Below are 72089 nucleotides of genomic sequence, written 5' to 3'. Positions count from 1 at the left end.
CTAGATTTCCGGAGGCCATTCCATGAGAAATATTACAGCTAAGAGGGTTGTAGAGAAGTTTACCAATTTTTTTTTACCAGATATGGACTATCAAAAGAAATCCAATCATATCAGGGATCCAATTTTATGTCGAAGTCATTCAAAGAAATTATGAATACTTTATGAATAAAGAAATTTATCTCAAAGGTGTATCATCCAGAATCACAAGGAGCGTTAGAAAGGTGGCGCAAAACTCTAAATACCATGTTGAGGGTCTACAGTCTGGATTATCCAGAGGGTTGGGATATAGGAATTCCATGGGCGGGATTCACCGAGCCTCGGGTCCGATGCCATCCCGTGATTCTCTGCGGACCGGAGAATTGCCGCCAGTCGCACGCAGTCAACGTGGCGCCAGTCGGGGGCCATTGAAAGAGGACGGCCAAGCTTGCGATTGGGGGCCATCGATCGGCGGACGCACACGATCTGGGGCCGACTTCCTGTGTGGGTCCGCCATGTCTGAGGCCAGAGGTGCGGGGCCCCATATCAGCAGCCAGAGCTGCGTGGACTACTCCAGGACCCTGCAAGCCCCCTTCAAAATGGAGAATCATTCTGGACTTTCTCCAGGAAAGTTCAGAGTGATTCTTGCCCGCTTTCTCACTGGTATGGGGACGTAGCTTAATTTTCAGAGAATTCCGCCACATTTGTATTATTCGCAATTAGGGAAGCACTTAATGAATCAACTAAGTTCAGAATGTTCAAATTGATTTTTGGACATAAGGTAAGAGGACCACTTAAGTTGACCAAAGACAAATTGGTGAGTCAGAATTCGGCGACTATGTGTCAAACTTTGGGAGAGATTAACTAGGGCTGGTGAGTTGGCTAGAACACATTTAAAATAGTCACAGTATGTGATGAAAAAGAGACATATAAGAATTCAAATAGTTGTAGTTTTGTTAGTGGGAGAAAGTATTAGTATTGTTACCTATGGTGGTTGAACCATTAAAAGTAAGATCTAATGGGCCTTATCAAATTTAAAAGAAACTGAGTGAAGTGAATTATTTGATAAGAATGTTGGATAGAAGGAGTGAGATAGAAGTGTGTCACGTTAATATGCTCAAAAGGTATTTTAATAGAGAAGGAAGGAGGAAGGAGATGTTGGCCTTTGTTAATAAGGTAGAAGAGATAAATTCAGATGATCTGAATTTGACACTCCTCAAATTAGATAGGACAATGAGGAAGTGATAAGAAATTGGGATAAGTTACTGAGTTAGCTTCTGGAGGAAAATCAAAGTGACCGAAAAGAGTTTTTACAGTCACACAGAGCTGTATGTATGAATAAATTGGGAAACACCAAAGTAACTATGCATGATGTAAATGCTACTCCAATTTAGCAACATCCATACAGGCTCAATGCACTAAAATTAGAACAGGTACAAAAGGAGACGAAAAGCATGTTTAAGAATTATATCATCGAAGTGAGTTGCAGCAATTGAAGCTCACCTATTGTGATGGTACCAAAACTGGATGGAATACAATGATTTTGTGTGGACTACAGAAAAGTCAACGCTGTTACGAAGTCAGATTCGTATCTTTTCCTTGTTTGGAAGAGTGTTGAAAAAGTGAGTCAAGCAAATTTTATTCCCAAACTTGACTTACTGGGAAGTATCTTTATCAGACAGAGCAATAAAAGTTTAGGCTTTTATGAAGTGAAATGGTCTGTGTCAGTTATGGGGTTATGGGGTTATATATTTCGTCGGCAGGATTCTCCGTTTTGCCGGCAGCGCACACATGCCCACGGATTTTCCGGCAGCGTGGGGGAGCCCAAAATGTGAAACCCCATTGGTTGGCTTCTGGGACGGAGGATCCTGCTGCCGATAGGGGCATGCCACACCAGAAAATGGGTGTGGCAGGGCGGAGAATCCCGGCAATGCTGTTTGGAATGAAGAATTCACCAGCAACATTCTGGTAACATACAAGAGTAACCAACAAGGTCATTTCTAGATTAAACAACTGTGCTATGCACAATGACGATTTGGGATGTTCAGTAAAATGTGGAATGGGCATTTGGAGCATTTAAAGGAATTATTTGACCCACCATACAATGCTGGATTGGTAGTAACCTTGGCTAAAAGTGAATTTGCAAAAGCTGTTGTCATATTCTTAGGCCATATAATTGGCCATGGTCAGATGGCACCATGGAATGTGAAAACAAAAGCTATTGGGAAGCTTCCAATGCCATTAACGAGGAGAGAATTTCTGAGATTTCTGGGCATGAGTGATTTCTATCGGAAATTCATGCCAAATTTTAACAGAGTGACTTCTCAACTGATTGAACTTATGACAAAGCAAAGAAAATTTCAGTGGCCGTCAGAATGTCAGGAGGCATTCGACAATCTAAAAACTGGGTTAACCACTCATCAGCATTGGTGACACCTAATTATGCAAAGCAATTTAAGGTGGCAAATGATGAGAGGGATGTTGCCACTGTACTGTTGCAGGAAGACAACAAATGAATAGAACAGCCTTTTGGCTACTTTTCTTTGAAACTAAATATTTATCAAAATAAATATGCAATAATCGAAAATGAGACATTGAGTTTGGTATTGACGTTACAACATTTTGACATTTATGCTGCTAACAATTCATCAAAGACAATTGTGTATACAGACCATAATCCATTAAAGTTTTTGGAAAAGTATAAGAATCTGAATGCAAGACTGTTTAGAAGGAATTTATTGTTACAAAAATTTAACTTAAACATTCTACATGGAGCAGTAAGAGAAACCATGATTGCAGATGCTTTATCACACATTTGAAATGTGAGAAGACTGGAATGTTTGAAGGTGGAAAAGAAAGACTGAAATGGACCATACTCATGTTTAAGTTTGCATACTTAAATGTAATATGATATGTATCTCACAGAGTATTAGTTGTGTTTGATAATGAGAAATGTTTCATTTTTTAAGGGGAGAGTGTGATGAATGTAGGAATTTCAGGTATTTTGTATTATATGTATTTGGTGAAGTAAGGGTTAAAAGTCTGGGGGCGAGATTCTCCCAAAACGGGAGAAATCGTAAAGCTGCCGTAAAACCCGGGCGGGTTTTAAGGTAGCGCGCCCCTTTCCGACGGGGGACCGATTCTGGTCCCCGGTCGGGGCTAGCAGCCCGACGCCGTAGGCTCCGGCAAGACGGGCTTAACGAAAATCGTTAAGCCCGCTTGCCGGAGTTAGCGCCGGCTGACGCGTCATATGACGTCAGCCGCGCATGCGCAGTTTGGAAGACTCCAACCCGCGCATGCGCGGGCGACGTCATCGCGTTTTTACGCGAAACCCGCGCATGCGCGGGCCGGGTTGCCCCTCAGCCGCCCCGCGAATGGATACTGCGGGGCGGCGGAAGGACAAGTAGTGCGCGGGCATCGGGCCCGCTGCCCGCGATCGGTGCCCACCGATCGCGGGCCCATGGCACCCTTGGCACGGCCGTGGTACGGCCGTGGCAATCGGTGCCATGGTTATAAAAAGCGAGTTTGTGACGCCGTTTTTACGAACGGCAAGACCAGGTGTGTTTGCCGTTCGTAAAAACGGCGGAAAGGGCTGGGATTTCGGCCCATCTAACAGCTGAGAATTGCTGCCGGCCGTAAAAAAACGGCGGCAGCGATTCGGGTCGGGACTTCGGCGGGGGGGTGGGAGAATAGCGGGAGGGCGGCAAAAATGTCGGGAAGGCCCTCCCGCTATTCTCCCACCCGTCGTGGGGGGCGGAGAATTTCGCCCTGGGTTTTTGTGTGTGAATGTTGCAGTAGTGTATTTAAAAATCCTGATTTGCAAGAGGGCTAGAATACAAGAGTAGGGATGTACTTGTTAGGCTGTATAAGGCTCTGGTCAGAACCCACTTGGGCTATTGTAAGCAGTTTTGGGCCCCGTACCTAAGGAAGGATGTGCTGGCCTTGGAAAGGTTCCAGAGGAGTTTCACACGAATGATCCCTGGAAAGAAGGGCTTGTCATATGAGGAGCGGTTGGTCTGTACTCGTTGGAGTTTAGAAAGATGAAGGGGGACCTTATTGAAACTTACAGGATACTGAGAGGCCTGGATAGAGTGGACGTGGCAAGGAAGTTTCCACTTGTGGGAAAAACTAGAAGCAAAGGACACAATCTCAGACTGAAGGGACAATCCTTTAAAACTGTGATGAGGAGGAATTTCTTCAGCCAGAAGGTGGTGAATCTGTGGAACTCTTTGCCATTGAAGGCTGCGGAGGCCAAATCACTGAATGTCTTTAAGACAGAGATAGATAGGTTCTTGATTAATAAGGGGATCAGGGGTCAGGGGGGAGAAGACAAGAGAATGGGGATGAGAAACATAGCAGCCATCAATGAATGGTGGAGCAGACTCAATGGGCTGAATTACCTAATTCTGTTCCTCTGATTATGGTCTTATGGTCTAAGACAGCTAGGTTTTTTTGGGAACCAGAGTGTAATTAAGGCATCATGAAGGCTTGGACTAATGGATTTTTGTTTGGATTAAGAAGGTTCCCTGTGGAGTATTTGATTCGGGTCCTTTGTGTTCAGTTAGTAAGATGATGTAACTAATGGGAGGAGCTGGAGTACCTGGCATGTTCGGGGAGAAGCAGATTCTTCAGTTAGTTCCGAGAAGTCAAGCCATGAAGACAGTTTCTGAAGACTTCAGCTAGAGATCCTGCATTGTTCTGACAGGATTCAGATACACATATGTTAATATTGTGTTAGTAATCAAGTTTGTTTTTATATACCATATCCCTATTGAGTGTGAAATCACTCCCGGAGCGAAGTATCCTTTCCTCACAGTCTTACAAAATTAAAAGAAAATATTGGCATTTCTTTCAGTATCCTAGCCACTGTTGGGATCTGGTCTGGGATCTTAAAGGTGAATCACAAAGAACAACAGCAGATCATAAAACCTAAAAGTATCTGCAAGCCAAACTCATGTTTTAAACAATGCAACAACAGTTTCTAATTTGCCAGAAGGTTTAATTATGCTGGATTCAAAGCCTGTCATGAGGTTGGCTTCCCCCAATTTAATTCAGTAGACCACTGATCTGCAGGACAGTGTTCATCATCTGCTGTGAACTTCTCACAGTCTAGAACTCTTGTTGTAATTAAAACCTGATCAGCAAAACTTACTCCTTGCAAATTATTTTGTGAAATCCTCCTCAGTGACGCATACCAAGTATTGGGATTAACGATGTGAATAAACAAAGTCAAACTGGTTAATCATGATTTATATTATATTGCCTTAATGTAAATTCATTTGTTTCAACTGGTCCATAAATCTTACAATTAGGGTCTAATCAATTGTAGCAAATGAAAATGAAAACCTGATTTGATTGAAAATGCACTTGTTGTATCACAACTCAGTTTCTTGCTGTACCAAAGCGCCATAATGTGAGGAATTGTTTATCGCTGTCCCTTTGTTTTACCAGAATGGGAAAATATTTCCCCAAACCCGTACACATTTACTACATCTGAGAATCATAACTGGTGAGTGCTGGGTTTTCAGGAAGCATTGGGAAATGCAATGCGTGGTACCAGAGCGATAGAGGGGAATGTTCGTCTGCTTCTTCCATGCACTCATTTGACTGTGATATCAGTCAGACTGCTGTTGGGAAGACAGGTGGTCTCTGAGTCATGAACTGCCTTGGGGATGGCTGAGACAGGGTAGACTATTCTCACTTTACTCAATTTAATCAGCATATATTTGGTATGCAGCCAAGGTAGCTTCCTTTTCCCAATTGCGGGGGAAAGAAAATGTTAATTCAATTAATTTATCAAATAAAGATCCTGTTTAATTTTTGAAGATTTCTTTTAGTTCAGTTAAAGCATTTTTGCAGGATTTTACGCTCACAAACTACTTGCCGGCTGAACATTGAAATGCATCATTAAGAGCATGCAAAAACCTGATTTAGCCTCAGGCCTTATTTGTAAGCTGGCCCTGTGCCAGTGTAAATAAAATGATTTTTAATATTCTTCATCTTGGAAAATGTAAATATTTAAAAATGTTATTCAGTACCACAGTATTGCTTTGGATATTGAATATTCACAAAAGACAAGAAAGGGAAGATTTCCTTTATTCGCAATTTGAAATGACATTGTAAATACATTAGTGACTTACAGATAGCAAACAGAAGGAACCTTCCCCCAGGTCTTGACTGTACAGTCTATGACCGACGAACATCTGAATTAATTTTAAGTGGATGTTAATGTTTACCAAGGCAAAATAATGTGGTGTTGGGAAAAGCACCATTTTCTATTTCAGCATCAAACATTCTGAGGAGGTCATATGGCTTGAAGGTCCCTCGAATTTTCCCCAGCGAGACTCCGGCTTAACCACTGAAAAGCATCAGTTGGTTTAGCAGTGTGACATTTGGCTGACACCAGCTTCGCCTGTGCCCTCTCTAGGTCAGCACGTCCTTTTTTGTCGCAGTACCTCTAAAAGTGCAATGAATGGGCTGCTGCCTGCCCAAACTCACTAATGCAAACCCTAGGGATTGTTCTACAATAATCCCAATTAAATTAATGGAGCTAGGCCCCTTACACAGCATGAACAGGCCCCATGGGCCGAATGATCACCTCCTGTGCCAGATACATGATTCTGTCATTGGGAATTCACCACTGGAGGAGGGGTTCAAGAGGTTATATAGATATTAACATATAGAAACCTCCGGACTGACTTAACCAGGAATAACAGTAGGCTGTCACATCTTAGTAAGCATGACAACAATGACCTTCACATTGTACTGAAGTGCTCCAAGAGCATAACATTAATGTATATGCAGTACCACAGGAACCTTGACATCTGACATCACCGTCTTCACTGCAAGTGGTCCTTTGCAGCCTGACATAATTGGGCTTGACCAAAATCGTGCTATAGTATGTGTGCCTGCTGATATGTTGGGTAAGCTGGGTCTGCGAGGACTGCGTTTACTGCAGTGGTGAGAGAGACAGGCTTCCAACACTTGAAGAAATGCAACTCGATTTTATTGAACACTTAACTATAATACATGCTTTAACTGTGGGTTGACACGATGCTGACTTGACTGGAGACCTGAGGCTAACCTGACCAGACTATCTTACTACCACATGGTGATTGTTCTAGTTGCTGCTCACGAGCTCTGACTGTCTCAGAGACTGGATCCCGAGAGAGCGGGAAAACTAGTGCCCTCTGGCTTTATAGTGGTCGTGTCCTGTCTGGTGATTGGCTGCTGTGTTCTGTGTGTTCACTGGTCATCCTGTGTGTCAATCACTGGCAGTCTGCACTCCATCATATACCAGGATGTATTTATGACACCTGCTTTAGTCTTATACTTTTTACCATCCTTGTTTGCCTCCTGTCATCTAGATTGGATTGCATTTCACGACAATTAGAGGACATTTAGTAATTTAAGGGAGACATCAACTTAAAGCTGTATCTCCTGTCTAACACTTACTATGAGGACAAAAGATTGAAATACCTTGGAGGTATGGAATGGAAGGTTTTTGAAGCCTGGGAACTGGAGGACAGTAGCTAACTGTATGTTCATTGTGACATTTCAGTTTCCATCTTATTCAGATATCATGGGCATGATTTATGCACTGTGTTACACCTGGCATAGATACAGGCACGCTGGGTGAATAGTAGAAAATGCCAAAATCCAGATTCTCGCCAGGCACAAACCATTTTAAAATTCACCCAGCCCGCTCCCAACGGCGAGTTCCGGATCTCACCCAAAAATAGCGAGAAGGTCATTAAGCCTCATTTGCATTCATTTCAATCTCATTAGCGAGGGGATTGTTCAGGGGGCAGAAGAGGCCCAGGTTGGGGTCGTCCCTGAGCCGGGGGGCTGAGGGGCTGTGCGTCTGTGAGGCCTTCAAGCCAACTTTAAATATTGTGGAGACTGATAACAGGGCAACCCAGCTGTAACCTGTCTGTCATCCTAAACACATCCAGGACAGAGCTCTGCTGCAGTTTCTCGCCTGAAAGTCAATTTAAACCCCTTTGATTGTGAGCAGCCTCTAGCTTCACTATTTCAAATGAGGAATGAACATTGCTAGTTGTGATAGCACTTCACACTCCTGAACTCTAAAGTGTCTCATCGAAGGAGCAGGAGCCATTTCTGAGAATGGTTAGTGGATTGGATATCCTGCAATCTTTGATTCCTGAACAGTGTGTATGTAGTCTCAGAGCATCAGCACCAGAGAGGCAGCTGCCAACAATCAAACAATAAAGAGTAGAACTTCACTACTGAGGACTCTCTCATGGCTAAAGGGTAAGTGTCTGGATGAGCGGAGGTCAGCCGAGCACGGCCTCCCTCATGTTGCTGGCAGAGGTCTGGAGTCCAGGAGTTCCTGATCTGGCTTGGGGGGTGAGTGTGCAGAGCGAGGTTTGCCAGCACAAATGGCTCGATGGATGACACTCTGAGAGAAAGTGGGACAGTCACGGTAAGCTTGGGGAGGCCTGGGGGATTTGAGGGTCCTGGGATGGAAACCTTAACACTGTCAGCCTCTTTCCTTTTCCAATTCCTTCCAGATGCAAGTATGTTTGCTGATGTGGATCCCGCTGAGGTTGCCCTTGCTGAGCTTGTCGCAGCCGAGGCGGGCAGTCACCAAAGACAACAGCAAGGTTGGCACAGGCTGGAGGCGGCACCACATGTGCATGTAGCAGTTGCCCATTAGGCTAAAGATGGAACCAGACGGGGAGACCAGCAACATGCAATAGTGTACTGGTGCTGTTGGTCCTTCCATGAGCTGACGGACAGCATCTGCCGCAGAAGACTCCATCTCAACAGGGAGAGAGTACAGCACCTGCACCACACCCTCAGGAACATGGCACCCCATGGAGGAGGAGGATACCTGCTCCCAGTGGCCATGTAGGACACTACACAACTAGACTTCTGTGCCACTGGGTCATTCCAGATCTCCAATGGAGACCTGTGTGGCATAACGCAATCTTCAGCCCACAGGTGCATCTGGGAGAGTACGGAGGCTCTGTATGCTTGGGCACCTGACTATATCAGCTTCGACCTGACCAAGCCCATGAAGTTGCCCGGGCTGCAGGATTCACCGCCATCACCGGGATGTCCCATGTCCAGGGGACCATCGATGGCAAGCATGTGCCTCTGTAAGTACCAGAGTATCAGGGAGTGCCCTAGATTAACAGGATGGGGGTTCCACTCCCTGAATGTTTAGATTGTGTCCGACAACCTACTAAGGATCACGCACGTTTGTGCCTGCTACCCTGAGAGCGTGCATGACAGCTACAACCTGGGGAACACAGAGATCCCTGGTGTCGGGTTGCCTTGTGGGGGACAAGGGATACTCGCTAAGGTCATGGCTGATGACATTGGTGTGGAGACCTAAAACCGAAGTGGACACCCGGGATTACGAGGCCCAAGTTGCCACCCATGCTGTCATTGAGCAGTGCATCTAGCTGCTCAAAACATGGTTGCGATGCCTGGACTGCGCTGGCGGGACTCCACAGTAAATCTCCTAGAGGGTCTCCTGCTTTGTTGTGCTCTGCTGTGCCCTCCACAACCTGGCACAGTCACGGGGCAACATGATGGAGGAGGAGGGGGAGGGACATGAGGCCTCATCGGAGGAGGAAGAGGAGGAGGAGGACAAGGATGGGCTGCTGCACAAGTCTGAGGAGGAGCCAGAGGATGGAGGACAGGTGGCAGCAAGGGTCTGACATAAAAGGAAGATCAGGGAGGCCCTCGTTGTCTCCAGCTTCTCCTGAGATGAGGCAGTGTCCATCAGTTCAACACTCCCCCCACCCATCCTTATCACCCCCACCACAAACGCACTGCCCCTTCCCCGACCACCCTGTTCCCCCCTCCAAGGATATATTTAACATCACTCCAGGGTGATGGGCCTGTGTTGGCACTGTCAGGTAACCACTCACTGTGAGGAAAGCTCTGATGCTCCTCAGGATCTGATTATGCCTGACTCTCTGCTGACAGCGCGCTCACACCCATCCTCATGATGGAGTCTGCATTGGGGATTTTTGATTTTGGATCACTGTGCTGGGAATGGGGGGTGTTGGAGATTGGGGGGAACAGGGGGTAGGAGTGCGGACAGACCCACTGTGGAGACTAAAGTGATAGAGGCTTCACATGTATTAGGTGTGAAATGTTTTAATGGTGAACATATTAATATGACAGATTTTTGTTCTCCCTCACTCCAGTGCCTGCTCGGTGCTCCTCACTCTTCTTGACCTTTCATGGTCTACTACTACATCTCGGTGTGTCCCCAGGAAGCACATTAGAAATGGAGGAAGCCTTCTGCTTTTCCTGCCCTGTGGCTTTTCATGCCTTTGGTGGATGTCCTCTGGAGGGCCTGGAGCCGGAGGGCCCCGCCCAACTTACCGATGTCACAGGTATCACCGTGCCACCCTTTCCAGCCCACTGTCTTTGAGATGCGTCGGTATCAGACGGGGGGAATTCAGAAGAACTGGAGTTTCCTTGGTGGCAGGCCCCGGATTGGCCACCAGTGCATTCTCCTCCCTGAGGATGCCCATAGTGCCCTGGGGGACTCCAGGGGATGGAGGGGCAGCTGAAGCTAGCTCCAGAGGCCGCTGAGTCATCTGGCGCTGCCAGTCCTGGAGTCTCTCCATTGTCTGTACCATGGTATTGGCATTCTCAGCAACACTCCTCAGTGACTGGGAAATGCTCTGGAGTGCCTGCATCTGGGACATGTCCCTGATCAACTGGGACATGACATCGAGATCCTCAGCCATGGTCCTCACAGACTAAACCATGCCTTGGACACCACCACTCAAGGTGCGGATGTTATGTTTCGACTGTAATTGCTACCCTAGCAGTGTTGGCCTCAGTGCCACTTACTGCTGCAAGTTCTCCTGCATCTGAAGGGCCTTCTCCAATTGGCCTTGCAGTTGCTGGAATGTCTCTGACAGCCCCTTCTGAATGACAAGGCTCTGTCCTATCATCTGCATCAGCTCTGGGGGAACCTTGTCCAGATGGTTGATCTCAGGCTGGGACAGCAGGACCCTGGGATCCAGCAGACCTATGACAGCTGTCTCACTTCGATGAACCTGCCTCCACCTGATGTTCATCAGCAGCTGTGTGATGCTCACCAGATTGTGCCCCCAAAGCTTATCCATGAGGTGTGCGTCTCTGCATTGATGGAATGTGTGAGTGACAGCCGTGACACCTCAATGGTGGTCCCCTTGGAGCTCTCAGAGGATTGGCTCCCATGTAGCTTGTCATCAGCCTCCAAGACATCCCCTGTTTGGATGGCAATGTTATGCAGTTCACAACACAGCAACGCACGACCATTGGGGATGGTATAGTAATGCATCTACAGATCTCTCGAGGCATCAGAATTGCATATTTAGGAGATGATGGTCTGCTCCAAAGGGTCCGCTGGTGTGGCCCTCAGTGTACCTACACAACAAAAAGCTCATAGACAACAGCCCCGCCTTCAACGCCATCATCCGGACAAGACTAATAACCAAACTCTGTCACCTTGGACTTGGCCCCTCCCTGTGCAGCTGGATCCTTGACTTCCTCACCAACAAACCGCAATCTGTCAGGATAGGCAACAGCACCTCCTCCACAATCGCCCTCAACACCGTGGCCCTGCAAGAATGTGTGCTCAGTCCTCTACTGTACTCCCTACACACACACACACACACACACACAAGTGTGTGGCAAGATTTAACTACAATTCGAGCTATAAATTTGCGGATGATATGACTGTGGTGGGTCGTATCTCAAACAACGATGAATCAGACTACAGAAGGGAGACAGATCACTTGGTTGTATGGTATACCGCAAACAACCTCTCTCTAAATATCAGCAAGACCAAGGAACTGATCATCAACTTCAGGATGTGGAGCATGGTTGATGGATCTCTGTGTCTATTCGGAACCCTGGATATGTGTTATCCCTTCTAAGTTCACAAATAGCAGAGATTCAGGCTGTGCTTTTGGCAAAGGTTTGTTGAACTTTATTTGTCAGCTATGTCTACTGGTAAACTTTGGTTACAATACAAACTTAGGTCAGATTGATTGCCTTCAGTGAATACAGTAGTTGAGTTTTCATTCAATTTCAAATCTTTGTTATTCTTCAAATCATGATACACAGTACAAAATTACTGATTGATTTAAACAAAAGAAAGATAATGATTTAGCAAAAGCAAGCAAAGAAAATAAGTTTCAGAAAGAAGTAAATTGATTCCGGAATGGATATTTCCATCCCGACAAGTGATTTTTAAGGAGATGGTTATCTTAAAGTCTTGCCTTCTTTTCATCTCTGATTGGCTTTAACTAATTCATAATTCACTCATTTCAACCAAAGTGTCTGCCTGTCAATTTTGAGAGGGATATGTACTTAAGTATATTGGTCTGATTTTTACATACCATTGCCTGAGAAAAACATATTTTCCGCTAGGACTTATCACCATCGGCTGGTGTTACCATGGATATGGACCTGGGACCTCAGCCCAGTTCTTTATAACACAATAAAGTCTTTTAGCTATTTGACCTCGCAGTCTCTAGCAGTCTGCAAAACGTGAAAATCGAGTCTCATCTGATTAATTCCCAGCTATAGTTGCACTGAATTAATGCTTAATATGATTTTCAGTTAATTATTCTCAATGAGTTCTCAATTAAAACTTTTATCTATCTCATCTATAGCTAACTAGAAAAGCTGATTTTTATCAACGACACACACTCCCATCTACATCATTGCCTCCGAAGTTGGGATGCTTGATAGCTTTAAGTTCCTGGGCGTCACCATCACCAATGGTCTGCCCTGGTCCACTCACGTTGATGCAACAGTCAAGAAAGGCCAACAACGTCTCTACTTCCTACAGAAGCTAAAGAAATTCGGCATGTCTGCATCGACTCTCTCAAACTTACACACATGTGCCATAGAGATTATCCTATCCGGCTGGATCACAGCTTGGTATGGTAACTGCTCGGGTCAAGATCGCAAGAAACTGCAGAGTGTGGTGAACCAAACCCAACGCATTATACAAGCTTGCCACCCCCACATTGATTCTGTATACACCCCCCGCTGCCTCAGGAAGGCAGACAGCATTGCCAGAGACCCCTCCCATCAAGCCTTTACCATCTTATAGACCCTTCCATCAGGTAGAAGGTACAGAAGTCTGAAGACCCGCACATCCAGACACAGGAACAGCTTCTTCCCCACAGCTACTAGACTCCTCAACGACTCCCCCTCGGACTGATCTGATCCCTGTAAGAACACTATTCACGATGCCCTATGCTGCTCTTGCTCATGTATTTTCTTTGTTTGGCCCTTGTTCCGCACTGTAACCAGTCACTATTTGTCGATGTACTATTTGTTAATGTACTCTGTCGATTATTCTTTTTACATACAGTGTATGTACTGAGTTCATTCCCTTGGCCGCAGAGAAATACCTTTCACTGTACTTTGGTACATGTGACAATAAATCAATCGATAAATCAATGAATCAATAAATCAATCAATCAAATCAATCTATGCCTACTCTCTGCGTCAGCTTTGGGGACCCTCACATGTGTCATTAGTCATATTTTCGGTAGAAAGCCCTTATCACCTTGTAGCCATCCCTCCAAGGGACTTGGGCCAAGAAAAAGGTCTGCAACCTGTGAGTTCCTAAGGATGTATGAGTTGCAAATGCTCCTTGGGGTACCTGGCAAACACCTCGACAATTATGGTCACACACCACCTGCATATTGATCAAGTGGGAGCCCTTTCTGTTTCTGAAGGTGCATGGCTGTCCAATAGGACCCTTAGTGGCTATATGTATTCAGTCAATGGATTCCTGCCCCCTGGTAAAACCTGCAAATGCTGTAAATCCCCAGGATCTACCCATTTTATTTTGGAGATCCTGCGTGAAGGACAAGTAATTCCCAGCCCCTCAGAACATTGCACCTGTTGACAGCGTGACACAATGGTGAGCAGTAGACTGTGTTTTCCCACTGAGGTCTCCACAGGCTTCTTGAAATAAGGCTGTTGCGACGAGGTAAAGTGCCATCATCACCTTGAATGCAACGGACATCCAGTGGCCCCCAAGACAGTTGGATGAGATGTCTCCTGCTAGCATCTCACATAATGGCATTGTAGTTGTCTTTAAAAGCCTGAGTCATCTTCTGCACTGAGTCCCACTTAGTTGCAGATAGTTGAATCATTGCCTCTACACTCTTGGGGTGGCATAGATATGTCTGCGCCTCCGCTTGGGGTTTCTGCATTCCTTCTGACCCATTAGAGTTTGATTCATTGATACTGCTCTGTTCCCTTCTTGAGGAGTGACAGGGAACATTCTAAGTCTCCTTCTGTTCCCTTCTTTCCCTCACCCTGCTCCTCCTCCTGATCATTCGCTCCTCCTCACTGGAGCCCGTGTCTCTAACTGAGACAACGTTCTCCATCTCCCTCAGACACTTTTCACCCTTCACCCCTGGGTAGTGGATAGGAGAATATTCCATCAACAGAGCCTTCTTTGAGTCAGAGGAAAACCCTCCTCATGAAAATATATCCAAAAGATTCCTTTGCCCACTCAGTCAGTAGAGTTTGAACTGCAAAGCCGAGACTCTGCTCCCAGCTGCAGTTTAAAAACCTGCCCAAACTAGCTTACCCTTATAAAAGCGGATTCCACACCTGTCATAAATCTCACCCTGAAGGTGTATCATTGCCCTCTCGTCGTATTATTGCAGTGAGATAGGTAGCTAATTAGCGCAATTTCCCCCCAAATTGATATTTGACCAATACGGGCAGGTTCCCGACTTTCTGACCCACTGCCTCCTATTGTTGAAAACCTGCCCATGTGCTGACATTGGAAAGGATGCCCATCGTATCATGCCCCATAATACACGCCGCAAAGCGGGGAACATTTACCATCTCGGAATGTAACATTCAGCCTGTTGTCCCTCCTTCCCCTTTTGGAGGGCAGCATTAAAAGGTGAATCCTTGCTATCATCCTGGTAAATCCTGCACGTATTTGTCACTGTCTCTTTGCTCTTGTACACATATCTACGTGGACTTATGCATTCAGTGTTTAATGTCTAGAAATGCCTATGTCTCTCTGTTCATTCACACTCTTCAACATCTTTCTTTAAAATTGTATACTCTTGACCTTTGTTTTCTGCCCAAAACATATTCCCGACACAAAATTGCATCAAGTTTGTACTTGGTGCATTTTTTTAAAACAATAATACAGAAAAAAAATTCAAAAGACTTTGCACACTCAACTTAATTTTAACGTGATTGTGGTTAGGTTAAATAATTTCCCCCTCTTCCATGAGAAAAAAAAGTTTATATTTGCATGGTATTCCCAGGAAACCCGCTAACAGTTAAATCTCGGCAGGTGAAAGTCAGGTGTGGTGGGTCCCGGTGTTCACTTGAAGTGATATTGCAATTAATTTAATTTCTGCTGCCAATAGACCACTCATACCACACAAAGACCACATATTATAATACATTAACCTTATTAATAATTAAAATTGATTTCTAAAGAATTCCCAGATGAAAGCAGAGCATTAAATTAATTAGAATGCTTGTGATCATCTTCTAATATAAAGTTTCTCTTTGGATAGATGCACTATTACCATTTTATATCTCACCATTAAGACATCGACAAATATAGAAATCGCAATTAATAATTAAAAATACTACCAATGTAATCTTTGTTTAGTCCAAGCCTTTTAGCCAAGTAAGTTTGAAGATGTCCTATTAATTTGTTCCATTCATGTACCTGTTTTGCGTTAGTAACTTCGTTCAAAGCAACTTTTCCCATTCTCTTGATTTCACACCCCGCTTAACTCCTTTAAAGGAACCGTGCCAGCTTTGCTCAGTTATCCTCTTGATTCTCAGTTAGCAGGTAGAGATTGAAGTCCCACTAAAGTGCCTTGAGGTTGCTACTGTACACTGTAACATAGTTTTGGTTAAAGCTTAAAACTAAAACCTCATATACCTGCTTTTAAAAAAATAATCTTTATCATTGTGACAAGTAGGCTTACATTAACACTGCAATGAAGTTACTGTGAAAAACCCCTCGTCACCACACTCCGGCACCTGTACGGGTACACTGAGGGGAAATTTAGAATGTCTAAATTACCTAACAAAGACGTCTTTCGGGACTTGTGGGAGGAAACCGGAGCACCCGGAGGAAACCCACACAGACAGTGACCCAAGCCGGGAATCGAACCCGGGTCCCTGATGCTGTGAAGCAACTGTGCTAACCACTGAGCTACAATGTGGACTTAGAACCAGTTTACTATTCAAAGAAGAGCAGTGGAGGTCTCTCCGTACCGCAGACAACATTAAACACTCAACTAACATGATAATGAGTGGAAATTAATGACCTCTCTTCCCCCTTGGCGACACATTTAGAGGCCAACTGACACCCTTAAGTGGGCAGTTACTGGTGGAAGTGCAGCATTTAAATGCTTCTTTGATAACCCTCACGAGACCCTCAGGGATGGCCCTGTGGAATACGAGCTCCCCTGCTAAGGGCTGGAGGCTCATCATCTGGGCTTGTAGAAATCACCTCATAAAAGCCGGCCTTGATTGGGACCGGCATGATTGGTAATTCCGCTTGGGACCTTTGTGCTGTACTCCACATTGCGGTTTTTTTCCACGGTAACTTCATTACAGTGTTAATGTAAGTCTACTTGTGAGAATAAAGATTATTATGTTATATTATACATTTTTCTTTTGGCTTAAGATAAATTGCTGTTTGAATTCACCTTCTTGGGCCCCCTGAGCTTCAATAGCCTCCCTCCCCTTGAAGCTGGGTGACCTGGTGGTGGGGCACCCACTGACAATTTGGGCTCCTGGAGATTGGGTCGGTGGGGGAGCCATCAGTTTTGGTGGCAAACATGGACCACCTAACCCAGCCATCCTCAATAATTCTGCCCAATTGCTGCACTTCCCTCAGTAGGGTAGAAATCCAAACAAGGGCTACTGGCCAGCTAGGGACTGGCAGCAATCTATTAATTCCACAACATTGGGAGCAGTGCCTGCCTCCAGTGATATACTTGAGTTTTCACCAGGATTTATATTGTGATTCCTGGAGAAAGGGAAGTGGCAGCGGATGGGGCCATGGGGTAGAGGAAAGGACAGAGGGATTGCTTGCACAGGCATCACTGTTCCTGATATAGGGATCCTTGAGTAGGCTAGAGTGCCTGAGAGCGAGAGATTTTCCCTTGTTTGATGTGTCCCTACCTGGTCTGAGTGAATACAAGTAGTGGAAGGATGAGGCTCTTAGGTTGATAGGCAGACCACTAGCAAGCCTTTGTGGCCCAGGCTTAAATCAGGAAGTTGAAGATGGGAGGTGGGGTTCCCCATCCTGGCACCCTCCTAACTGAGCTCATCCCCCATCCCCAAATGTGAGCAGCTTCTTCCCCACAGCTATTAGACTTCTCAACATGTCTCCCTTGGACTGATCTGTTCCCTGTAAGACACTATTCACTACGCCCTATGCTGCTCTTACTCATATGTTTGCTTTGTTTAGCCCTTGTTCCGCACTGTAACCAGTTACTTATTTGTCAATGTACTTTTTTGATTAATCCTTTTGTCTACTGTGTATGTACTGTGTATGTCCCCTTGGCCGCAGAAAAGTACTTTTCACTGTACTTCGGTACATGTGACAATAAATTAATGAATCAATCAGGACTCACCTCTGGGGTGCTATTAAATTTTTCCCATTGTGTGGATAACATTGCACTTTAGAACATAGAACATAGAACATAGAACAGTACAGCACAGAACAGGCCCTTCGGCCCTCAATGTTGTGCCGAGCCATGATCACCCTACTCAAACCCACGTATCCACCCTATACCCGTAACCCAACAACCCCCCCCTTAACCTTACTTTTATTAGGACACTACGGGCAATTTAGCATGGCCAATCCACCTAACCCGCACATCTTTGGACTGTGGGAGGAAACCGGAGCACCCGGAGGAAACCCACGCACACAGGAGGAGGACGTGCAGACTCCACACAGACAGTGACCCAGCCGGGAATCGAACCTGGGACCCTGGAGCTGTGAAGCATTTATGCTAACCACCATGCTACCCTGCTGCCCCATGCTACCCTGCTGCCCCTTTATCACTTTATCACTGGGCTCAGTACACTTGACAATTAAAGTCTGAATTTAGACCAGATCATAGAGTTAGAAAATAGCTAGAGCATAGAAAGGGGCCATTTGTTCTGCCATGTGTTTGTTGGAGTAAATGTTATGCCCTCATATTGGGGATAGATGAATAATCTGATTGTTTGTGTTTCTTTTGCAGTCTCCCAAAGGCTACAACCACAATATCAAAGGGGGAAGATACACTGCACAAGATAGTCAGACTTGTTTTGATAAGAGCAAATGATACTCTAAATATATCAGCATAAAGATTCAGTCAAAGTTGTGTCTTGGATTGGTAGAATGTAGGATCATACCTTGGATCTTCTTCGTCAAGGTCAACTGTTTCCTCTTGGGAATTCAAAAGTAGTGCATTCTCGGCTACATGCATTTGTTTCTGGCCTATTGAAAGTTGCTGCAGTGAACTTGCCATGTTGGCTCTTCATATTCAAGATATAATGGTCTACCACTTCAGACATGTTGCATTTGTTTTGCAGGCATTTAACGGGTGCCAATGTTTCCAAATTGGTGGAAGGTATTGTTGTGACCTCTGTATTTGCATGTACATAAGGGGTTAATGTGTAATTAGTAGCATCACATGATCACTAGAGGGCCGGACCTACAGGAGTATAAAAAAGCTAATGGAGTTACGTATAGTTACCATAGTTAGATCTTGTTAACCTTATCACTAGTATCAAAGTTAAAGTAAAGAACTCATGCAATTATTGTTATAGTTACTCAGTAAACCTTTTGTTACTACTGGACGAGTTTGAGTCTTCTTCATCGAGGTTCAGGAGACCTCATCAGTAACCAAGGATTGAGTAGCACGTGTTGTCTACCACACAGGTAACAAAACATGGTACCAGGCATGTTGGCTTTAACAGAACTAGTTAGATTAGGTTAACAAAAAAAGAGAAGAAAATTCAGACCGGATATTCAACTGTGGAAGACATCTCAGCAGATGGATCCTCGACAACTAAACAATTCGATGGACCACGTTCAAGTATCAATGCAGCTGAAAACTGAAGGTAACTTAAGTAATAACTGGAAAATGTTCATACAAAAGTTCCAAGTACATATGGCAGCTAATAATTTAAACACCGCCTCTGAAGAAAGGAAAATAGCAATACTACTCGAAAGAGCAGGACATGAAGCTATAGAGATCTATAACTTCTTTAATTTCTTGGAAGGTAAAATTTAAAGTGATTATCGCAAAATTTGGAGAACACTGTAAAAGTCAGTCTGGTGAGAGGCTGGAAAGATTTATCTTTTGGCATAGATGCTAGAGAAACGGTGAGCCCATCACTGATTTTATTACAGACCTCCAGGTACTACAGCAAGGCTGTAATTATGCTGATTTCAGAGATGCTATGATATGGATGAATTAATTTATGGACCATCTGAAAAAATTTGAGAGAAGAACTTTCACAAAAAAAAGTATTTAACATTAGAAACCGCGATACAAAAATGCCTTGCTTATGAACAAAAACAAAATCAATACTTTGAGTCTTTACAAAGACAGAATCATTATTTAGAAAACAAATGTCGCAAATACTCACCACGAGGCAGAGGCAGAATCTCACTCGATGCAACAGCACTTTTTGATTGGCAGCCATCTTGAGTGAGAGCGTTCCGGCCAGTACACACATGCACACTACCCTAAAAGATGCAAACCGGCCAAACAATGTTTTATGCATACACAAGAAGCAGCGCATGCGCAGTTGCGAAAAGAGCGCACAATAATGGAAACTCAGATTGCGCATGCGCAATCGAGCCCCGCGCATGATGTCACGAGCAGCATGACATCAGAGGACCTGGACCACGGCCACTTAAAAAAGGAAATGCACGAAAATTTTAAAAATAAATTTAAAGCGCCAAAACCCAATTTTCTTACCTCAAAAGACAGAACAATCCCTGAATTTACACCAGCCGTTGAAAATAACTTTCACAACACCCTGGAACAAGCAGTCTGCAACACCCAAAGTGAAGAGCACAATGACAACTCCGAAACAAAAAGAGATGATTTGTCCATCGAACAATATTGCTCAGACATGGCTGAGTTATTCGGATATACTGATCACAGCATCAGCAATACAGTTGCACAGCTCGACACAACTCTACTCATGGTAGATGAATCCAATACCATGATGCCATGGCAGATTGTCGATACATTGGATGACAGCAACGTGTCAAATACCCAAGAAGAAGACGACGCCAAAGAGAGAGCACAGAACGACTCTGTTGAGAGAGCACAGATAGACTCCACAGTGCAAACACTGCACGATCCACAGAGAGAGCGATACAAGCCTCCACAGCCAGCTCATTGACAGACTCCAAAATGGAAGAAAGCAAACACTCCATAGCGAACATCATGCACAAACAAGACTATGCAGACTATGAAAATGTAACCAGCTCATTTAACCATCAAGAAGACACTGAATGTCTACCCACTGTATGTGAGAATAGTGACAATGTGATCACAATCGACATACAGGATCACAGTGAGACTGGCAGATCTCAGCTCGTCTTTACAGAAGCACTCGGCAATCAGAGGAGGGCTACTCATGAGTCCAGAGAGACCACGTCAAATGAAATCGTGAAGATTTTGACTTCAGAAGAGGAGCACCAAGAGTCGAGAGAGACCACATCAATAGAAATCTTGAAGATTTTGACTCCAGAAGAAGAGCACCAAGAGTCCAGAGAGACCACATCAATAGAAATCTTGAAGATTTTGACTCCAGAAAAGGAGCACCAAGAAACCGTTGGTGATTCAAATGAACCAGAAATAACTCCAGAAGAGGAGCACAAAGAAATCAATGATGATTCAAGTGAACCTGAAATGATTCCAAAAGAGGAGCACCAAGGATGCAAAGAAGAGGAATCAAATCCACCACATATGACTGATGTCACCAACATCAATGCAGCATCAGATCATTCTCACAATTCTCAAGAAGAAATGCTCAATGTAACAGATACCACAATGGACACTGACACCAATAACTGTGACAATGACTCAAATCATCCACACAGAACACTCATTGAGCACAACAAGAACAACAAACACTGCAAGACGCACAGCAGAAACAAGAACAACAACAGCAAAACAAAAACAGCAACAAGAATGACAACAACAAGAATGGCAACGAAAACAGCAAACACAGAAACAACAACAATGAAACAATGACCTGTACAACATGGTACAACTCTTCACATGAAGGACAATGCCACAGCAGACTGAAAAACAATGACAAGACTACAAACATGCTATGGCATGAGAAAGAATCCCACAAATTCACATCTACTCCAGAACAAGCAAGCACACCAGCTTTCAAGGCAGATGACGCACAAGATCATTACCGCAAGCACAGGAAAAAGTCCAGGTCAGACAACAAAGATGACATACAGAATCAATACTGCAAGCACAGGAAACAGTCCCAGTCAGACAACGGTGTAACACAGAATTGCTACCACAAGCATAGAAAAAAAAGAAAGTCTAAATCAGACAACAAAGTGATTTGACCATTCGAACACCTCATGATGACTTCTTGGTTACTTAAACACAGGAACATTGATGACGCTCACAAAGAAATGACGACATCAACATCACCACTTCAACAACAGAAGAAGAAAGCAACAACCGAACAAATTCATAAAGTTTGGACTCACAAATTGTTTTATTAAGATTGGACTCAGAAATATTAATTGGCTTTGTATAATCATCAATATAATCACAACTTGTATATAACATAATTTGTTTACCTGTTTCAAGCAAATGAGAAGAAAAACCTAAGAGATTAATCCTATTAACATTTGACTGATTAACTCATTGATTTTATGTAATGCAGTTGCAAACTGCATTCATTATGTTTGTTCAATTTTCTTTACCACATACAGAAAATATGTAACACAAGAAAAAAAGGGGGATGTAGTGATCTCTGTATGTGCATGTACATAAGGGGTTAATGTGTAATTAGTAGCACCACATGATCACGAGAAGGCCAGACCAATAGGGGTGTAAAAAAGCAACCACATTGTGTCTCTCTCTGTCTCTTGGGTGCACAGTGACCAGGGCGGTATCAGATCAGTTCAGATGGCTAATGCAGTTACGTATAGTTACTGTAGTTAGATCTTGTTAACCTTATCACTAGTATCAAAGTTAAAGTAAAGAACTCATGCAATTATTTTTATAGTTCCTCAATAAACCTTTTGTTACTACTGGACGAGTTTGAGTCTTCTTCATCGAGATTCAGAAGACCTCATCAGTAACCGAGGATTGAGTAGCACATGTTACCTACCACACAGGTAACAAAACAGATATGTGTACACACATTGGGGCTGTACCACGTGCCAAATTGGTATAAGCATCTAAAGAGACATCCAGAGCCCTCGCATGAAAGACCCATCATTTCCCTTTGCACATGCAAATTGTGCCTAAAATCTATATGAAGCCTATTTGTAAAATTGGGCTTCTTGCCCAGCTGCATTTAGGAAATCCACCAACAGGTCACAGTGAAGAAGGTACTGTGAGAAAAAAAGTTACCTGAATGTTGGGCCAGGAAGCGCAGGAATGCTCCTTCCAGATCCACATTCGAATGATACACCGCTGATGGTCACTGCTCAAACTATTCCTGATGGCTGCCTACCTCCAACCTTCCTCTCGGTAACAATTTGCAGTTATAAAGCACCTGCACCTTCAATACAGGTTTAGATTTAATGTAACGTGTACCGACGTACAGTGAAAGGTATTGTCTGTGTACAGTCCAGGCAGACCTTGCATGCATGAAAAAACAGAGGACATATGATAAATACACATTGCAAATACGTAGACATCGGATGAAGCATACAGAGTTTAGTGCTACACAGTAGAGAAGATGTGTGGAGAGATCAGTTCAGTCCATATGAGGCTCATTCAGAGGAGTCTTGTTATAGTGGGGAAGAAGCTGTTTTGAATCTGCTAGTACGTGTTCTCAGACTTTTGTATCTCCTGCCCAATAAAAGAGATTGGAAGAGAGAATATCCTGGGTGGGAGGGGACCCACAGAAAAACTGCCAATTTTGCTTGGTGCCCTCCTCTCTACTTATCTGATACAATGCCAAATTTTGTTTGATAGCAATTCTGTGAAGCCCCTTGGTGCATTCTACTGTTACCAACTTTTACAGGTGCACCATAGAAAGCATCCTATTTGGCTGCATCACAGCCTGGTTATGGATACTGCCTGGCCCAAGACTGGAAGAAACTTTCAAGGGTCGTGAACACTGCCCAGTCCATCACACAAACCTGCCTCCCATCCATTGACTCTGTCGACACCTCCCGCTGCCTTAGGAAAGTGAGCAGCATAATTGGCAGTTTTTCTGGAAAAAAGGAGAGAGAGGTCGAAAAGTTTAAAGGCACTGTAAATTCTATGATAAATTCTATGATCTCAGGGCCTGTAACAAGTCCTCCGAGCTAGGATTGCACTGGGAGCGAGATGCTGCATTACGCAGAGTATTGTACATATGTAAATAAATCCAGCTTCATTGACGACAGCTTTCCTCTGAGTCATTGTCACAAAGGCTTTGAAAGTGTCCTTGATGTGTTTCCTCATCCATCATGGGGCTTGCTTGCCATGTTAATGCTATAAGCAGAGTGCTTGTTTTGGCAGTCCAGTGTCGGGCATGTGGAACTGATCAAATGTGGTCAATGCTTCGATGCTGGCGATGTTGGCTTGAGCAAACATACTGACGTTGGTGCCTATCCTGCCAATGGATTTGAAGGATCTAGTGAAGGCAGTGCTGGTGGTACTTCTCCAGTGTTTTGAGGTGCCTGCTGTGCTTAGCCCAGGTGTTTGAGTTAAATAGGAGGTGAAATATCACTACTTTCTGTAGACCATGAGCATCATTCTAGATCTGAGGTCCAGGTCTTCAAACACTCTTTTCCTGAGGAAACTGAATGCTGCACTGATACACTGAAGACAGTGTTGAACTTTGTCATCACTGTCTTCCCTTGATGACAGTAGGCTCCCAAGGTATAGAAAGTGGTTCACATTGTTCAAGGCATCATAGAGGATTTAGATAACCGGGGGACAGTGCTGCGTGATGGAGGCAGGTTAGTAGAGGACCGTTGTCATATGTATGTTCAGTGTAAGGCCCATGCTCTCGTATCCCTCAGTGAAAGTGTTGACAATAGTATGAAGTTTGGCCTCTGAGTGTGTGCAGGTGCAAGTATCATCTCCATACTGTAGTTCAATGACAGAGGTTGAGACGATCTTGGATCTGTCCTGCAGATGGTGGAGGTTGAACAGATTCCTCTTTGTTCTGCAGCTCCACTACAGCAGGGAGCTTGCTGAGGGTGAGATGGGGCATTGCAGCACGGAGGATTGAGAAGGGCATCAGTGCATTGACTCAGCTTTGCTTGACCTCAGTCAGAATGTGAATTGGGTCTGTGGTGAATCCATTGGTCAGGATCACGGCTTCCATCTCACCGCAGGCAGAGGATGGGGGACAAACCTTTGGGGCAGCCGAAATGGAGGAGGACACTCCATAATCTCTCATGGTTGACAGTCTCAGAGGCCTTTGTGAGGTCAAAGAAGGCCATGTACAAGGGTAGGTGTTGCTCCCTGCATTTCTCTTGTAGTTGGTGCAGATTATGTCCATTATGCCCTTTAGTGGGCGGAATCCACATCGTGACTTTGGAAGATCTCTTCAGCCGCAGGGAGAAAGTGATTAAGAAAAATTCTTGTGGTGATCTTCCATTTGGCTGACAGCTGGGAAATTCTTTTGACATTACTGCAGTTGGACTTCTCACGTTTCTTGAAGATGGACACGATTATGTGTCTCTGACTGCTCTTGTGGGCTTGGGTTTCGAGAACACCAAAGTATATCATGGAGTTCACCTTTAATAGATTTTGGTTATGAAGAGCACAAGGGCTCACTCTACAGGTGTTATGCAACAGAGATCTTAAATATTTTTGAACAAAACAATGTTTATTCTATGAAACCAGTTAACATTTTATAAACACACAGTAAACATCTTCTCAACTACCAACAAAAAAACTTCCCCAAAGATACAGTACTCGATAGGCAACTCTTAATAACTTTCCTAACAACATCCATAAGCCAAACATCCTTTTTTCCTACAAAACAATAGGTTTGCATTCCTTCCAAAAACAGGTTTTACTGTGAAGTTATCACGTGTTTGTTAGTTAACCGTTGAAATGTGGCTGGGTCGTTTTTCATGCCAAATGGCATAACTTTGAATTGGTATATACCATCTGGAGTCACAAAAGTTGAAATCTCCTTCACCCTTTCGGATAAAGGCACCTGCCAGTAACCTTTAAGTAAATCCAGTTTGGAAATAAAAGCTGATTGTCCCACTTTCTCAATGCAATCCTCCAAACCAATCCATTGGTGGGATAGGATAAGAGTCCGTTCTTGTAACTGTATTAACCTTTCTATAGTCCACACACAATCATTGGGTACCATCCAGTTTCAGTACCATCTCTATGGGTAAGCTCGATTAGCTGCAACCCACTTCAATTCTGCCATTTTTAAGCATACTCACAATCTCTTTATTAACCTGTGCCAATTTTAAAGGGTTAAATCTATATTGATGTTGTTTAATTGGAACAGCCTTTCCCGCATCTACATCATGTATAGCCATTTTAGTACTTGAAAATGAAATGAAAATCGCTTATTGTCATGAGTAGGCTTCAATGAAGTTACTGTGAAAAGCCCCTAGTCGCCACATTCCGGTGCCTGTCCGGAGGCTGGTTCGAGAATCGAACCATACTGATGGCCTGCTTGGTTTGCTTTAAAAGCCAGCGATTTAGCCCAGTGAGCTAAACCAGCCCCTAGTTCCCAACTTATCTCCACAAACCTGCCCATGTGATTTCAATAACTCTTTCAGGTCAGTTTGTCTTTCCTCTGGAAGGTACCTCAACAATTTATCCCAATTTTTAAGAACAACCTCATTTTCCAATTTAATTAGAGGGATGTCAAATTCAAAGTCATCTGGATTTGGTTCTTCATTTTGAGTTAGAATCATTAAAACCTCCTTTTGCTCTCCTTCCCTTTCAAAGTACCTTTTGGCATATTCACATGACACACTCGGTGAGTTTTCCTTTTATCCGGCGTTCTTACCACATAATTCACCTCACTTAATTTCCTTTCAATCTGATAAGGTCCACAAAACCTTGCTTTTAAAGGTTCACCTACCACTGGTAACAATCTAAAGCTTTATCTCCACTGGCAAAATTACAAACCTTTGCTTTCTTGTCCGCTACCCGTTTCATCACATATTGTGCAACTTTCAAATGTTGTCCAGCCAATTAGCCTGCTCTATTTCCAATCATGTAAGTTCCAACTGCTCATCACCAATTTTTCCTTCATCAATTTAAGTGGTCCTCTTACTTCATGACCAAAAATTTGTTCCAAAGGACTGAATTTGGCTGACGCAATAGGTACATCCCTAATTGCAAACAGTATGAATGGAATTCCTTTATCCCAATCCTCTGGATAATCTTGACAATAAGCCTTCAACATTGTCTTTAATGTCTCATGCCACCTTTCTAACGCTCCCTGCGATTCTGGATAGTATGCATTTGATTTAAATTGTTTTATTCGTAAGTTATCCATAACTTCTTTGAATATCCTTGAGGTAAAATTTGATCCTTGATCCGATTGTATTTCTGTGGATAGTCCATATTCAGTAAAGAATTTAAGTAATTCCTCCACAATCTCTTTAGCTGTAATATTACGTAATGGAATGGCCTCTGGAAATCTGGTAAACACATCCATTATAGTCAAAAGATATTGATCCGCACTTTTTGTTTTAGGAAGCGGCCCTAAGCAATTAATTAAGACCCTTATAAAAGGTTCCTTAAATGCTGGAATAGGTATTAAGGGTGCTGGATTTATCACTGCTTGAGGTTTCCCTATCACTTGACATGTGTGACATGATCGACAAAATTGAACTACATCTTTATATAGTCCAGGCCAATAATAATGTTTTTGTATTTTACCTTGAGTTTTCCTTACCTCCCACTGTACCTCATGTGCTACTCGCAACACCTCCTTTCTGTAACCTACCAGCAATACCACTTGGTGAACTTATGCCCATCTTTCATCCACCTACGTATGTAAAGGTCTCCATTTTCTCATCAAGACATTATTTTTACGGTAATAACATTCTGGCATACACTCAGATTCCTCTTCCCTGTATGCTTTCTGAAACATCCGTTTTATTTCTATATCTTTCTATTGTAACTCCTCCAATTTTCCTGAACTAAAAATATCCACTTCATCCTCCACCTGTTCTTGTACTTTTCCAACCATCTGATCAAAAATCGTTTCTGATAATTGAACTTCAATTTTATGTTCACTCTTGGATTACTCCTCTTGTCTTAACCTGTGACTTTGCGCCTGTGTTACTACACAATCCGGAAAAATCCCAGGATATTCGTCCTTCAACACGTCAGTTGCCTGATTTTCCACTAGCTTATCAACCACAGTTGGCGTCACTCCCACATGTGATCCAGCTGTATCATTACCCAAGATAAACTGTATTCCTGGATAGTGGTAGTAGGAAAAATAGTTTCTGTATTATTCCTACTACCACTTCACCACTCTTCACTGGACTTTCCAACCTTACCGTATACAATGGAACACCACTCTTCTCACCCTGAATTCCACATATTACTATCTTTTCTGGCAATATTCCTCCCAAACGACATAACTCCTCATCTCTTACCATTAAAGATTGACTAACTCCCGTATCTCTTAAAATTGTGACTTCTTTCCTACTCCTTCTGGTACACATGAGTAAACCTTACCACACGAGTAAATTCTTTAAAGAGATCTGGCACCTTCTCATCAATCACCTCTTGATCAGGCTGTACAATCTTTTGCACCACCTTCACTTCACTTGGGCTTTCCTTCGCCACTTTAACAAACCCCACTGGCTTATCCTGTATCAGCCTTCCCAATGACTTTACATGGCCTAGTTTATTACAGTGAAAACATTTGAAACTTTTCATTTCCCTTCCACCCTCCTGGATTTATTTTTTAATCTGAGGTATACTCTCCTTATTATCTCCCACCAGATCCCCTTTACCTCTCCCACTTGAGTATTTCTCTTTTCCCCAGTTTCTATCCCTCACAGGCTGAAACTGATGTCGGAAACCAAACTTTGATTTATGAAGTAATTCATAATCATCTGCCATTTCTGCTCCTAATCTCGCAGTTTTAACCCTCTGCTCTTCCACATTAGTTCTCACTACATCAGGAATTGAATTTTTAAACTCCTCCAAAAGTATAATTTCTCTGAGAGCTTCATACGTTTGGTCTATTTCAAAGCCCTTATCCACCTATCAAAATTACTCTGTTTGATCCTTTCAAACTCCATGCATGTTTGACCAGGTTCTTTCCTTACATTTCTAAACCTTTGTCTGTTGGCTTCAGGCACTAGTTCATATGCACCTAAGGTGGATTTTTTCACCTCCTCATACATCCCACATACCTCCTCTGATAGTGATGCAAACACTTCACTGGCTCTACCTATCAACTTTGTTTGAATCAGTAGTACTCACATGTCCTGTGGCCATTTCATTTGTTTAGCTACCTTCTCAAATGAAATGAAAAAGGCTTCTACCTCCTTCTCATCAAACCTTTGCAATGCTTGGACATATTTAAATAGATCCCCACCAAGCCTGTGACGCTCTTTCTCTTTGTCCTCATCACTGTCCTCAAACTTTACGTTTCCTTTTACGTCTGCCAATGTTAACTGACTGTCATGTTTCATGGCCATTTTCTGAAATTCAAATTCTCTCTCTTTTTCCCTTTCCTTTCTATCTCTTTCTCTCTCTTTGTCTTTTTCCTCTCTATCTCTTTCTCTTTCTTTTTCTTTTTCCTTGATCTGTACCTCCCTTTCTCTTTCTTGTTGTTCTGCTAGGGCTATTCATTCTTTTTTCTTTCTTTTCTCTCCTTATCTTTTTCCCTCATTTTGTATTCAATCTGCTTTAATTCTTTTTCATGTTCAAGTTGCTTAATCTGTAACTGAATGTTTGCCACTTCTAATGACTCAGACTGTATCACAGGCAATTTTAAATACTCAGCAACTGCTGTAAGTACCTCTACTTTTCGTATGCTGTCAGGTAACGTTAACTGCAATGTTTTTGCCAAATCTAAAAGCCTTCTTTAGTCTCTGTTTGTAAGCTACTGTGTGTGACCTTCTCCACCCCCAATAACCTCCGAGCCTCTGAAAGAGCCATTGTCCACAACACACTCCCTACTTAAACTGGAATACCACACCTGAAAAGCAAACACAAATATGCTCATCCTCACTGTCTTTCAGTTAACTAAGCCAACCCAATCATGAAAGATCGACTTCTATCCCGGACGAGCCCCCAATTTATTATGGGCCAGGGTTTAGAGAACACCAAAGTGTACATTGGAGTTCACTTGACCCACAACTTTTAATAGATTTTGCTTATGAAGAGCACAAGGGCCCACTTTCCAGGTGTTATGCAACAGAGATATTATGTATTTTTAAACAAAACAATGTTTATTCTATGAAACCAGTCAACATTTTATAAAGACACAGAAAACATCTTATAAACTGCCAACAGAAATAACCCCCAAAGATATAGTACTCTATAGGTAGCCTTAATAACTTTCCTAACAACAGCCATAAGCCAAACAACCTTTTTTCCTACAAAACAATTTGTTCGTATTCCTTACAGAAACAGGTATTACTGTGAAGTTATCATGTAGCCTGGAGACATTCTTTATCATGCAGAGAGAGACCAAAATATACCTTCTTGGTTTGAATGCAGATCCTCAACTGAAAACGAAACCAAAACAAACTCAGAGCCACAAAGCATCTTCCAGCTCAAAACGAAAGTAAAAGACAGACTCACAGCCCAGTTCCACCCACATAATGATATCACTGCAGCCATTTAGTGTCAAGGTGCCCGCCTTACCTGGGGGAGGGCCAAGGAGCCAGCCTTCAATATCCCTGACCACCCAGGAGTCGACAATAGCTCGGGAGACCCCCCAGGTTCCATTCTGCCTGGTCCACGTTTATGAGGGCCAGTGCTGAATGGCTAAATCCCAGGTAAGTTCGCTGAAGTCGGTTTAAAACCAGCTTTGGTGTGTGCCATTTGGTCCTGGCCATTTTGGGCGGGATCCTGACTCCGACGCCTCGCTTGCCTTGGGTGGATCCTGTGAGGTGTGAAGGCTGTTGGGAAAGCAGTAGGAGGCCTCTCTTAGCATTCACCGGCCGTACTCTGCTCGAGCGAGAGGCCGGATCACTCCCAGAATATCTCTTAAGGAGCTCTTCAGAGTGTTCCTTCCAGTGGGTGCTGACTCCTCTCTGTTCTTAATGAGCACCTCTCTGTTCCTGACCAGCAGTGGGGTGGGGCCTTGGTTGCATGGGCCTCCAGGGGGTCTTGACAGCGCTAAAGTCAACTAACTACTGGACCTTCCGTGGTTTCTCCACCCACTAACTGTCCTTTCAGTCACACGTTTTTAGCTGGTCCTCAGCCTTCAATCATCTACAGAGCTGCTTTCTTGCTCTCTTGCTTTTCTGTTGTCCCAGCTTCAGAAAAGCCTTGTGCTTGCAGCCTATCAGTTCCTGGATTTCTTGGTTATTCTCATAAAACCAATCATGGTGTTTCGTGGTCAAGTGACCAAGTGTCTCTTCGCGGGTGCTGCTTATGGAGGCCTTGAGGACAAACAGGTGCTGTGGACTCTCTGCATCTCTAAGTCACTGAGTTGTAAAGTTGGCAGTGAGATATTGGCTGAATAGGGCTCCCTCATCAGAGTCTTTGAGTGCCTCAGCGTTGATTTTCCAGTGGCGCTATTTCTGTGGCCACCATTGCTTTGGGGTCTACATTGATGTTGATTACAGAAGAATTGAATGGTCCAGTAGTTGTCAACTCCTGTCATGGTATGGGTGATACGCTCGTCCTTGCAGTCTTCACTTGGATGATAACGTAGCTGAACAGGACCCAGTGCTTGGAGCAAAGGTGTTTCCATGAAGCCTTATACTTGTCTCTCTGATGGGGCATTTTGTCAGGAGTAGCGTTGGTGTCGGATTTCCCAACTCCTCTCTGCCGATTACACCACCCCAGAGGCCTGTGTCCTTCCAACTCTGGCATTGGAGTCACCAAGGAGGATTGTCCTTGGATTGTCGCCCTTTGGGACACGGATAAAGGATTTTTGAGGCTGGAGTAAAATTCCTGTTTGGACTCATCTGTAGTTTCCAATGTTGGGGCGTATGGGCTGTGGACTGTAGCGCACTGGTGCTGGACAAATGTGAGTCAAAGGGTCATGAAGCATTCATTAATCCGACAAGGGGAGTTTCTGAGATGGCAAACTAGTTCATTCTTAATGGTGAAGTCAATCCCATGGAGGTAAAAATATTCTGCTGATTAGCCTTTGTGGAAAAAGGGGTAACTGCCACTTTATTCTATGAGCTGGCTTCCCCTGCCCATGTGGTCTCGTTTAGGATGGTGATGTTGCAAAACCTGAGCTCCCGGTAGCAGGACACCATTCAGGACTGTTGCTGTGGGGTTGTCCCTGAGGGTCCTGATGGTTCAGGCCCAAACTTCATTTCAAGGGGTGGAAGAAGCCTGTGTGTGGGTTCTTTTATAATGGCCTTTGTACACCAGCTGCCACATGGGCTTGACAGAGCAAGGCCTTGATCCAATAGTAAGAAGGTCCAAGGTGACTGGAGACCAGGCTTCATTGTATGGGCCTAGGACATACAAGCACACAGTCCTACTGTGCTCCTTTCTCCCTGGGGTTCATAAAGTGTAGTGGAGGATTCATTAGCTCAGGAGGGTGGCATTGGCTTGTGGATCCCCACTGCTCCTCACATACTCTCACTTTGTTAATGAGCCCACTGTTCCTCTCACACTTTCTCACTGTAAATGACCCCACTGCCCCTCTTGTTTCCTGTGATGTCACCTTTTGGCTGTATCAAAGTCTCGCCTCTCTCTCCGAACAAATTAAAGTGCAAGATGTTTAGATGACTTGACATTTTGACAGCTCCACAGGTGTCATCCACTTTTTACACGCATTTATATCTGCTGTTAACAATCCCAATGGGGTAACATACCTCACCAAAAGGGTACTTGACGTCTCCCAAACATGTACCTTATTTCTCCAAAAAGGGAGCTGACCTCTCCAAAGAGCTGTGGTAGGTTCAGATAGTTTCCTCAAATGTTTTAAGCCCATGAGTTATGTTTTAGAAACCTGGGTGACCAAAATTGCTTCTGTTTGAAGACAGCTGCATTTTTGAATGTACAGCTGTCTCAGTACAGAGTGGATATGTGAAATACACCCCACCTCAGTTATCCCCTTTCACTGGCAAAAATAATAGTTCCCATGTTTGGAGGCGGGACTTCTAGACACTGTGCTCTGCCACCATTTTGGCAAAGATGCTAAGAGCGCAAGGCCCTTCTGTCTTTATAAAAATTCAGGCTGAGGTCTTGCTATTCCAGGAATCAATGTGGGTCAACAAGCACAGGGATGTTGAGTGAATGAGATTCGGTGTGAGTTCCGATAAAAGCAGCAGAGATTTGGAAAACATTGGGCGGGATTCCCGGTCCCACGCGCGCCTTTGCCGGCAGCGGGATTCTCGTCCCGCCAGCCGGTCAATGGGATTTTGCATTGTGGGAAGCCCCACTCATCGGACGCAATGGAGAATCCGGACAGCAGAGAATCCAGCCATTAAGGTTGTGTGTGGCAGAGTTTGGACCATGAATCCAAGTGTCAGTACACAGAACCTCTGGTTCTCTCCCTCTGCACCAACAGCTACGACAACTCCAAAGATCCAAAGCAGAAAATCACAGCCCAACGTGCTTTTAAAAGAATTTGGAAATGTAACATGGTTTGGATTTAGACCTGCGGCTGACATTTCTCCTGTCGATAATTTCACCGATAAAGGCTTTGTGCGTACACAACATGATATCACTTGCACAACATTTTTCGCTAAAATGATCAAACTAAAAGGAATTTGACTACCTGGGGGCTTCGGGGTGAGTTACAATCCATCTGCCAGTAAATCACTGGGAAGTGACTTCACTCTATTTTAAAGGGGACATTCCACAATTCCGTTCTGAACTTGTGCTCAAAGAGCATGGAGGTGCAGCTTGGGGGTCATCAACGGCAGCGGCGGGGGGGGGGTCGTGGTTGGATTGCTGCTGAGGCGGCTGAAAAATGGGGTGCATGTACCTCGTACTTGCAAATGGAATCCCATCGATGATACAGGATTCCAGTTTGAATGTTATAAATGGTCTCCAGCATGAAGCAAGCTGGCACTCCAGCTATCTATCTCAGGACACCACCCAAGGTGACATAGACAAAAATGGAGAAGTTCATCAGTTTTCACCCCAGTACTGGCCCAGTTACTCCAACCTATGGCTCTTAAGATTGTGTCAAGCCTCTCCACTAGTCCTTCATTGCACAGAAGCTCAAAGATTGAGAATATTTTGTGCCAGCTCTCTCACATTTGAAAAGGGCACAAGGATCTGATGTGTCTCAATTCTAATAAAAAGTCAACTACCTTCTTCATTCAGACCTGATCAACCTGTTATACCTCTCCGGCGCTTTCTGTTTCTCCTTGTCAAGACATTTGACTTAGTTTGCATAGATCCAAAGCAGTTTTATTTCCAAGGCGCATCAGAATGATACAAGGTTCAAGCGGCTGACGTCTTTCATGATAAACAGCAGGTCAGTCAGCACATGACAGTCAAATGTAAATTGTAAATTGGCCAAGTATTGTGCAGGGTTTATTTAGGAACCTGCAGTCACCCACTCACAGCCGTGAAAAACAGACTGCTGAAAACAGATTACTTTTCAGCAGCACTTGAAAAAAACAATCAGGGACCAAGGGCAGCACGGTAGCTAGTACAAAAGGTGAAGTCACAGGGAATCGGGGTGAGCTGGCAAGGTGGGTACAGAAGTGGCTAGGTCATAGAAGGCAGAGAGTAGCAATGGAAGGGTGCTTTTCTAATTGGAGGGCTGTGACTAGTGGTGTTCCACAGGGATCAGTGCTGGGACCTTTGCTGTTCGTAGTATAATACAATGATTTGGAGGAAAATGTAACTGGTCTGATTAGTAAGTTTGCGGAGGACACAAAGGTTGGTGGAATTGCGGATAGCGATGAGGACTGTCAGAGGATACAGCAGGATTTAGATTGTTTGGAGACTTAGGCGGAGAGATGGCAGATGGAGTTTAATCCGGACAAATGTGAGGTAATGCATTTTGGAAGGTCTAATGCAGGTAGGGAATATACAGTGAATGGTAGAACCCTCAAGAGTACTGAAAGTCAGAGAGATCTAGGTGTACAGGTCCACAGGTCACTGAAAGGGGCAACACAGGTGGAGAAGGTACCCAAGAAGGTATACGGCATGCTTGCCTTCATTGGCCAGGGCATTGAGTATAAGAATTGGCAAGTCATGTTGAAGCTGTATAGAACCTTAGTTAGGCCACACTTGGAGTATAGTGTTCAATTCTGGTCACCACACTACCCAAAGGATGTGGAGGCTTTAGCGAGGGTGCAGAACAGATTTACCAGGATGTTGCCTGGTATGGAGGGCATTAGCTATGAAGAGCGGTTGAATAAACTCGGTTTGTTCTCACTGGAACGACGGAGGTTGAGGGGTGACCTGATAGAGGTCTACAAAATTATGAGGGGCATAGACAGAGTGGATAGTCGGAGGCTTTTCCCCAGGGTAGAGGTGTCAATTACTAGGGGGTATAGGTTTAAGGTGCGAGGGGCAAGGTTTAGAGTAGATGTACGAGGCAAATTTTTGCACAGAGGGCAGTGGGTGCCTGGAACTCACCTCCAGAGGAGGTGGTGGAAACAGGGATGATAGTGACATTTAAGGGGCATCTTGACAAATACTTGAATAGGATTGGAATAGAGGGATATGGACCCAGGAAGTGTAGAAGATTGTAGTTTAGTTGGGCAGCATGGTCAGCACGGGCTTGGAGTGCCGAAGGGCCTGTTCCTGTGCTGTACTTTTCTTTGTTCTTTGTTAGCACAGTGGTTAGCACAGTCGCTTCACAGGGTCCGAGGTTCGAGTCCCGGCTTGGGTCACTGTTTGTGTGGAGTCTGCACGTTCTCCCCGTGTCTGCGTGGGTTCCCTCCCACAGTCCAAAGATGTGCAGATTGGATGGATTGACTAAGCTAAATTGCCCCTAGTGTCCAAAAAAGATTAAGTGGGGTTACTGGGTTACATGGATAGGGTGGAGGTATGGGCTTAGGTGGGGTGTTCTTTCCAAGGGCCGGTACAGACTCGATGGGCCAAATGGCCTCCTTCTGCACTGTAAATTCTATGATTCTATCAAGAAAGAGAGAAATACTTTACTGGTATATATTTCAAATTATCAGCTTCATTATAATGTTTTGGTGACTTGAGGGGAAACATCGTCATTTTTCAATGATACATCAACATGGTTAATACATCTCGGATATTTAATGATTCCCTCCTTCACCTAAGAATTACAAGCTAAATGAGAATTATACATGGTTCTGGTTGAAGAGATAAACTGTAAATTCCAGAGCTAAATGTAGTGACAATGCCATTTTAATATTTCATTACCAATGTTTATTACAAATTAATAACAGATGTTACATGAGGTTATCAAATATTTATAAAGCAGTTACAGTTCTGTATTTATAGGTTTACTAAAAGATTAATATATTAACAGTAATAATTATATTGGTCTAGCCATTTTATTAAATGTGCATTAATTATTAAAAATTATTAAATGACAATTTAGTTTCATAGTTCAAGTATTGAGGATTTGCGAAGCATTCAGTATTTGGACTGAGTAAGTGAATCTGTAGATTTTACACAGGAACAAGGGGCAGAGAACTAATTAAAGCAGAAAGTGAAAGCCAAGTATCCCAATTAGCTTGAGGCTCCATTTCAATATACAGTCTGCTCCGCCATTCACTAAAACTGTTACTAAACAGCTCAGAATCAGGCCTTCTTTTAAATTTTTTTAATTGTAATTAAGCATGCACACATTCCATTCTGCTACTTTCTATTAATGATCTGTTGTGAGAATTTTCTGCTTACTAAGACAAGCTTGACTTTCAAGGCTTGCAAGGACAGCATGAGGGACTTGGCAATACAAAGTGCCCATTGACCTACTTAAAGTGATAAATATGTACATGAATTCTGTAATTACATCGATAAGATGTTAACTTTCTCAGACAGGAAATGTTTTGTGTATCATTGCGAGAGAAAATAAACCACCTGTAAACCTCACCCCCAACAAAGGCATTAATTGTTAACATTTCTCCTCAAGGTGCAACAGCCATCTTTGAGTGTTGCTGCATTCTACAACTGCATGATGAGAAGATAGAGATAGTGGGAAAAGCTTCCACATATCTGATTATTCCATTAAGTCTTTTCTGGTTTTCCCCATGTTTACATTCTTTTGTGTGCAACCCATACCTGCAGTAGACCAATAATTGAGGTAGACCCAGCCAAACAGCTTACAAAAGAATTTGATTTTATCATTATAATATTATTATCACAAGTAGGCTTACTTTAACACAGCAATGAAGTTACTGTGAAAATCCCTAGTTGCCACACTCCAGCGCCTGTTAGGGTACAGAAAGGGAGAATTCAGAATGTCCTATTCACCTAACAAGCACGTCTTTCGGGACTTGTGAGAGGAAACCGGAGCATCCGGAGGAAACCCATGCAGACACGGGGAGAACGTGCAGATTCCGCACAGACAGTGACCCAAGCCGGGAATGAAATCCGGGTCCCTAGCTAACCACTGTCCTACTCTACTGTTAAATATAGGATCTGCCCACCAAGGTAAAATATTCTGGAACTTTACTGCAGTGGATTGGAATCAAAGAGCAGAGAAGGAGGCCATTTGGTCCTTCAGGTCTGTGTTGGCTCTTGAAAGAGCTATTTAATAACTGGTGTAATTGTGCCCCAAGATCAAATAGTCTGGAAATCTCAATTATTGATTTCTTGCCAAAAGATGCCACCTGTGCCTTTCTATGTAGTAGGAAAAAATAATTCCAACCCAAAAAACTTTGAAATTCTGATGGAATTTTGCAAAATATGAAATATGGGTTGTTTGTTTGAAAGTCATTGTTCACGGTTCATTTGTACCGGAATTACTTTTCAGCAGCCCCAGTGATAAACCAGCCCCAGTTCTAAACCAGAACTAAATCACTGGCTTTGAAAGCAGACCAAGGCAGGCCAGCAGCACAGTTCAATTCCTGCACCAGCCTCCCCAAACAGGCGCCGGAATGTGGCGACTAGGGGCTTTTCACAGTAACTTCATTTGAAGCCTACTTGTGACAATAAGTGATTTTTCATTTCCATTTCATTTTCATTTCAATTATGCCATCCAGTTGTGGATCCAGAGTAGCCGTTGTTGCAGGAGTCGGATTTCCCACATTTCTCGAATGAGGGCTTTTCTGGGTCACTTGTGGCCGGGTGTGTGTGTGTCGGTGGGGGGGGGGGGGGGGGGGGGGGGGGGGGGCGCGCAATGGGAGGTTGGGGCGGTCTGTGCAGAAGGAGGAGGTGTCTCTATTTGTGAGAAATGAAAGGCAGAGCTCTTCCATGTATCCAGTAACCCCACAGCATTTATACAAGGGTTCTAATAGCCTCTGGGGGAAAATGCCTGCCCTGGTGGGTACTAATGCTTCAGAGTGCCCCTTTTAACAAGTAGCTGTGGCTGGCTGACATCATAGTACTCAGCCTGCTATTTGCCTGCCAGAGCTGGGCAATTTCTCAACATTTGGAATGGCTTCCTGGGACGATTGGCATGTGAAATCCCCCAGTGACGGAGCTTTATTGTAAAAGCTATGGTACTGGCAGCCCCATCATTACTGGATGAATGAATATGTTGTGTGCATTTGTACTCCGGGTGACTTCTCCCAGCTAATGTCAGTTCATCGGATCTTGGGCTGTTACAAAGGTTCTTTCTAAGAAGGTTTATGGAAGGTTTTGTTGGGCGTTTGTGATATTTTATTTATTTATTTTCCTACAGGCACTCATCATTTCTATCACTTTGATGTCTTTTTTCCAGCTATTCTTTCTTTGCATATTTTGTTAATCTAAAATAATCAATGAAATTAAAATGAAAAGAAGCATGCTGCTTCTCCTATTTGGCAGGAGTTTGGACATAATTTTGGAAAGCTATTTTTCAGTTATATCTATTCTACTGTATTCCGCTACATAACCTTGGTCTCAGCCATACTATAGGATAAAGTGTAAGCACTTCCCCATGGTATGGATTAAATATTATGTTGGCTTGGGCCAGTCCATGAACAGTATTGGCACAGACCGAGAGAGGAGGCAATGTCCCCAAGGGCTCATGATAATGTATAATATTTTAATCAACAGATGTTACATGCGACAAAGCATTTAATATGGAAGCCAAGGTCAGTGACCTGAGTAAAGCCTGAGGTATAGGCATGTACTTAAACCAAGTTCTCATGATCTCGTCCCATATTATAACATATGCAACTTTGTACCTTTTAAGGGGAGCATGAATTACTGTTATCTGCTAATTTACAAATTTACACTCTTTAATTACTCCACCAGGGATTTGAAATGGGTTACACTGCAAAACCCAGTTTAAGACGGATAACTTATATTTCTTACAAACACTGTGTTGAGCTTTCGATAAAGGTGTTTGAGGATACATGGGAAAAAACATCTCTTGGTTCGACATCTCCCCCCAAGAAAGCCAAATGCAACACATAATTGAGACGCCGTCCAGGTTCCCCTCCGGGTCATGTACCATCCGACACACATCACCAGCCCATCACTAGTTCAATTCCCTGGAATTCCTAACACCATCATGGGAGCATAATTACCAAAAGAATAGTAATGGTCCAAGGAGAAAGTACCTCACCACCTTCGCAGGACTGGGACTTGCCGATGTCATCAACCTTCCAAGGACAGAAAAGGAAAGATTTATTTGCATGCTGTGGTATGGCAAAATTGTAATTCCATTCTTTATAAACGGGTTTACAATATTGCCGAGTGGACTCAGAGGAAACCTCAGAATTATTATATGTGGCACTTACCATAATAATTGTCTGGTGCCTTAATTGGTTGGAGATGTGTTGACAAAAGCTCAAAAGCCTACAAGGAGATGAGAGAATTGAAGAGAATACCAATGCGTGACTGTACAACATTGATGTGTGTTTTTGACCAGAAAATGCATTTCCAATTTCTGGTGGACCTATATCGAAAAGAGAGGTAATTTCCCCTCTTCCACATACCGGCAGGTTGAAGATATGTTTAGAGAATGTTTTATGAGGAAATTAATTTGACAAGCTATGTTGTCTCCAGTAAGTGGACCAGCGCTGTTGACTTCATCAGCACAGTGATTCTGTGGAAGAGATGATTTTCCCTAATGCTGCCAGGGAAAGTAAAGTTCCAACTGTCCATTGTTTCTGGCTGCAGTTGGGTAGTGCAGGATTGCAATTCTCCAACAAGCTCTTTATGGATACACACCAACATCAGGGGAGATTCAACAGGAGTTAAATAAAGCCATGAATTAGAACGCTTAAACAACTCTACACGCAGACACATGAGGTACTTGTTCCTAGTCGTGTGCTTGGCTGTAGTGTCTTATTTAGCACAGACCATGCAGAGAATTCAGGTCATCACCTTTCCCGGGTGTGTGATCAAATACAGCAGGCTTCAGGGGTGGGTAATTGATTTGCTGCAAGACCTGTTAGAGAGATAGTTCACATTAGCTTACAGGAGGCTTGGATATGTCAACTAAGGCATTAAACTTTGTTAAAGCATTTGAAGTGATCACTGAAGTTTGGGAGGAGACTCTTAAACAACACAACTTAAAATATATGGCAAAATCCAAATATATTTTAATCTGAATCATCTGGGAGGGCAGGCATGCTAACATTAGTGTCATTGAAGGAGTCAATAGCACCAGAATCGAGGCCATGATCATTCAAAATTAACTCCGCTGAGCCAGCCATATCCTTAGGATGCTGGAGTTCTGACTGCCAAATCAAATCTTCCTCACCCAGCTTAAGGAACGATCCGAACAAGAGGACAAAGGAAGCTCTTCAAAGACACTTCGTAATCTTACCTCAAGAAATGAAAAATAGATGTTAATGCATGGGAAAACTTTGCTCAGAAAAGACCTACTTGGAGGAACCTCCTGATTGAAGGAGCACAATTCTTCGTGAATACCCGACAGCAAATGGAGGCCCGGAAAATGAGCCTGAGATTTGGCTACCTAATATCCAAGGACCGATCCCACCTTTTGGAAATCCCTGCCTAGTGAGTGATTGAAGATTCGGCTCTAGGATCGGGCTCATCAGCCACGCAAGGACCCACAGAACCCATGACCAGTAACACTGAGTATCATGGGTGGGCAATCATACTTGATGGCAAGTGATCACTGCATTCTATCCATTATAGTTCCATTAATGGAATTAACATCTTCATGACAAACCAAAGTTTGAAAAAATCTTTCTTTCATTTTCTGTGAATCCAAACTCACTTTACACAGTTAAATATTCTTTAAATAAAATTAACTCCTCATGACAAACCAATGTTTTAAAAATTATATATCTTCCTTTCACTTTATTTGCATTTTAAACATATTTTTAAATGCTAAACAACAATAATATAAAACATTAACCTGCCAAAAAAAGTCTCCCAATGTCTTCGTGCCTCTGCTAGACTGAAAAATAAAAACGCAAATAAAAAGTGTGTAAAAACTCACCTAAAATCGGTATAAGTGGTCCAAGTTAGTGCTATAGCTGCATTTTCTAGTCAGCAGCTCCAGCGCAGCACGCAGCTTCAAGCAGGGAAAGAAAAAGCCTGGAGTTTGAACGCCATGCGCTTCCAGCACGCATGCGCTATGCCCATACTTTCAGGTCATCACGCCACACAAATGGAGTGCACGACGACTTACGTCTTTAAACCGAGAGGAAGTTACGGGCCCAACTCTCTTTGAACATCAACACTTACAAGTTTCACACCTTTTAAAAAATATTTTGCTTGTCTATTTGTATGGCCAAAGTGAATAATTTCACACTTCCTTACATCTGCCATCTTGTTGCCCACTCACTTAACCTGTCTATACCTCTTTGCAGCCTTTCTGAGTCTTCCAAACAGCTTCTTTCCACCTAGATTGGCATCAGTAGCAAACGTTGATATATTACTCTCAGTCTCTTCCCCAAAGTCATGAATATAAACTGTATATTGCTGATGTTCTTGCCCTGATTCTTGTGGCATTCCACTATTCATTGCCTGCTAAATTGAAAAAGCCCTGTTAATACCTATTCTCTGCTTTCTATCAGTTAACCAATCCTATTTTTATGCTAAAATATCAACCCCAACTCCCCATAAGGCCTATCCTGCTTATCAACCGTTTGTGAGATACCTTCCCCTTTATCTGTCCCACTTGTTACACCCTCAAAGAGACTAGACGGAATTCTCCGACTTTCCCGCCGAGTCGCCCCGATGCCGGAACGCGATTCTTCACAGAGCGGAGAATCGGCGCCACTAGGGCTGGCGTAGTCGGCACGGCGCCGGTCGGGGAATGTGCTGACTCTCCGGGCTGGCACGGGCTGGCGCACCGATTCTCCGGCCCAAATGGGCCGAGCCGCCGTCAACAAAAAGCCGAGTCCCGCCGGCGCCGTTCTAACATCCTCTGAGCCGGTGGGTCCTCGGCATTGAAGGGTCGCCTGTGAGGGGGTGGGGGGGGGGGGGGGCGACCCCAGGCCTGGCCCGCGATCGGGGCCCACCGATTGGCGGGCCAACCTCTCTGTCGAGGGGGGGCCTCCTTTCCTCCGCTCCGGCTCCTGTAGCCTGCACCATTTGGCACTGGAGTCGGCGCGGGGAAGAAGGCCATTGTGCATGTGTTAGCTGGCGCCGGGCCAACTGCGCATGCGTGGACCTGCGGCGCTGGGTTCATGCCGGGATCGGCAGCTGGAGCGGCGTAGGCGTGCGTCGACGCCAGAGTAAAACACTCCCATTTTTACGCCGGCATCGGCACATGGCCGCCCGATGGGAGGATCCCACCCACTGAAATAAATTTGTCGAATGGAATTTTCTATTTGGACAACTATGTTGACTTGTTCGAAGCACACAATGCTTTTCGAAGTGTAATGTTAAGACTTGTTTAATAATAGATTGCCGCATTTTACCAACATCTGACCTTAGACTAACTGGCCTGTAGTTCATTGTTTTCAATCTTCCTCCTTTCTTGAACAGTTGTGTACCATTTGGGCAACTTTCGATCGCGTGTGATCGTTCCTGAATTTAGGAAATTCATAGCCTGCACATTCACTAGGGGTGATTTAGGGCCTGCACCAGCTGTGCACAGGATCGGTGATGGAAGCAGAAAATCCAGAAGGACTTGCGTTTCCTGACTTGCCCTTCCCCTCACTGGTGGCTTCATGAGGTTCAGGGCCATAAAGAGCGTGACGCTCATTTAAATAGATTTTAATGTATTTTGATATCATTAACGTGCCGATTGCCACATGATTCCCCCCTCCCCCACTAAATATTCATAATTTGTCGATGTTGACAACAGGTAAACCTGTTTGCAACAGGTTGGCCAAATGAGATTCAGTCAAAGGGATCTACCTGGGGTTGCAGAAGTAAGTATAGCCCCTGGGGGGGGGGGGGGGTAGACATACCTGGCAATGCCATGACACTGTCATCTGGCACAGATCAGCACTGCCAGGTTAATACAGTGACAACCTGGCGGTACCAAACTGCGCCGGGGCGGGCCTTAATGGGAACTCTATGGGGTGGTTCATTTATGTGAGGTGGTGGGGGAGCGCGGATACTGAAGGGGTGTGGGAGAGTACCAGCGATACGTCAGTGGTGATGATTGTCTGGGGGGCAGAACGTTGCCGATGAGTATGGGGGAGTGGGCGAGCCCTCATGGTTGAGACTGGGGGGCCGTCAGGTTGCAATGCTGATTGGGGCGCCCTTTAAAGATGCCTCCCATTCACTGTGGAGCTGGTTGCCGACTCTGTCAGTCCCCGCCCCACCAGAGTGATGCTGTGAACCACGGACACTCACTTGTTTTTCTTTAAAAAGGCTCAGTATCTATAGATAAAGCTGGAGAGTTACACACCAGTTTTCAGTCTGAGCCTACACTCAGAAGATTCCGCCCATTATTTCTGCAGCTATCAGGCCCCAGGGATTTGCCAGAATTTGGTCGCTTAGGTTTTTCCAATATCTTTCCTCTGGTAAATGACCTGAGTCCATAATGTACCATGGGCATCTCTCGCCATTCGAGAGCAAAGGAGAGAACATAGTTTATGTATAGCTTGAGGGACACCACTCCGCAAGTGTAGAGCAATGCAAGGAGGCAGCCCTCTATAATGTACCAATAATACTCCAAATAAATTACATAGTGCCTATGCTTAATTAATTGTATGACATTGTGGAAATACTGCATTGGTGTGCTTCAACGTATGACACCTCTTAATGACTGACTTATTACTCTTTAACTCATTGTGCACTGAAACCTTTACCTGTGAATCATCAGCCTATGGATTTTAGTCTAAATAAATGCATCACGATTTGAGAATGAATCCAGTAAGTGCTTTACAATGCCTCGCTCCAACACATTTAAATAATGATGCCAAACAGGTTTCACATCACAGATTATGGATTGACTCATGTAGGTATTAAATGGATTTTACCCTATTGAGATTGAGAATATGGGAAACCCGCAGCACCTTTTACAGAATTGTTCCAGGTTTCATGGGTTCTGAAAGAAATTGGTTAATTTCTTCAAGAAATCCCTCAGGTTATGGATTCCTCTCAACCTAATGCTGTCTATCCTGATTAATGGATCCTGGCTGTAACATTAGACTCAATCCGATTAGTTTAGCAGTAGCACGACAGCGGATAATTTGCACTGGAAAGTATGAGAATCTAAATAAAATAAATAGCTGTCCAATTGCTATGCTCATCATTAAACAATTATAGACTCTTGTACTTGGAGGAATAGAACGCTGAAGGTTAAATCTTTTTCAGATGACCCTGAATGAAGCAGTGCTGAAGTGGGCAGCAGGTTGATTGCAGCAAAAGCAATAGTTTTGGATATAACTTCTGCAAGAAATATCTGACTGATATTCTGCTTTTGATTTACTTTAAATCTGGGATTAAGGCTGCGTTATTCTCATCTGCTGTATTGTACTCTTTCTCCACTATTTGTAATTACTTTGTGCGAAATTCTCCGACCCCCAGCAGGGTCGGAGAATCGCCTGGGGGCGCCTAAAATCCCGCCCCCGCCGTGGCAGAGATTCTCCGCCACCCGGGAAGTGGCGGGGGCAGGAATCTCGCCACTCCGATCGGAGAGGCCCCTGCGGCGATTCTCCGGCCCGGATGGGCCGAAGTCCCGCCGCTGGGAGGCCTCTCCCGCCGCCGAGGTTTAAACCACCTCTGGAACGGCGGGCTCAGCGGCGCGAGCAGGCCCCTGGGGTCCTGGGGGGGCGGGGGGCAATCAAACTCTGGGGGGTGCCCCCACGGTGGCCTGGCCCGCGATCGGGGCCCCCCCCTCTGAGTCCGGGCCAGTGCCCTGGCTGCGCTAGTTTCTTCTGCGTCCGCCACGGCCTTTGCCATGGCGGAAGCGGAAGAGAACCCCACATCGCGCATGCGCCGGCAGTGACGTCAGCGGCCAGCTGCCGCTAACGTCACTGCCGGTGCATGCGCGGACCGGCGAAAGCCTTTCGGCCAGCCCCGCTGCCGGGGGCGCCGGTTTTTTGCGCCGGTCTTCTGGTGGCAACCGCTCCGGCGCGGGGCTGGCCCCCAAAGGTGGGGAGAATTCCATCCCCACCTTTGGGGAGGCGCGACCCCTGAGTGGTTGGCGCCACTCCCCTACTCCGGGACCCTCCGTCACGCCGGGTAGGGGAGAATGCCGCCCCTTGTTTATTACAAATACATTAAGAAACAACTCTTTTCTCAATTGTCCAGTCGGCAAATGCACTTCTGGGGGGAGCAAGGGGGTGGGGGGCGGGGGGGGGGGGGGGGGCATATTTAATGTCAACCACTTTGGTCTCACTCTTTGGCTGCAGAACCAGTGGGACACCGCACTGCCTCCTTTGGGGAAGGTCCACTGGAATTCAGTACATCTCAGACAGTCAAGTGACCAGTGTCAGGCCTTACTCAAGGTTAAGAACTCTTGGGGCTAAATTCACCCCCGCCGACCCCGGGAACTGTTGGCCAATAAGAATGATGTTATTGAACATAAATGTTCCCACAAATTAAATTCTTTAATTCAGGCCAGCGTGGAATCATAGTGCTATGTAAGTCACCACTGAAAACGTAAGAAGAATGGACTTGTATTGCAATATGTTTCCTACATTGCAACAGTGAGAATAGTCCAAACATTACTCCATCGTCTGTGATATATTTTGGGATGTTCTGAGATTGAGAAAGGCGTCATGACGATTGCTGATTGTATGTATGGACTCGAGTATTAGATATTATATAGTACTCGGACAAGATACTGTAAAGTACACATATTGAATCACATGACCTGGAAAGGTTGAAGGTCAGATAGAATATTTTAGGGTGTCAGCCAGCTTGGCAGATTAAATTATGTTGTCCCTGCAGTTGAATCTGTGGCATTGAGTGTTGTTCTTTCACCCTGAGATGTGACATTGACAGTGTGGATAAATATGGGGATACTTAGGGTTCTGTCATGGCATTCATTGGAGCTGATGTATTTGCAGTCCAGGGAATTGTACCACTTGATTTGATGGGTGATGCCAGTAACGTCAGCATGGGATGGAAAGCGTGGCAGGAAGAGTTTGAAGATTATGTGGACAGTCACAGTCTGTTTTTGGATGTGATAATGGTGGTGCAGAAAGTACAGCGACTTGCCTTATTGTGCCTAATGGAGATGCTTCAGTCAACGAGACTTTCAAGACTTTGCCTGACAAAAAGCAGATAAGGAACATGCAGCAAAACCTTTCAAGGGCCATTATGCACTGATGCCAAATGCCACAGTCCAAAGGCGTGTCTTTTCTCAGATGAGACAGAAAGAGGGGTAAACTGTTGCCCAATTTGTGGCCCGTTTGAGGCAAGTGTCACATGAATGCAATCATGTCACAACAGATGTGAGTCACCAGACAAGGGATCAGGTGGTCCAACATTGCAAGTTGGATAAATTGAGATGTAAGCTGCTGGAAAGGGTTGGTGACTTAAGGCTGAATAACACTTTGAAAAGAGCAGCTGCCTTGGAAGCAATGAATGGCTAATTTCCTAGCATGAAACACGGTCCCATCTCTGCAATTGGCACACTGCTAGTTTAGGTTAATTGAATGGCACAACCAAATCCAGGTACATGTGAATGTAAAGAGCAAAAGTCTCACAAAGAGTGTTGCAGAGGTGGCAACCTTGGGCATTATGCGGCCCTGTCAAGGGAAAGATATGCAGAAATTGTGGGTGCAAAGACCATTTTGCCAAAAAATGCAGAAGTAAGGGAAAATCTGGCAGACCACATGGGAAGAAAAGAGAGATAAATGTAGCACAACTCTGAGACAAGTTGAAGAAAATGTAGCGAGTGAGGACAGGAATTGCAATCATGAATCTATATTTTTTGTCAATGGGAATGTTGGTTGTGTTGAAGTGAGCATTATTATAAATTCGGGCAATGACAGTAATATCATCCAGGTTAAAGTCCAACAGGTTGGTTTTGAATAACTAGCTTTCAGAGCGCAGCTGCTTCCTCAGGTGAATGAAGAGGTGGGTTCTAGAAACACATATATAGACAAAGTCAATGATGCAAGATGATACTTTGAATGTTTTTTTTGCAGATAATTAAGTCTTTACAGGTCCAGACAGAACAACTGGAGAGAGGGATAATCACAGGTTAAAGAAGTGTGAATTGTCTCAAGCCAGGATAGTTGGTAGGATTGCACAAACCCAGGCCAGATGGTGGGGGGGGGGGGGGGGGGGGGGGGGGTGTGGGGGGGGGATGTAATGCGACATGAATCCAAGGTCCGGGTTGAGGCCATACTCATGTGTGCGGAACTTGGCTACCAGTTTCTGCTTAGCAATTCTGCGGTGTTGTGCATCCTGAAGGCCGCGCTCCGGAAGCTGGTGATTCGAAACAAACCTGTTGGACTTTAACCTGGTGTTGTAAAACTTCTTACTGTGCTCACCCCAGTCCAATCCCGGCATCTCCACATCATCATTCACATCATCGACAGATGATATTCCTGTGGGAGAAATTGAAGATAAAGAGAATCAATTGCCCATCTCAAAAATGTGCCAAAAAGTAACATCCTTACAGATCGAAATCCCCACTTGAAACTGTTGGATGCTTCTTTGAGGATGTGAGAGCTGGGGAATTTGTTGTAATTGAGGAGAATAGTGAGCCTATCCTGAGCAGAGAAACAGCCCAAGTCTTGGAGATGCCACACAGTGGATTGAAAGTGACTTCTGTGAAATCCTATGTGGAGCTTAGGGGGGAGTTTGGATCAGTGTTTCAAGGAACTAGAAAGTTGCACAACTGACAAATGAGAGATTAAACATCGATCAGAATGTGAAACCTGTAGCTCAGACCCTTTTGGTCTGAGAAGGAAGGTTGAGGCAAAGATCAAAGGAATCGATTGGCCAAAGCATCTTAGTGCCAGTTGAAGGACCAACACCGCGACTGAGCCCTGTTGTGTTTGTGCCTGAACAAAATGGCGACATCAGACTCTGTGCTGATATCGGGCAGGTGAATGGCGCGGTAGTGAGAGGTTGTCACCCAATTTTCACTGCGGACAAAGTATTTTAAGAGTTGTCAACAAGCAAGATATTTTCCAATACAGACTTAAAATGGGTAGATCACCAACGGGAGCTTCATCCTATTCAGGGAAGATGGCAACTTTTGTCATCTTTGTAAACTTTACCACTGCAAGAGGTTGCTAAATGGCGACAGTACAGCACAACAGATTTACCAAAGCAAAATCTATCTGGTGATACAACGATCCCAGGAACAGCCAATATCTCAGATGATTTCATTACTCATGGAACCAACAGAGAGGAAACTAACCAGGTGCTGAGATTAGAATTATATGTATTGCATTCAGCAAGACTTATGGCGAATGTAGACAAGTGCTTGCTAACGTTCATGTGGCATAAATGGAATCAATCCAGCCTAAGACAAGGTAGAAGCAATAGCAGAGGTATGTGAATAAGAAAATGCCAGCAAAGTCCGAAGTTTAGTGGAAACTCTTATGTGAGGTATACCCAAACCTCGCTACTCGTGCTGATCCTTTGAGGAGGTTGACCTGAAAGAATGAAGGGTTTGGATTTAATGAAGAACAGAAAGCTGCCTTCAGAGCTTTGAGAGACAAATTGACAAGTACCTGAACCCTGGGATACCACAATCCAAATGCACCAATGTAAAGTCATAGCAGATGTGAGTCCAGTAAGATTAGGGCAGTGCAAATGCATGGAGAAGGCCTGGGAATCATTGCCTATGTATGCAGATCTGTAGCAGATGTAAAGAGGAAATATTCTCAGGTGGGGAAAGAGACCTGAGGATTGGTGTGAGCACGTGAAAGACTCAACCCATACTTGTTCAGCGTTGAGTTTGAATTAGTGATGGATCACAAAACTTGATGATTCCTTCTCCCAGGTCCAAGCCATGGCCGATCCGCTACCTCAATGCAATTTTCCTGCAGGGTGGAAAACAGATAGCCAATTCAATCCCATTCATTTTCTGCTCATTAAATTAAAATTATCCCCAATGTTACCAAATAAACTTTGAACTTGTACTTCATTAATTTTCCTTTATTGGATTTAATATTGTTCAGTCAGTGTCAACAAATACAAGGTTTTTTTAAATAAATGGCTTTCGTTTCCAAAAAAAAAGCTTTGAGATGTGATCGGATTTAAAAATTTGACTTTTCTTTTGCAGTTTGAGGTTCAAATTTTTTAATATAGTTGACAATTGTCACTAATCTTTGCCCTGTACTGCCCATCAGATTCTCTACCCAGAGGTAAGCCAGGAAAATAAAATGACAGGTAAACAGATTGTTGCCCTCCAATGTTACTACATTCAGCTGTCCACATAAAGCAAACTGCTTCAGGCCTTCAGCAAGTTCTGACAATCTGAATCAGTTCGACGACATAATGAGATTGTGACAAATTAAACAAGACCTTACTGAAGTAATGGGATGGATTACTTTAGGAAAATTCCAAGTTCAAGCAATTTATATTTAGCCCATTGTATATTATTCTACTATGTAGTTCCTGACACAAAGGATTTAAAAAAATTATTGCATCTATTAAGTTTCAAATGAAGTCTTTCCATTTACCTGCAGCCACTATTAACTGTTTTGTAGAGATCATTAGCAGCATTTTTCTATTGGGTTTTGATCATGAACTCTTCTTCATTACGACTCAGGGTGTCAACTGAATGAAATTAAAAGACTGACATTGGATCTCAAAGAAGTTGCAAACAGACAGGCACAGATTGAGTGAGTGAGTTGGAAGACGGTGGATAGAATGTAAAGAGAAGCATGATTATCAACTTCGGTAGAAAAATAGAAAAATTAGATTAATTTTAAATAGTGAGAGGCTGGTCTTGTTGGTATGCAGACAGAGGCGTCATAGAATTATGGATCACTACAATGCAGAAAGAGACCATTTAGCCCATTGAGTCTGCCCTGACCCTCTGAGGGAGCACCCTACCTAGGCCCACTCCCCCACTTAAACTCTGTAACCCACCTGACAACCTTTGGACAGTAAAGGGCAATTTAGCATAGACAATCCACCTAACTTGCACATCTTTGGACTGTAGGAGGAAACCAGAGCACCCGGAGGAAACCCACGGAGACATGGGGAGAATGTGCAAAAACTCCACACAACAGTCAGCCAAGGTCAGAATCAAACCTGGGTCCCTGGCACTGTGAGGCACCAGTGCTATCCACTGTGCCACTGTGCTACCCCAAAGACAAAGATTTCTTTGTTCATGAATCAATAAAGCTAACATGTAGGTGCATTAGGCAACTAGGAAGGTAGAAGGCATATTATCCTTTATTACAAAGAGATTGAAGTACAAGAGTAAAGAAGTATATTGGGCCTCAGTGAGATAACACGTGGAGTACTATATCAGTTTTGACCTCCTTACCCAAGGGAGGAGAGAATGCCTCAGAGAGAATGCTACAAAGGTTCACTATTGGAATGAGAGAATTGTCCTCTAGGTAATAATTGAGTTATTTGGCCCATATTCCTCGAATTTAAAGGAATGAGGGGTGATCTAATTGAAATATATAAAATCCTGAAGGGCTTGACAGGGGTAGATGCTGGAAGGATGTTTGCCTGACAGGGTATCCTAAAATGAAGGGTGCTGTATCAGAATAAGGGGTCAAACATTTAAGACTGAGATGGTTGCTTAAAGGGTTGGGAATCTTTGGCAATCTCTACCATAGAAACCTTTGGATGCTCAGACATTTATGACAGAGATTGATAGATTTTTGTGTACTGAGGAATTGCAGGATATTGGGATAGTACACGAGGTGAAGTTGAGGTCGATGATCAGCCATTTTCTTATGGAAGGTCCACTGGGCCCAATAGCGTCTCCTGCTCCCATTTCTCTTGTACTTATGTTCTTGAGATGGTTTGTTGTAAGAGATTGAACTGAAAGGAATTTTCTGCATATCTACACTGCTGCCATGGGCTGGCGATCAATGTTAGTTCGTGAGCTTACCTATTATTCATGTGAGTCGAATGTATATGTGTCCAGGTTTCATGATGGCTCAGTGAATCTAGTTTCATAATTCACATTGATTTAATGTTTATGGACTCATGAATAATTCTATGAGGAAAATCCTATGGGATCATAAAACTCTGGTGCGACAGTGCTTATGGTCAAAAGTGTTAGTGGCCCAACAATCTTCAGCTGCTGCATCAATAACCTTCTTTCCAACATAAGCTCAGAAGTGGAGATGTTTTGCTGATGATTGCACAATGTTCAGCACCATGCCTGACTCCTCAATCACTGAAGCAGTCCACGTGCAAATGCAGCAAGACCTGGACAATACCCAGGCTTGGGCTGACAAATAACATTTGCAGCACACAGGTGCCAGGTAAAGATCCCACGACCAACATCCTGGGGTTTCCCACTGACCAGAAACTGAACTGGGCTAGCCATATAAATACTGTGGCTACAGAGTCAGAGTCGAGGAAAACTGCGGCAAGTAACTCACCTCCTGACTCCCCAAAGCCTGTCCACCATCTACAGGGCACAAGTCAGGAGTGTGATGGAATATTTTCCACTTGCCTGGATGTGTGCAGCTCCAACAACATTCACGAAGTTTGACACTATCCAGAACAAAGCAGCCTGATTGATTGGCATCCCTTCTACAAATATTCACTCTCTCCACCACTGACGCATAGCAGCAGCAGTATTTACCATCTATGAGGTGCACTGCAGGAACTCACCAAGACTCCTTCGGCAACATCTTCCAAACCCACGACCACTATCATCTAGAAGCTCAAGGGCAGCAGATACATGGGAACACCGCCACCTGGATGTTCCCCTCCAAATCACTCACCTTTCTGACTTGGAAATATATCGCTGTTCCTTCACTGTTGTTGGGTCAAAATCCTGGAACTCCCTCCCTGATAGCACAGTGGTTGTACCTGCACCACATGGACTGCAGTGGTTCAAGAAGGAAGCTCACCACCACCTTCTCAAGGGTAATTGTGATGGGCAATAAATGCTGTCCACATCCTGTAAAAATGAATTTAAAAAAATCTCTCATCTAATGGTTACGGGTTCAAGATCCATGGTGGCCTCGTCTCCATGGGTCTTTTTCCTCTGATGATTTAATTTCTATGCATTTTACTGTTATGCTGACAGTGTTATAGCAGAAGACATTCCTACTCTCTATAAAGATTTGTTATGTGGGTTTGATTCTGATTGACTTATTGCAGATCATGATAGATTTCCCTGTTTTGCATCATTTGTATCACTGGCTGGTCAAACTCCAAACCCTGAATCTGAATGGTTGACCTTGCTATCTGTATGGATAGGATGCAATGAAGAATACTCGTAAAAGCAACACAAAAACTTCAAACTCAGTTGAAATCATAGTTCTCAAAGGATTTCTAAAGGACTTGGTGGAAGTTTTGTTCCAATCATTATTTTTAGTAAAAAGGGAGCATGAAAAGCATGTTTAACATTTTCGAACAAGTGATGAAGAAAGAAAACTCCCCCCGCCCCCCCGCCCCCCCCCCCCCCCCCCCCCCCCCCCCCCCCCCCCCCCCCCCCCCCCCCCCCCACCTCTCATTGTGAATTTCTAATCCCATACATACTACAAACTGGTAAAAGGAGTGCTGCACCTCATACAGGGTTACTTTGGTAGAGGCCATGTAAATTGTGCAGGACAGAATGGGTATGAGAAAATAAATAAATTAAAATGGCCTTAGAAAATGTAGCAGACAATAAATATCCCAAGGCAATTCCACGATTCATTGTGTAATCTAGTTTTTACATCAAAAACAATTCTAACATTCCCCCGTTAAAGCTTTCAGTGGATGAATTATTCGGTTAACAGCATGCCTTGTGATCGCTATTGGGAGGATTGTCCTGCTGGCAAGCAGGCCTGGCAACATTTCTGCATTGTATTTCTATGGTGTACGGTAATACAGTACAGTAACAGCTGGGTCGGAGAAACTACGCTGCCCAGACGCCGGGACGCAATTCTCCGCAGTGCGGAGAATCAATGCCATCGGCGCGGCATGGTTGGTGTGGCGCCGGTCGGGGTATGCGCTAATTCTCTGGCCCGGGCCGGCATGGGCCAGCGCGCCGCTTCTCCAGCCCGGATGGGCCGAGCGGCCGTCAACAAAAAGCCGAATCCTGCCGGCGCCATTCTAACATCCTGTGAGCCGGCGGGACCGCGGCGTTGAAAGGTCGGGGGGCGGCCTGTGGGGGGGGGGGGGGTGTCTGACCCAGGGGGGCCTCCGTAGTGGCCTGGCCCGCGATCGGGGCCCACCGATCGGTGGGCCAGCCTCTCTGTCTGGAGCCTCCTTTCCTCCGCACTGGCTCCTGTAGCTCTGCGTTTTGGCGTCGGGGCCGGCGAGAGGACGAAGGCCACTGCGCATGTGCTAGTTGGCGCCGGCCCACCTGCACCGGATTCACACCGGGATCGGCAGCTGGAGCGGAGTGGAATGCAGTGCCATGCAAGCCCCCTGTGGGCCGGAGAATAGGGTCCCGGAACGGGCGCCGACGCCAGAGTAAAAAACTCTCGTTTTTACGCCGGTGTCGACATTTAGCCGCCTGATGGGAGAATCGCGCCCATTGACCTTGGGATCCGGGGAGTACTTGAGAGAAGCACTGGGAGAATTGGGGTGGGTCTCAGAGTCTAGCAAGGTTTTGAATGAGGGCCAAAGTCCGGGAACACTGGGGACCTTATGGGTGGCCCAATGGTTGGCATTGCTGCCTCACAGCACCAGGAACCCTGGTTCAATTCTGACCTCGGGTGACTGTCTGTGCGGAGTTTGCATGTTCTCCCCGTGTCTATGTGGATTTCCTTTGGGTCCTCTGGTTTCCTTCTACAGTCCAAAGGTATGCAGGCTAGGCGGATTGGCCATGCTAAATTTCCCTAACGTCCAAAATGTTTTTAGGTGGGGCTATGGAATAGGGCGAGGCCTGGTTGGGCCTCCTTCAGAGGGTCGGTGTAGACTCGCTGGGCTAAATGCACTGCAGGAATTCTATGATTCTATGATTTGGATTGCATGACTATGAAACATTGGAGAGTGAAATACTAGAGATCCTGGAATGTGGGAACATGTGTGAATGAGATCCAGCCTGAACACAACCAGGTTAATTGTGTAGTTACCCAGGAGTTAGACTCGGATTTTCTATCTAATATTTCAGAATTGTTATGGTGCAGAAGGGGGCCATTTGAGATTAAGTCTGAACCATTTCTTCAAATGAACTTCATGACTTCCCTACCTTTTCCCTGTAACCCTGCACATTGTTTCTATTCAAGTAATTACCTAATGACCTCCGGAATGCCTCAATTGAACCCGCCTCCACCACACTTCCAGGCAGTGCATTGTAGACACAAACCACTCGTGCAAAAAAGGATTTTTCTCACATTGCATTTGGTTCTTTTGCTTGTGGGTCACAGGGGCTGATTTAGCTCACTGGGCTAAATCGCTGGCTTTTAAAGCAGACCAAGCAGGCCAGCAGCACGGTTCGATTCCCGTATCAGCCTCCCCGGACAGGCGCCGGAATGTGGCGACTAGGGGCTTTTCACAGTAACTTAATTGAAGCTTACTCGTGACAATAAGCGATTTTCATTTTTTTCATTTTTCATTCAGATAAAAAAGTCAGAACTATCTGAAGTTTCTGACTCTAACTCAAAGTTGGGGAATTTTTTGGAGGGTCCGGAGGAGCAGGGAACCTTCCTATCAGAAGTTCAAATTTCCTGTCAATTCTCATGGAGTCAAGGCGTATGAACCCCCGCACCCTCTGGGGTAAGTGAGCAATGGGTACATAGAACATAGAACGATACAGTGCAGTACAGGCCCTTCGGCCCTCGAGGTTGCACCGACATGGAAAAAAACTAAAGGCCATCTAACCTACACTATGCCCTTATCATCCATATGCTTATCCAATAAACTTTTAAATGCCCTCAATGTTGGCGAGTTCACTACTGTTTCAGGTAGGGCATTCTACGGCCTCACCACTCTTTGCGTAAAAAACCCCACCTCTGACCTCTGTCCTATATCTATTACCCCTCAATTTAAGGCTATGTCCCCTCGTGCTAGCCACCTCCATCCGCGGGAGAAGGCTCTCGCTGTCCACCCTATCTAACCCTCAGATCATTTTGTATGCCTCTATTAAGTCACCTCTTAACCTTCTTCTCTCTAACGAAAACAACCTCAAGTCCATCAGCCTTTCCTCATAAGATTTTCCCTCCATACCAGGCAACATCCTGGTAAATCTCCTCTGCACCCGTTCCAAAGCTTCCACGTCCTTCCTATAATGAGGCGACCAGAACTGTACGCAATACTCCAAATGCGGCCGTACTAGAGTTTTGTACAACTGCAACATGACCTCATGGCTCCGGAACTCAATCCCTCTACCAATAAAGGCCAACACACCATAGGCCTTCTTCACAACCCTATCACCTGGGTGGCAACTTTCAGGGATCTATGTACATGGACACCGAGATCCCTCTGCTCATCCACACTACCAAGAATTTTACCATTAGCCAAATATTCCGCATTCCTGTTATTCTTTCCAAAGTGAATCACCTCACACTTCTCCCCATTAAACTCCATTTGCCACCTCTCAGCCCAGCTCTGCAGCTTATCTATGTCCCTCTGTAACCTGCAACATCCTTCCGCACTGTCTACAACTCCACCGACTTTAGTGTCGTCTGCAAATTTACTCACCCATCCTTCTGCGCCCTCCTCTAGGTCATTTATAAAAATGACAAACAGCAACGGCCCCAGAACAGATCCTTGTGGTACGCCACTCGTAACTGAACTCCATTCTGAACACTTCCCATCAACTACCACTCTCTGTCTTCTTTCAACTAGCCAATTTCTGATCCACATCTCTAAATCACCCTCAATCCCCAGCCTCCGTATTTTCTGCAATAGCCGACCGTGGGGAATCTTATCAAACGCTTTGCTGAAATCCATATACACCACATCAACTGCTCTACCCTCGTCTACCTGTTCAGTCACCTTCTCAAAGAACTAGATAAGGTTTGTGAGGCATGACCTACCCTTCACAAAACCATGCTGACTATCCCTAATCATATTATTCCTAACTAGATGATTATAAATCGTATCTTTTATAATCCTCTCCAAGACTTTACCCACCACAGATGTTAGTCTCACCGGCCTATAGTTACCGGGGTTATCTCTACTCCCCTTCTTGAACAAAGGGACCACATTTGCTATCCTCCAGTCCTCTGGCACTATTCCTGTAGCCAATGATGACCTAAAAATCAAAGCCAAAGGCTCAGCAATCTCTTCCCTGGCTTCCCAGAGAATCCTAGGATAAATCCCATCAGGCCCCGGGGACTTATCTATTTTCAGCTTGTCCAGAATTGCCAACACTTCTTCCCTACGCACCTCAATGCCATCTAGTCTAATAGCCTGGGTCTCAGCATTCTCCTCCACAATATTATCTTTGGTACGTGGTTAAGGAAATGGGATCTGCCAGCGGGTGAAATTTCTGAAGTGGAGGAACGTGGAGTCATGTTAAAGAGCAAAGAACAAAGAAAAGTACAGCACAGGAACAGGCCCTTTGGCCCTCCAAGCCTGCGCCGACCATGCTGCCTGTCTTCTACACTTCTACACTTCCGTGGCTCGTATCCCTGTATTCCCGTCCTATGAAACTATGAAAACGTTTAGGAGCAGAGAGATTAGTATTGGGGTCACTGGATTTACAGCCTGTGGATGTGGGTACCAGACCAACACTGCACAAACTGCCATTAGAGATTCCTGAACTATCAGGCCATAACCACCAACTGACCCAGCAATGCTCATACTATCAGTACCCTTTGCAGTCCAGCCCCTATTGTTTGCTCACGTACCATTCCCGATTTTTCCCTATCAACAACCGATTCATGCAATAAAGCAGTAAGGCATATATTTTATGTTTAAAATTAATAGACTAAAAGTCATGGGCTGGTAATGTACAATTCCCTGATATTCATTCACAGCATGAATCAGGAGTACTGAAGTGGAAAATTCAGTGCGTTATTTGGGCGGTTGCTAAGTTAATACATTTCTGCAGAAGAACAAAAATAACTACATAAAACACCCAAATGACCATTGTTTAAATAGTTTCCAATAGCGTACATCTCAACAATGGCTCAAAAATAAAATGTTGTCACGGAATCTTTAGCAATCCATCCCCTGGATATAATTGCTCTATTTTCTTGCATGTCAATAAATAAACTATGGTCAGAGTTGCTTCTATGCATCTGCGTGCTGCCTGTTGTTCATAAATTTGAATAGAGCCCAGACTTGCATGACGTAAAGCCCTGAAAATCCAACCGGCAGTTACTTTCCAAACATTTTTGGAAAAGCACAGAAAATCGTAAATATTTACAAGATGTGGACATGGACCCATTTACTCTTCAGTGATGAAAGGTCATTGACCTGAAATAATGTTTGGTCTCTAGGTTGTCAGAAACTGGAGTACACCAGAAGATGCACTACGGGACCAGCCAGCAGAACCGGCAGCTTTGCTTCCAAGAAATTGTCAGGAAATTTCAACTTTTGATGGGGAATTCCCCTGATTCCTTGACCTTTGACTGTCCACAAGCACTCTGGGCTGGATTCTCTGCAGCCCCGCACTAAAATTGCGTTTGGCGTGGGGGCAGAGAATCTAATTTCACGCCGAAATCGGGCCCTGCTCCGGTCCGGTGATTCTCTGGGACCCAAGAATCGATGTGATCGCGGAGTACTCCATGCGACTGGCGGCCCATTGCCAGAGGCCAGCCCAGCCCAGCCAGGTAAAAAGTAGCTTCTTTCCTACTCACAGTTAGGAAATACAGCAACTAAGCAACACTCCAAGTCCTAGCTGGGACCATCCTGAGATACCGGCCCCCTCTTGGGAAGACTGTTACCTTGGAGAATTAATGAGCCCCGCTGTTGGGTCTCCGTCCCACAGCAGGGGAGCTCATAATCCATGAACCCCATAGGAAGATCAATTGGGTCTTCCTGGTGGGTCTTGTGGGGGTTATAACATTGACCATCTTAGATGTAAAGGTGGCTGGAAAGGGGTGGTTACCTCCTTTGGTGATATGGGCTCCTTATGTTCATTGGTGACACCCATCCCCTCACAAGATGGTACCCCCCCCCCCACCCCACCATTTTGTGGCTCCTCTGCCTGGTCTTCAGAGCCCAACTTCCCAACCCCATCCTCCACCTACTTAGGCTCCCCAATCCCTCCCTGCAAAAATACCCCAGACTCTCCTTCTTTAGGTCTTCCTTCTTGGGAATGCCAGCATCCCAGCTGTGGCCACTTCTGAGTTCTCGTGCTGTTGAGACTGTTCAACTGCTGGCCAACAGATTGGCCATCAGCTCCCGAGGGCAGGACTTCTTTTACCTGAGTGACAGAAATCCCACAATAACTTTGCTCGGGCCACCCCCAGAGTATTATCGCTGTGGGACAGACCAAGTTTTCTATCAGGTGAATGAGCAAATGCCCCCACCCCCACCTCTTAAAAGTCAGCCCACAGTGTGTACAAGAGGATATCAGAGATTTAGTATTCTGTGCCAAGTAACTCAGCTCTTGATTCTCCAAAGCCTTCCCATCATTTATAGGGCACACAAGTCAGGAATGTGATGGAATAGTCTCCACTTGCCTGGATGAGTGAAGCTCCAACAACACTCAAGAAGCTTAACACCATCCAGGACACCTTCCAAAGAACAAGGGCAGCATGTGCATGAGTGAAACAGTACATGATTTTGCCACCAAACAGCACTCTGTGTGCTTAACCAAATGGACAGAAGCAATTCAAGAAGATAACTAACCACCACCTTCTGTAGGGTTATTGGGGATGAACACCCTTACCAGTGACACCCATATCCCAGGAATGAATAAAACTTCAATTATAACTGATTACATAAACATTTCAGTGTTAAATATTGCCGTGAAAATGGAATAAAATATTGTGACTAGATGAACTAACATTTGTGGACATGCACATACATAAAAGTTGATCTAAGATGGCTATTGTCGGTGTCAGCCATGGCTTAGCTGCAATCGTAGCCGGGATTCTCCAAAATCGCGGCAAAGTGTTGATGCCAGCGTTAGCACCGGAGTGTTTCAAGCCGGCATCAGCAGGCCTCTTGGCCCAGCAATTCTGCAACCCACAGGGGGCCAGCATGGCGCTGGAGTGCTTATGCAGCACCGGCTGCCGATACAGGCCCCAGCGTGACGGTTTTCGCGCTGGTCCCTGCACAACATGGCAGAGCCCTACAGCGGTCCGGTGCAGAAGAAGATAGGTCACCCCCGGAATGCGTGCATCCGCCAATCCCCGATCGCAGGCTTGGCCATTGTGGAGGCTCCCCCTGGAGTCTGACCCCCCGCCCTCCAACCAGGATGGCCCCTGCAGCTGCGACACCGAGCTCCTACCAGGTGAAACCATACAGGAAGCACGGCGGCGGGACTCGCCGGAACTCGGCCAGTCGACCACAGAGAATCGGCGCGGGGACCTCTTTCAACGGCCCGTGACTGGCGCCGCATCGACCGTGCGCGCACAACTGGCGCGATTCTTCGATCGCCAGAGAATTGCGTCTCGGCATCAAACCCGATCACGGGCATTCTCCACTCCCACGATTGCGATTTCGGTGCGGAGGCTCGGACAATCCCGTGAGTCACATTGCTGTGGGTTCAATTAGCACTTCAGTTCAACAATCTAGGCTGATACCTCTGTGCAGTACCAAGGGAATGCTGCACTTTTGGAGGTGATGGAGGCCCTGTTTGTCCTTTCAAGCAAAATATCTCATGGAACTATTTCAAAGAAGAAAAGGCGAGATATGCCTGATTTCCATGCCAATATCTGTCCCTCAATAAACATTACAAAAATGGATTAGTCAATCTTTATCACATAGATTTTTATGGGTACTTGCCGTTTGAAAATTGGCTGCCATGTTTCCTGCACTACAACAATGACTGCACTTCAAAAAGTGCTTAATTGTTGTAATGTTTTTTCAATCAGTGGTTGCAAAAGTCTCTGCATAAATGCAAGTCTAATTTTTGTACTATTCGATTGTAATTTCTGGGTTTTATTGGAATTAGGAGTATACTTTTAGGTCATAGGGCATTATCATCTCATACAATATAAAATCTAAGCTACTGGATTGAAAAATGCCTTGGCAGGCTGTTAAATGTTAAAAATCAATCTCAACGTTTGAATCTTTCTTTCACAATTTCTGATGTCACCAAGCCACCGATTGAATACCTCTGCAGCTCCTTCCCAAATGCCGAATACTTTCTGAGAGTTAATAAACTATTTTAGATAGTACGATAATTAAGATAGTCCTAGACGGTAAGCAATAGTGATTTCTGCACCTTTAAGGTCAGAAATTCTCCAAACCTTTCGCCTCAACATACCTCAACCAATGGCAAGTCTGCTTCTTTTTCAGCATTTTCTTTCGTACCAATTAATTTATCTCAGATCTCAGGAGAAATATTGGCTACCTGCGATGCAGTACTCCATCAAGGCTGCTGTCATTTTTGGAGCTGAATGCTTAGAGCACAATTAATTTCAGTCCCAGTATTCCCAATGTTGGCAAACACAATGCACGATGATAAATGTTGAAGTACACTGGCAGTCGCCGAGCTCTTGAGGGGCAGTTTGCTTGCATATAATATTTGAATGCACTAAATGAAATGCCCTGGTAGGTGGAATAATATATTTAACTATTACCCACAGCTTTGATGTTTAATAGTTTTTTTTATAACCTCAACATTATGAACGGATTCACTTGCAATCTAATTCATTTGCAATTGGCAAGAATAAATGTCCAAATCTTTATAAAAGAATGTTTGAATTCATCTATTGGAGGGTACAGGGAAGCAGAGGAAAGAATAGAAAATGGATAAGCCAATTATTCTTTTCACTCCATCATTCAGCTTGATATTAACTCTTTAAAATACTGCCTGGACATTTATTTGTCTCCTGTATTAATAGTAGAGCACTAATATACATCTTATTATTTGAAGCCTCTCCTGGTGCAATGGATATAATTAAATTGTAAACTGTTCTTTATAAAACGTTGTTTTTTAATGCACATATTTTATCCAATTATTTTAAGAAGTGCAAACATACATAGAAATACCTTTATAAATGAATGTTTAACAAAAAATAGTTATCAAAAGTTTTAACACAGAAATGAAATGAAAATGCTTCTTCTCCCCCTCCGACCCCAATGTTAAGCCTGATGTTACTCCCAATTGAATCCAACATTGTCACCTATTTGAACACAAATTAGTAGATTCGTTGAAATTTCCGTTGCAGACACTATGGGCCAAATGGTGTCTTCTGTGCTGTAACAATTCTGTGATTCTGTGAACTTGTCACGGAAGACTGGAGCTTATGGAGATTGATTAGTTAGTCTAGAACCATAATGACTAGGCTCATAGTAATATAGTTTGAAAGATTTCCGCATTTACCTACCTTATCCAATGGGTCTATTCTCAAAGTGACGATATCTATTGGATAATAAAAAGAATCGAATCTATTGATATTCAAAAATTACTAATTTACCGTGGAAAATAATTTTCTGTATCTACATAGCAGTCATTGCAATTCAACAGCGGCCATTAGGGGAAGGAGAAGGTCATGTTCTCCAGCATATGCGCACATACACATGAACATGCATCAGGGCAGCTGACGTTAATGAATAGAGAAATTCCTAAGTTTTATTTTTAATTAATTAGTTAACTCATTATTTACGTTGTGTACCTGCTCATTTTGAATAAAATATAAAATATCAGCGTCAAAATTGAAATTACAGGCCCTTTAAGTAATTCCTTAAAAGTAGGACAAGGAAAAGTCGTTTAGTCAGATCTCAGCAAGGACAAAGCCCAGCCTTGAAAGGTAAAGAGTTAAGGATAAAGCACTATAAAACGTGACATTTTGGTGGACAGTAAATTTGCCAATTTAGACAGTTACTTTAATTTGCAGTGTAATTCTGACTAGAACTACAAGGCTGTACCTACTGCCAGATACGGTAAAATGAAGAATAGTCCAACCTATTTAAGCAATATCTCGAATCTATTAAATGCATTACAACCGGAAAAATAGGAATCGTAGTCCACGTGGGCAAAAAGCCTGCAATGTTTGCAAGTCATTACAGTAATACAGTAAGCAATGTTTGCAAGTCATTAGTGGGCCTGACCCAGTGTAATCCGGGGCCTCCGTGATTCCCCTCCTCCTCCTGGGTGGGCTGACACGCGGTTCACTTGTGCATTTAGAAATCGTGAAACCGGAGTTGTAGCTGCTGAGGGGGAGAGAGGAGGTAGGACACAGAGTGGAGCGACTGTGCACTGCGGGGCTGGACATTGGCCAGGCTGGCTGGGGTGGGGTGGGGCTGCCAGGTTGGGGGACTGGGGCGGTGTCCAGTCGCAGATCTCAATTACCGCGGCCTGGCAAGGCAGCCATCTTACTACGCAGCCACTGACCACCCAACTTGGCCCCTGTTTCAGCAAAGTGATACCAGCTGCATGGGTACCCCACCCCCCACACATCACCCTCCGCCTTACCCTCCCCCACCCAGCTGTCACCCGCTGGCAGCCCACCCAGGGCAACGCCAGCAGGTTGCCGGGTTGGGGCTGCGGTGCATACCGATGGTACCCCTGGCATCAGGAATGGGTGCCAGGGCCAGAGGCCCCCACGCTGCCGACCCCCGGCACGGCCAGGAGTGCGGGTATGTGGGGGGGGGGGGGGGGGGAGAGCATGCATGGGCAGAGCCCACAGTGGAATTCAACCAACAATGGCGGCCTTCCTGCTAGTCATCGCAGCCCTGGGGGATGCCCTGCGGCTGTACAAGCTGGGGCTGCATAAGGAGGAGCAACCTACAGCAATAGCGGAGGTACAGGAGGCAGCTGCCCAGGATAGAGAGCTAGCCACCCAACAGGCCGAAGAGGAGGAGGTGCCACGGAGGTACCGCATGAGGCCTCTTCTATTCTGGCACTGCTTGTCATTCGAGGACCTGCCGGACTGGGCATGCCATCAAAGACTCCGGCTGAGCAGAGAGACAGTGCGACATATCTGCGGGATGATGGCACACCTGGCACCGCAGGGTATGGGGGTGGGCACCTGCTCCCGGTGGCTGTCAAGGTGATGTTTGTCCTGAACCGTGATGCCACGGGGTCCTTCCAGGCACCAGGTGAGGACCTGTCCGGGATCTCACAGACCTTGGTGCACAGGTGCATCCGCGCCGTCACAGAGACCCTGTATGCCCAGGCGGCTCAATACATCCACTTCAATGTGGACCGAGCCCACCAGGATGTCCGGGCAGCGGGGTTCGCCGCCACTGCTGACATGCCCCGAATCCAGGCGGTGATCGACGGCAGTGGCGGACTGGCCAGGGTGTCAGCTTGCCCGATGGCAAGTGGGCCCCTGATGAAGTGGGCCCCTATATCAAATAAAAATGCAATAAAGAAACAAACACAGACAACTGTTTTAGTAATAAAAAGGAATAAGAAAAAAAAGAGAACAGGACACAAATAAGCAGGGCATGAAAAGGAACGAAGCAGGGGAGGTAGTGGAAGGATGTGGAATAGGGGGGCCCGGGTCGGGCATAATTAAGGAAATTCCATGTTTTCAGCAAGAGTGTGTGAATTTAAAGATAAAGTTACAATTCGTGATTTGAGATGGTCGGCAACGTCAAAGGATATCAAGCAGTAGTCTTGGTTCAGCCGGTACATCGGTCCGGGGCCCGGAGAGCCAAGAAGGGGCCCGTGAATCTCTGAAGGGCCCTTAAAAATTATAATTAATTAGATAAATAAATCTCCAACTTCTTTCCTGAGATTTGTATTCTAACTTAATAAAATATAATTGTTTTTAAAAAGAGCAATACCAAATAAAAATGCAATAAAGAAACAAACAAATAATCACTCAGTGTATGAAGGAACGAAGCAGTGTTAAACGGATGTGAAAAGGAGTGGGGGGGGGGGGGGGTGGGGGGGCTGGTTCACCCGGGTCGGACATAGTTGGAAATCCACGTTTTCAGTAAGAGTGTGTGAATTTAAAGATAAAGTTACAGTTCGTGATTTGAGATGGTCGGCAACTTGAAAGGGTATCAAGCAGTACATAGGGTCGTGAGGTCACCGAAAAGGAGAAGCAGTACCTTTGACCGTGAATCATGAGGTCAAAGATATTGAAGTGATAAGCCATGATCGGTAAACTCAAAGGGTTGCGACTTGTAACACTACACTGATATCAAACTGGACATGTTAACTTTGGTCGTGGGGCCATTCTTAATGTCTTACTATAGTCGGATCAAACTTTCGGACAAAGTTTCAACAGTTGTCTCAGTTGCTTGCTGGTGTGAGCACTGGACAGTGGATTGTCTCCTCTTCTGAAGCTGCATAGGCCACAGTAGTATTGACTAATGAACATAGCCTATTGAAGTGTAAGTAAGTTATTTTATATTTTTTATCAAGTAGGGGTTTATCTGGCGTTCCTTCAAATTATTCTTGCAATCATCAATATTCATTTTTCCCAATGTGGGCTATTTTTAATTAAGTTTTTATTTCAGGAATATTACCCCTACCAGCATGGAAAAGAAAAAGAAAAAGCATAAATCTGGGTCACTAAAACGCAAAGAACAAAAAGAAGCAGAAAGGAAGGAACCAGCCAAGCGATGAAGGCCTATTACAGAGTTTATAATACCACAAGCACAATCCACATCAATATCCAGTTCTGCAACAAATAATCAAGAAGCAAGAAACAATGCTCATGGTAATGATGCAGTGACATGCGAGTTACAAGAACAGAGAAGAACTTTGAATGTAGAGACAAATACAAGTGCATCCATTACTAATCAAGCCAGGCCCAATATTTCTTCTGGCTTCCTTGTTCCGGTATCTGTACTGCCTGTAGTTGCAACATCTGAACACATAGCTTCAACTAGTGACAGGGAATCAGATATTCCTTCAAGCATAAATGACTTGGTTTCTGAAGCACATCCTGTAAATGAACCTGCGCAAGAAAATGAAAGATCAATTACTGGAATCTTCCAATATCCATCACAAGCAAAGCTAAAACAGTTTTTGGCTGAACATCCACTTCAGCCACTTGATGATCTGCCATTTGATGCTCGTTTGTATGAGAGGAAAATTATGAATGACTCAGTCCCAAGAAAATGGCTAACATATAACAAAGAAAATAGATGCTTATATTGTTCATACTGCTTTGCCTTTGAGTTTCCCAACACTTGTAATCCATCACCCTTTGTACGTGGCTTTAGTGACTACAGGCGTATTAGCCAGAGCTTGACTTTACATGAATCGACAACAACACATGTCAGAAATGCTCAGCAATATATCAGTGTGGTTAATGATGTAGATACATTTTTTGCAGCATCACTAATTAAAATGAAAGAAGAAGTATTGAAGCAGAGAAGTATTGTCATGGGGATTATAGACATCATAAAGATGTTAGGCAAGCAAGCACTTCCTTTTCGAGGTCACAGAAATGAATCGGCCTACACTCTAGATAATGAGGTTCTGAATCATGGCAATTTTTTAGCTCCAGTGCAGTTGATGGCAAAATATGACCCCATTATGGCAGCTCACGTTTCTGCAGTGCAAAACAAGTCTAAACAAAGAATCAAACAATTAGAGCAACAAGGAAAGGCTCAAAGTAAAGGCCGTGGTGGACTTGTTACATACCTGAGTAAAACAACTATAAACATGTTAATCAAAATTATGAAGAATATGATAGGAGAAAGAATTAGTCATGAAGTTTCTCAAGCAAAATATTATTCTATTCAGGTTGATTCAACACAAGATAATTCATCCATCGATCAGTTTAGCATTATTATTCGGTATGTGCTTAAAGGTATTATCTGTGAGCGACTACTTTCAGTTGTGCCAAGTAATGATGGTACAGGACAGGGACTTTTTGATCTATTGATTGAAACATTACAGCATCTTAAAATTGACCCCCAAAAATGTTTATCTGATAGCACAGATGGCGCTGCAAGCTACCATGGCCAGTATAATCGTTTACAAAGTAAAATTGCTGATGTGGCTGATCAACATGTTCATATATGGTGCTATGCCCATGTCTTGAATTTGGTGATAACTGAAACAACAAAATGTTGTGTGCCTGCAGTTTCTTTTTTCAATTTGCTCCAGAATATAGCAACTTTTGTGAAAGCATCATACAAGAGAATGGCTGTATGGATAGAAGTTGTTGGAAAACATCTAGGACAAGAAAAAATGAAACGATTAAAGCTAATTGGTGAGGCCAGATGGTCAGGAAAATCCAATACAGCAACAACTATATTTGGACGTTTTGATGATGCCGCTGCCAGTACTTTCGTAAATCTATTGACATGCTTATCAATGATACAAGATTCAGAAAAGTTTGATGCAAAAACAAAACATGAAGCAAATGTTTTACTTCAAAGTCTTCTAAAGTTTGAAACCATATTGACAGCATTTACTTACTTGTATATATTTGAAACCACAACCCCGTTATCAAGATATCTACAGACAAGTGGTTTAGATATGTTTACTGCATGGAGTTTGGTAGATTCAGCTACAACAAAGTTGAAGGAACAGACAAGAACATTTAATAACGTTCACAGCAAGGCTTTGAAATTTGTAAATAAATGTAATGACAGGATTTCACAGATGAATATGGATGAAAATCAAACATTGGAAATTGATGCGTTGGAAACAGCATTGCCAGTTAAGAGGCAGAGGAAGAAGAAAAGAATGGCAGATGAGCTTATTGATGATGAAAGAAATTCCTCAGATTCTCTAGCTGATTTTCAAGTAAATGTGTTTAACCTAATAATGGATCACATTGTCCAGTCACTAGAATCACGCTTTGTACAACACAAACAGTTGTATAAAGATTTGTCCTGCTTGGACCCAGCAAAGTTCAAAACTATTGCAGAGAAGGGCCTTGAAGATGAAGCATTGGAAGGTATTATTAAGCTGTTTCCACAAATCAGCAAAGATCAAGTAATATCGGAATTGTTTTCTTTTGCTTCAAACTTTGATGTATTAAAGCTATTGCTTAATGATGGTGAGAATATGGATTCCAGTTGCAACAATTGTAAAATTTGCAGCACTTGCCCATCATGTGTACTAAAAATTCTGGCATCCAACAGACTTCATGACAAGCCATATGATAACCTTTATGAACTTTATAAAGTCATCTGCACACTATCAGTTACTCAAGTCCAATGTGAGAGGACATTTTCAAAGCTAAAGATCATAAAGACAAGGTTAAGAAATTCGCTGTCTGAGGAGAATTTGGAATCATTAATGTTGATATCCATTGAAAAGGAATTGTTAGATGATTTGGATGCAGAAGCAATTATTGGCAGATTCGCACAATCATCTAGCGAACACAAACAATTGCTCTTAATATAGTGGACTGCATGCAATGCTCTATTGTGCTTTTGAACTATCTGTTAATGTGTAAATTGTGCAGTAAACTATTTAAAAATATCAACCAATTATTTAAAATTTTAAAAAATAAATAAAAAATTCAATTATAACATTCTGTATTTACATTTGGTATCTACTGCCAGTAATATGTACAGTACATGTACACTGTAATTACTAAGAAATACACATTTTTTCCACAAAATTTTAATTGTACCCTTTTTTCCATATGTATTTTTTGAAAATTTTATTTATTCGTTATGAAAATTAAATGATAGCATCGTAGTTGTGGGTGGGCCCCCTTTGTCTCCTGGCAACCAATATTTTTAGACCCAGTCCACCACTGATCGACGGGATGCATTTCCCCTACAAGCATGTGCGGATAACAGGCCACTCTACACAAACCGAAAGTGGTACCACTCGTTGATCGTGCAGCTGATATGTGACCATCAGCTGTGCATCATTCACATCTGGGCCCGATCCCGAGCAGCGTGCACGACACCTTCATCTTGGCACACTTGACGATTCCTGACATATTTGAGATGCCCTCGTGGCTGGCGGTCTGGTTCCCGAGTGACAGGGGTTATCCACCGTGGTCGTGGATGATGACACCGATCCGTAGGCCACAGATCCACAGCTGACTCGCCATAACGACACCCCTACGGCAACCAGGAGCGTGATCGAGCGGTGCTTTGGCCTCCTGAGAGGGTCACCCACATTGTGGCGGCCTGCTGCATCTTCCACAACATTGTGCATCAGAAGTGCGATGTGCTGGAGGAGGAGGAGGAACGCCAAGCTCCGTCCGAAGAGACGGATGCGGAGGAAGGCGTGGATGGGCGGAACAGGCAAGCACGAAAGGCCAAATGACGTGTGCGCCAGAGCCAATGCACACGGGACATTCTGATTGCTTCCAGGTTCACCAACTGACGGTGGGGGGGTACTGGCCAGCAGTACAGATACTGTACCTCACCCCCACACCCCCTCACTCCCCCACCCCTGCCCCTCGGCCACCCCCCTCACTGCAACCACTTCCATGACACATGCCCGTGAGACGGCAACCGTGCCTTGGGCCTCGGCCAGCGCCCGCACAGAATGCCCCAGGACTTGGACATGCTGATCCATAGCCAAAACCATCGCCCCAATGCCTCCACGTGGTCGCCATCCATGCGGTGTTGGCCTGGGTGGCACACATTGTCGGCTCCACCTCCTGCTCCTGCACATGGTTGGACTCCTCCAGCTGCACCTGCAGGTGCTGGATGCTCACCGACATCCCCTCATGTAGTCCCTGGCTCTGTGACTGCATCTCCATGATTGATGGGAATGTCCGTTCCAGAAGCCTGAAACCCGACAGGACAGCAGCTAGTCCATGGGGGTCAGCCTGCCTTCTGACTGTTCGCTCCCTCCGGAGTTCTTCCCTCCGCCTGCTGTACTAGATAAGATGAGTGGTGCACACCAGAGAGTGTCTCAGGAGCCTCTTCACTAAAGTGCCCAACCGAGGTGAGTGTCACTGAGATGGTGGGGATGTTGGAGACAGCTGTGATGGAGAATCACTGTCATCGTCCGACTCGAGCTCCAGGGTTTCCTGAGTCCCTGGCGGGGGGGCTGGTGTCCAAAGTGCTCTCATCGCTGCTTGGCTCACGGTGGGGGGCTCCGGCTGTGGAACTAATTTTGGGCGAGGGATGCCAGATGGATCCATCTCATCAGCAGGTCTTGTAAGACACAAGACAAGCCATATGATTAGACCGTGGGCCGGGGGGGTGGTGGAGGTGAGCATGTGGGTGCAGGTGAGGGGTGGTGAGAGTGGGGGTGGCGTAGGGTGAGGGTAGTATGGGGGTAAGGGCGGTGTGGGGGTGAGGGTGGGGTGAGGTGGTGTAGGGGTGAGGGTGGGGGTGATGGTGGTGTTGGGGGTTTTGGGGGGGTTGACACACGTGTAATGGGGAACCACAACTAAGCGACGCCTCTCTCGGCCGTGGCCGAACTCCACCTCGGCAACCTCCCTTTCCTCTGGGCTGCCGACTGCATCTAAGGCCCTCTGCTCAGCCCTACTGAGGGACTGCAGGTCCGGCGGTCCTCTTCCTGTCTTCTCCCACCCCCGCCTTCTCTGGGAGTCACGTGGAAACACGACAGTGTTAGACAGCCCAATGCATGCAGCCCAAAGGGTAGATAGCTGTTGGCATCTGTGGCCAGGGCACGCGGCCATGGCAGCCGGTATGGGTACCGACATGTGATGCAGGGTGGGGGTTCGCCTGCCCTCCGGGTGGGAGGGGGGTGTTGGGTTACGGGTGTGTGGGACGCAGGTTCGTTCCAGGAGCACAGCGCTGCCTACTCACTCTGGGCTCCCTGAGTAGTTGTGCAGTTTTTTATGGCACTGCTGGCTGGTCCAGATGACATTGCTCACGGCGCTGACCGCCTCTCTCATCCACGCTCTGGCACGATGAACGGCAGCAGCTGGGAGCTTCCTTCCAGGGCCGGGGTACAGGGTCATCCTCGTCTCCTCCACGGCGTCCAAGAAGGCCTCGAGCCCTGTGTCCGCGAACCTTGGGGCCGCTCTCCTCGCTGCCATCGTGTTGGCTGGAATGGTGTGTGTGGAGAGTGAAGTACGCATATATGGCTGCAGCTTGTCAGCCTCCTGAGTGTCAATCGCGAAGACCGGTGAATCCGGCACCTTTTCTCATTGGAATTGAGTGTGTTCCACTTGGCTCCGGTGCTAGCCCCTTAGCAGTAGCGAAATCAGTCCAGGTGTGTGATGCGACCACCAATTCACTCGGAGACACGAGTTGGAGTAAACTGTGGCTTTAATCGGCTTACAACTGAGACTGCCTGCGACTGTGCTGATACTGGAGGCGGACTCGCAGGACCGCAGCACTCATACTTCCTGATGGGGGCGGGGCAAAGGGTGGAGCCCTGTACATGCTCCTCATCTCCCCCTGTGGGCAGAGCCGCACAACGGCTCACAGATGGAGCCCACAGGGACACAGTAATGTACAGTGTGAATTATAGTGGTTACACATTCACCACAGCGTGGTGCCAGTTTTGCTGTCGTGCAAGTCCACGAATTCTGCATTGACGTCAACACTTAGGCTCAGATATGGAGAATCCCGCCCAAATGTTTGAGCATAAAATTCTCAAGTTCTCATCATGAGGCATCTAAAGAATCCACATCATAACACAGTCCATCAGATGCTTCAGAATTGCTGAAATGTTGCAAAAATGGTGCCCCATTAATCAATTATATTCGATTCTAAGGTATTGAAAGTTCATCTGGATTTTCAGATCTGGACCAGCATTGCACTGGCTATTGTTTGAATATTAATCTTCATGACATATGAAATCTTATCTGAGATAATTTGGCACATCCTCTAACCCGGAGACTGATGATGCATTTATTCCTCTTTCATTCTGATATGTTAGTGGTGCACTGAAACCTGATGAGTATCGTGATTCAAATCTATTTACCATTGACATATGGTCATGTTTATCATCTTTGGTGGTTTAACTTCTCCCTGTGATCTTTTCACTTCAAAAAGTGAGAGGGTTTGGACTGTAACATTTTTCAAACAAAACATTGACGTGGGGCATCAGGTATCAACAAACCCACTTCAAAAGACTCTCATGACGTTTGGTAATGGACCATTTGATATCTCTGTTAAATGTCAGGTAACCACAGAAAGCCCACCTCTCCCACTGAACCCGAGATGATCATTCTACCCACGACCCCACAATGAAATGACAGCAGTTACAAATTCACTTTGAATTCCAGCACTGTGCACTGTGAAAGCACTCTGATTTACAAGCTGTCTCAGTGAGGTGTTATTCCCAGTGCTATTAATTATTTACCTTTTTTTTCTGTTTACCTTCAGGCAACAAGTAATTATTTTTAAATATTCATCCACCTTTCTTATGTTCTTTTTTTGAAAATTAGGGTTGGAATCAGAGGTGTTTGGAAGCTTGGAGTGTTCACATTAAGTTTAACTTTGATTTTAAAACATCTTTGGATATCAAATGCAGTTGGTTACCTGCCTCAGGTGCTTTTTAAGAGACTTGCCCAACCTGGTCTGGTCTTGGCTGTACTTTTGCTTGTTCCAAGTTCCAAGATTGCACAACAGATTGATAGGCTTGCAAGTATTTCATCCGGTGGTACATGTTCAAACAGAGAGATTGAGTGAGATGGTAAATCGTGGTGCTCCATTAAGTCTTTTTTTTGCAGTTCCAAATTCGAAGAGCATTTGACAAAACAAGGCCAGTTTGGCCCTTGTTAATTAAAAGTGAAGATCGCATAATAGCTTGATATGATCAAAATTGGATCAGTTCAGTTCAAAATAAATATATTTGCAATTGTGTGTTGGAGTGAATTGAAAAATTATATATACTTGGACTGGGCTTCAAATATAGTTCAGATCATCACCTCTACGATGGCTGTTCAGAGTGGCAGTAGTGAAATGGCCTCATCGAACAAAACTCTCAATGATTGAACAACAATACTTAAAGGAAAAGATGTCATGGTGATGGACCAGAGGGTGGTCTTCTGCATTGGGCATAATATTGGGCGATATCATAGTGGACATGTCACTGTTTGATGGTTGTGCCCTGAAGAGCACAATTTTTCTCAACAATAAGGGCATTCCTCACGTTGACGAGCATATGAGAGATCCCAAGCCAAAAATAATTTAGGTTGATCTTTGCTCCTAGAAATCCCAGCCTATGTAAACAGCTCTTTACTATAGCTGAATTAATTTGGCCCATGCTGTTCTTTGCCTGTAATAATCATAAGTTGTTACGTTTGAGAGGTTTTGCCTGTGAAACTTTTGCCTAATAAAACTGATTGCCAAGTCTACTATTAAACAACAGCAGCTACTGAAAACATGACACTTGCAGATTCAATTGGAAAATGCATTCATATA

Source organism: Scyliorhinus canicula, chromosome 1, assembly GCF_902713615.1.
Source record: "Scyliorhinus canicula chromosome 1, sScyCan1.1, whole genome shotgun sequence".
NCBI lineage: Eukaryota > Metazoa > Chordata > Chondrichthyes > Carcharhiniformes > Scyliorhinidae > Scyliorhinus > Scyliorhinus canicula.
Note: the sequence above shows the minus strand (reverse complement) of the source record.